Source organism: Globicephala melas, chromosome 1 (genome assembly GCF_963455315.2).
Source record: "Globicephala melas chromosome 1, mGloMel1.2, whole genome shotgun sequence".
Taxonomy (NCBI): Eukaryota; Metazoa; Chordata; class Mammalia; order Artiodactyla; family Delphinidae; genus Globicephala; species Globicephala melas.
The window spans coordinates 74534144-74603243 of NC_083314.1; the positions used below are offsets into that span (position 1 = coordinate 74534144).

Genomic DNA, 69100 nt, shown 5'->3' on the forward strand with positions numbered 1-69100 from the left:
TGCGCTCCTCCCTCCTTCACCTGGGTCACTTGTTCTCATCCTTTCACATTCAGTTCAACTTTCCTTTCTCTGGGAGCCTTTCCAGCTTCTGCCTCTCCCTCCCCATCCCACTCCTGCATGTGAAAGTTTAACTCGCCCCTCTCTCTGTTACTCTCAGTTTTTCAACTTTCCTTTCTCTGGGAGCCTTTCCAGCTTCTGCCTCTCCCTCCCCATCCCACTCCTGCATGTGAAAGTTTAACTCGCCCCTCTCTCTGTTACTCTCAGTTTTTCAAGGTCCAAATCATCTTTGTGATCTCAGGGCCTGGCACAAAGTAAGTGCACAATAATCGTTAGAGTAAACGGCTGCCACCCCGTGCAATGCTCTTCCAGGGTCTCTGGGCCCTAACTCTGCCTCCTGGGCCCAGCCCTATAGCTAGAAGGATGGAAGTTCCCCTGTGGCCTCCCTGGAAGGTACAAGGGGGCCTAAGGTCCTCATTCATCCTCTTGTTCAGTAGCACCTGTTTTGTGTTTACCTGGTATTGGGCTGCATCCGCAGGCCTGCAAGCCCTGTAATTGCCCGGCCTCAAGACCAAAGAAAGAGCCTGGAGTCACTGATAGAGGCATTAATGGTTTAATAGATGGGGGATCTTACACATCTGAAGCAAGGTCCTGGAGCAACACGGGGCAGGGGGTGGGGGTGGGGTAGGGAGGTTCCAGTTAGGGAGGGAATCGATGTCAGGTTGGCTCATCAGTTACCAGGGTAACCAGCAGAGGGGGCTCCCCCTTTTGATAAGCTACCATAATGAAGATAGCTCTGATCTAAAGATTAGAGCAATCACTAGCTGGGGCTGGGAGCAAGTATGTAGGCATTTGCTGATTAGGCTCTACGATTAAGAGGGAAGGTCAGTCATCGGACTAGGGTGTAGGTGAAGCAGGGACTGGTCAAGCGGGGGATGTACAGAGAGCAAGAGAACAGCCATCTTGGGTGGCCTGATACTGGCACCTGGGATACAGAGGAAATGACATCACGATGATGTTGATGGCAACTACTAACTTTTATTAAACAAACCCTACTGATTACTAGGCACACTTTTTTAAAATTTTAATATTTATTTACTTATTTGGTTGCACCGGGTCTTAGTTGCGGCAGGCGGGCTCCTCAGTTGTGATGTGCGAACTCTTAGTTGCAGCATGCGTATAGGATCTAGTTCCCTGACCAGGGATCGAACCCAGGCCCCCTGCATTGGAGCACGGAGTCTTAACCACTGCATCACCAGGGAAGTCCCTTAGGCACACTTTTAAGACCTTCACATTTAACTTATTTAGGGGAGAAATAAAAGTTTCCTCCCTCAAAGAGCTCACATGCTCATCGGGGAAAGAGTCAATTATTCCTTCATTGATTCATGAATAAGAGCTAGAGACATGAACAAAATAGGCAAAAATCTCTGCCTAAAAATGAAAGGTAAAAAAATGAAGCTTTCATTCTAGTAATAGTGCTGGTGAAGAGGTGATGAATGAAATCAGTAACATCATCACGCATTAGATGATGTGTTATCATAAAAACTAGAGAAAAACATGTAGACAACATTCATTGTCCATTGCAATGAATAATGACTTGTACGAATCTCTCTCCTCGCCTCATACCCTGAAGGAATATTCGTATTACCATATTGGAATTCTCCAGAGCAAGTGGTTACTGTTCACTCAACACAAACTCTGTTATAAAATCACTATACACTTTGAAATATTCCTCAGTGAGCCTTTTTCAGCTATCACCTTTAGTCCTAACTACACAAGAGTTTTCAATGTTTTTCTCTAATAGGATTGTTCCTGTAATTAGCTATAGAATAAAAGCAAATTATCGATGGGCAATGAAAACAGTGCTCTAACAAACAAAAAAAAATAGAGAAAAACAAAACAGGAAGAGTGATAGGGAGGGCTGAGGGTGCTGTTTTTGGAAAGGTGGTCAGGGAAGGCCTCACTGAAAAGGTATCCTCCAGGTGAAGCCCTAAATGAGGTGAAGGAGGGAGCCACACAGATTTCTGAGGGAAGGGCATTCCAGGCAGAGGAAGAGTAAGTGCAAAGGCCCTGGGGCCAGAGCATATGCCATGTTCACAGACTAGCTAGGAGACTGGAACTGAGTGAGCAGCCGGGGAGCATGGTGGGAGATGTCAAGGACAGAGGTGTAATGGGGGTCAAATCTGCAGGGCCTTGTAGGCTGTGGTAAGGCTGTTGGATTTTGTTCTGTGTGAGACAGGGAGCCACTAGAGGTTATGGGACAGAGGAGGGACATGATTCAACTCAGGTTTTAAAAGAATGACTGTTGTGTTGAGAATAGGCTGTAGAGAGCACGGGTGGAAGCAGGGAGACTGGGGAGGAGGCCACGGCACTGACCCAGGGAGCAACCCGATGGCTTGGAGGTGCCGAGGAATGCGTGAGCTCAGAGCACAGTAGCACGTGCCCACAGAGGGAGTGGGTGCCTCTTCCCTCCAGGATGGCAAGGGATTGCTGAGGTCTTGAAGGAACTGGAAATGGTGGAGAGGGCTCCCCGATCCAGCTTCAAAAGAGGGGCTGAGTGGGACACGGGGCTGGTCTCACTGTCTCCTGGACACACAACTCACCTCAGGAGGCTGGACGTCAGCACACACGTCGCAGGCCACTCCCTGTCTCAGCCTCAGCTGCACAGAGGTGCGCTCCGGAACACACAGACACAGGGACGGAGCGGGTAGCTCGGCCTCTGCCCCACGCAGCCCACGGGCGCTGAAAGGATCCCTGAGATCCTCTCAGGAAAGCCCAGAAGGAGAAAGGCTAGCACGTTCTTGCTGCTCTCTCTGCCTCTCCAGCCAAGCATGTCATAAACGCTTGGCAAGGATGCTAATGACAGCGGTGAGGACGACCCACTGACAGGACGTGTGCCCAGCTGACCCTCTCCCTCACCTTCCTGGGTGTTAATGGGCGGTGGGCGCACTGAAATACAAGCTATGACACACACACCCCCTGCCCGTTGCCCACCTTCCAACCTGAGCTTCCCTCCCTATTTCAGGCTCCCAGGTCCCTCCCTGGGTGGTCTCTGCCCTGAATCTGCCCAAAGGTCCCCAAGCCCTACTCTCCCCCTCCCAGCCCTGCCTCCAGCCTGCCCGCCAGTCTGCGTGGCACTCGAGCTCTGTCCCTCACCCCCTCCACTCTAGCTGTAATCACAGCTCAGCCCAGCCCCCCCTCCTGTGAATAATTGGGGCTGATTTAGGGGCTATCAGGGGAGGGGGTGGCTAATGGAGTTCATGGGGGGGCCGCCCTGGTGATGAAGGGAAGGTTGAGAGGCAATTAGCAGGGCTGACAGCCTCGGGAATCACCTAATGTGCCCTCCTGCCCGCAATAAGAGCTAGTGAAGGGTTTGGGCGTGGGGGGTGGCCTTCCCCCCCCCACATCCAGGGGAGGACTTGGACTTGAGGAGGGATCTTGGCCCTCCCTCAGCAGGAGGTTGGAGGACAGATAGCAGGATGAACTTCCAGAAAAACAAGGGCAAGGGAGGGGGGGCACTTTGGGGAGGAAGGGAGGTTGACAAGATGAGCCAGGAACCCCTGGTGCTCCATAGCCCCCCCCTTCCCAACACACACACACACACACACACACACACACACACATGAGTGCCCCAGCTGAATCCTATCCCTCACTGGGGACCGGCTCCTGATTAATACCAACATTAGCCCTGAACATGCTCCCCTCCTGGCCTCCCTGCCATTAATTACCTCCTCTCTCAGCCCAGCGGAGGGGAAGCCAGCTCCTCCGGGGCCAAAGGAACAGAGTCTGACCCCCTGCCCAAGCAGCCACTCCCGCCCCCCTCCTCCCTGCTTTCGAAGGAAAAGAGAAGAGAGGAATCCGGAGGGAAGAACAGAAGGAAGGGAGGGGAGATTGTGCCCTTCTGTGTCCAGCAGCACCACATCTCCCTCTCCGAGGCTCTCACCCCTTGGAGCCTCTCTGCCATCTAAGTTCCATCCCCACCCCTGAAGATGGTCAGCCTGGAGCTAAAAAACCTCTGGCTGGAAGAGGGGCCCCCTGGACGAGGTGGGCAGTCAGATCCCTCGGCCCCTTCCCCTGCCTACATCCCTGGTGATTTCGTCAGAGCACGACTTTGCACAGACGCGGGCAGAGAGCCCGGTTTACACAAACCAGCACACGGGGACTGTCACACGTGAACACAAAACCTGACGCCCAAAGTCACCCTGGGGGTGGGAAGGGGGCGACACACTCCATTGGGAGGGGCTGCCCACCACCACACACAGAATCACGCCAGAAACATTCAGTCAGCTGCTTGGAGAGGGGCAGGTAACGTATCACAGAACGTTCACGTGTCAATGGGGGAGGCTCTGCCTCAGCTGAATGTGTACCAGCCTCAGGAGGAGGGATCCCTGCCTTTTCTCTCTCCCTCTCCCTCTCTCTCTCTCTCTCTCTCTCTCTCCCTCTCTCTCTCTCTCTCTCTCTCTCTCTCACACACACACACACACACACATACACACACCCCTTAAAGCAAAGGGCAGTGAACTGAAACCAAGCCCACGTCTACTCCAGCTCCCACCCCACAGTCTGCTCCCTGCCCAGGGCACCAAGCCCTAACTCCCGTCTCAGCCCCTCTGCGTCTGTCTCAGTCCTTGTCCCCTACATTGTGTCTCTGCATGTCTTCCTTTGAGAAAACCCAGGCAGCCCAGCTCCCACTCAAGGATAAGGGGTGGGGAGGCTTCAGGAGAGTTTTTCTGAGCCCCTCCCAACACCCCTGTGAGCCCCATTATAAGACCAAGCGAGTCTGGAGACCCGACAATCGATATCCCTCAAAGATGAAGATGCTAATAACTTTATCCCCTCTTGTCCTCCAACTCTCTCCTACATTAGCTCTGACCACAGGCCCCAGGCATCTGGGACCTGCAGTGGGCAGGCCTGGAGCTGAGTAACCCCTTCAGATCCAGGTGGGAAGGAGGGTAGACAGCAAGAAAGACTTCCTGACACTCAGGAGTGGGAGGCCACAGGGTTAAAGGGTAGAAAGCCTCAGAAGCAGGTTTCCCACTCCTGGATGTATACACTGGAGACCTGACCCAGAGCCTGGGAGGATTTGTGACCTTAGAAACGCCCTACAGGGGCACCAAGGTCCGAGTAATCCCTGAGGGCTTCCCAGAGGAGGTGAGCCAGGAGGGGAATTCCCACTGGGGGAAGTCAGAGAGTTGAGGGACAGGAGTTGATGGGGTGGTGAGTGGGGGCCGCTCTGGCCCTGCCATCCCTGCAGACCTGGGGCCCATCCTCCACCAGGGCCAGTTGGGGGATACCCAAAGACCCACAGCCCGTGGGGTTTCAGAGGGCGAGAGAAGCCCTCTCCTCCCTCACACACTCCACAGCCAGGCTAGACCTCTCTGGAGCTGGTGCAGCTGGAGGGGGTGGTTGGGATCAGGGGACAAAAGCTTCTCTTCTGTGAGCACTATCCCCCCAAAATATTCTTCCTGCCAGCCTGGCCTATCCCACCCCAAAGACCAGGACCAGGCCTGGGACTGGGGTGCTCAAAGCCTGTCATAGGATAGAGAGGAGGAGGTGGAAAAGGAGGAGGAAGTGTGGGAGAGAGGAATGAAAGCAGCACACATTTTTATAGCACCTGCCACAGGCCAGGCCTCCTCGGAAACTCTTTACACATGAGACTTGTTTAAATCTCATGATGGCCCTAGGAGATTAGTGCTATTATTATTATTATTATTATTGCGGTACGCGGGCCTCTCACTGCTGTGGCCTCTCCCGTTGCGGAGCACAGGCTCCGGACGCGCAGGCTCAGCGGTCATGGCTCACGGGCCCAGCGGCTCCGCGGCACGTGGGATCTTCCCGGACCGGGGCACGAACCCGTGTCCCCTGCATCGGCAGGCGGACTCTCAACCACTGCGCCACCAGGGAAGCCCTAGTGCTATTATTATCTGCATTTTGTAGAGGAGGATACTAAGGCACAGAAAGGCTGTGTAAATGGCTAAGTATCACAGAGCTGGTAGGCACAGAACCAGGCACTCTGGCTGCAGAGTCTAGAAGCTTGATCTCCAGCGAACCAAGCCCTCGAAAAAGAGGAAGGGACCCAGCTGAGTAGGAGGGGGTGTTAAAGAGCCTCTGGGTCCAAGGGCTCAGAGTAAAACACGCTGCCCCAGGGCTCTGGGCCGAAGCTGGGTCTCTCTGCTTTTTTTCCATGCCCTATGCATGCACCTCTCGTTTCTCTGCACTGCTCGGGGCTGCCCCCTCTCTCCTTGTCTTTGCCCCTAAGTGGGCTTTTCTGGCAGCTCTGGCCCTGTCTTGTCTCCATCTCCTGGCTCCAGGTCTCTCTCCTCCCCACTGCCCCAGAGCCAGAGCTGCTCAAACGTTCCATCTTAGCACTGGAGTCCGTCAGAGCTGGAGTGAGGCGGGGACGGGGCGGGGACGGACAGAGAGAGAATCTGGGAGGGGACTGATGTTTGGAGCTGTGGAGTCCTCACTCCCCTCTGGGGGTGGGGCTGGACTGCCTGGTGGTTCAGCCTGGCTGTAGACTGAAAGTTGGGGTTTCTGGGTCCTGGCTTCTCCCGGGACTGTCAGCCCCTCTCTCATTGGACAGCCTTTCTAAGGCCACGTTAGGAATTGGGCAAAACAGGCTTTCTCCAGCTGGTACTTAGAGAGTCCAGGGCCTATGGAGTCTGGAATTTCTCTAGGATCTCTCTTTAGCTTGGTGGTTCAAGGGGACACAGGACAGGACATTCTCCACCCGGGCTGCCCCAGCACTCTGCCTGCACTGTTCCTGGAAACCTGAACAGATGCTCCGCCCTCCTGTCGGGAATCCAGCCCCCAAGGGAGCAGAGAGGAAAGAGGCAGAGGCTGGTTAGGAAGGCTGAGGGGGTCAGCCTTGGAAGGCTTGGACCCTCGGGTTCTGTAGAGAGCCCATCCCCCCTGCTGGGGGCCCCTGGGGAGCCACACTGGCTTCTGCATCACTGATTCCTTCTCTCCAGAGCCCTGTGGAGATGCTGGCAGGAGCTTCCTTAGACAGGGGAGTTCTGGGTTCTTTCCTCAATGTTGGGTGTTCCTGCAGTATCCACCACCTCATCTGAGCCTGCGTCTCCCAACCAAGACAGCTATCTCTGAGAGGGAGGGGTAGTGGGGAACTACACCAGGTCTGGGGGACTCAGATGTCTGATCCCCACAGCCTCAGGTGGCTGTCCCTGTGCCAGCTCCCCATGGGGTCCTCAGGGCCCCCTTCCATTGATCCCCCTGCAGGCGTTCATCTCAGCTGGTGTGTGTGTGGCAGGGGTGGGCATGGCAGTTAATGGACTTGGCACAGCCAGGAGGTAATTAACAGGGACGGGGCATGTGTCCCAGTGGCGTGGGGGGAGCACCATTAAAGACAATGGGATCCAACAGTTATGAGTCGGGGAGGGGGAGGTGCCCCGTGTGTACACGTTTGCATGTGCACTCCTGGCTGTGTAGGGTGGGCTGGTGTGCCTGTCAATGTGCTCATCTACATGCCCATCAATGAAGGGAACGGACGACAGGGGCTCTTAGGCCATGAAGTTGGCAAAGTGGGTGCAAGCTCCCTCCTCACCACCAGGACAAGGCCCCAGGCCCCAATCGCCTGAAGGAATCAAAGTCACTGGCTTAGGCCCCTGTTCCCAGATCGATGAAAGCTATCCAATTCCCTCTCCCACAGTCTCCCAGCATTTTCCTTTCCCTGTCCTAACCTTGTTCCCAGAACCCCTCACCTCACCTGTCCAGCTTTTCCAGCAATACCTCCAGCTGTGGTTTTAAGAGCCTCTGAGACTCTCATACTCTTGACCTTGGTAACGCTCCACATGCCCTGCAGGTCCCTTCTGCCACCTGATCTCCATCCCCTCTGCTTCAGTGATGCTCAATGTGGGCCAAACCCCAGGCCCCCTACGCCTCTACCCACAGAGTCTCCAAGGCTGGAAGTGTGTACCACTTCCCTCCTCGGCCCTGAAGACAGGCTCAAGGGGCCTGAGGAGGTGGGGAGGATGGGAGTGTGGGCAAGATAGAGGCACCCTCCGAGGAGGCCATGCTATTCGGCAGGACACTGGTTCAGCTGCTTGTCCCACCTGTGTCTGTTTACATCACTCATCTGTGCCTCCGTCTCTTCCTCTGTGTCCATCCGTCTGGGTGTCTCTTTCTCCTTCTCTGTTTGCACTCTCAGCCTGTCCCCACGTCTTTAGGTCCTGTCCCTCTCTGTGTCTGCATTGTCTCTCTCTTTGCACTGTCTCTGGGCTCACCTGTTGGATTTGACCCCCTGACCCTGTCTCTCCCAGCACGTTCCAACCTCCTCTCCTCCCAATCACTTCTGCTTAAGCCCTCCCTCCCGGGGGTGGCGCAGCAGCAGCCCCACCCAGCCCAGGGCATGAGAGGAGGGCCTTTGAACTTGGCCCTCAAGGACCAGACCCCCCCATCAATCAGCCCGCAGCCCTGGGTCAGACCTCCATTAGCACTAACCAGCCTGGACAAGAGGCAGACACCATCGGGCTAGGCCTACGGGTGATAAGACCCAGATTGAATCAGCGGGTGGGGAGAGCTGGGCACCCAGGGACATGAGACAGCCACGCCATTAGCCCTGAGGAGCCATGGGGAGCGTGGGTTATTGCAGGAGCTGGGCAGGTGATTGGAAGTGATGGGGCTGAGGGTGGGAGGAAATTGCTCCCCCCTGGCTCCAGGGTGAGGAAGATGGGGGCACGGCCCAGGTCCTGGGGTGGGGGACCTCACCCAGCCTCGGAGCTGACAGAAGCCTCGGGCCAGTGGTGTTCCAAGGGACAGAGGGGAAGGGAGAGCTTACCTCCTCCCTCGGGCAGAATGGAATGGGGAGATGGCTTGGTCCTTAGGAAATAGCCACCTTGCTCAATTCCTGGCCTCCAGGTATGGATCTCAAAGCACTTAGAGCCAAGAAGAGTGACAGAGGGGAAGGAACAAGGGGTCCTGCTTCCCTCAACCATGCCTTTATCCTACTCCTTCCCTGTCCCTGCCACATGTACACACACACACACACACACACACGTGCGCATGCACGCGCATGTGCGCTCTCATGCACACATGCGCCCACATACGCAAGCTGTCCCCCCCCTTTTCTTTCTCAACCTTTTGTTGTATTGTGTGCTTGCTCTGTTCTGGGCGCACCAATACAAGGAACACTCACCCCACCAATGCTTCCATCCTGTCCACCTCCACATCTAACTTCAATCCCTCCTACTGCAGCCCTCCTGAGTGAAATACAGAGATAGGCAATTAGGGTCTGAAGGTCCGGGAAGCTTGACCTGAGGCTGTCTCACCGCCAGGCGGACAAGATGACCATGGGACTGGAGGCAAACCACAACTACGAGGTGGAGGTGACAGCTGCATGCGGTAGGGGTAGGTGGCTGAGGTTAAGCAGAGAGGGGGAGGATCCCAGAGAATCATCCCCCTACCTGAGTCCCGATAACCCCCTCCCAGAACGACATCATCCCAAGAACTGGCAAGAGACACAGCCAAGGGATAATAAATATAATTGCTATTGCGGAACCCTGCCTAGAGAAGCAGGAACATCCTCCGCTCCCAGACCCCACCTGTCCCCTCCCGCATGCTGAGGGTGAGTTAGATGCTTTGAGATCACCCTGGGGCTGCTGGGAGCCGTGGGGGTCGCTGAGGGCAGGCTGCAGTATTCCGGCTACTCAGCCCCAGCCCCTGGACCAGCCTCCTAGCCCAGGACATCCAGGTAGACAGGAGGCGCCTGGGCAAGGGCTTGCAGCCGGGTGTGCACATCCTTGATGCTGTGGCGTTGTTGGGGCTCCCGCTGCCAGCAGCCTCGCATAATGGCGTAGACCTCCGGTGGGCAGGCACGTGGCCGCTCCAGCTCACGTCCCTGTGTGATGCACTCGATCGCCTGGGGCCACCAGAGGGAGAGAGAAGAGGGCATACTGGGCTGGGGGCAGGAGAGTGAGGCCAGACCCAGCACTGCCTCTGCCTCATGGAAGCTCCCAAGGCAGGTCATACGATATGTCTGGGCCTCATAGCTACTAATAGTCTGAAAGGATGCAGTGAATCCCAAGATTCCTTTCCACTCTGACACTGAGCAGTGGAAGGATTAAAGCTAGAGAGACGCTGGGAGGGTTGGGCTGGGGTAGAATTGTATCTCGAAGGGCTGGAATCAGACCCTAGGAAGACTTGCCAGGTGGGCTAAGGAAGGGGAGGGGCCAAGGCATTTGCCAAATCCATCAGTTTAGTGTTGAGGGCTGCATGGAAGAAGGGAAGGGTTCTCCATCTCTCAGCTCCAGAGGGCAAAAAGAAAACAGATCAGGGCTGCAGGTAAAGGCCTTGAAAAGTGGCTGGCTTGCATTTTAAGGTAGAGGGCAACCCCACTTTTTTTCTCTTCTGTAGGTGCCACTCTGTGGGGACCTAGCTGCTCTTAAAAGACAACTGCAGCAGGAAAGATCAAAGTTAAACTCCAGGAAGGACGGCAAGAGCAGCTAAGGGATCCAAAGAAGGAGAGACTGTGGCAGGGAGATGCTTGAAGGGCCTGGCGTCTCTTCCCACCTTCTTCCCTCCCTCGCCATTAGAGGGCTTGGGTTATGGGCGGCACTAATTCCATTCCTTCTCTCAGTGCTTGAGAAAATTAAAATCTATAACCCTCTCTCCCACGCCACCAGCCTCCAGGGAGCAGACTGCATTAGGAGGAGATATGGAAACTGACAGCTGTGAGCCAAGGAGGGGGTGGGGGGAGCTGCTCTGGGAGAGGGAACACCTGTGTCCAGCCAGGAGAGCAAGGGGAGGTGTAGGACCATCCTTCTTACAATCTAACCTCCAGCCTCCCTGTTGCAGCGTCAGGCCCTCTCGTGCTGTGTTCCTCTTTCCATGCTTCTCCCTTTCACCCTGATGATGCCTACTAGGTCTATAAAATGCAGCTAGGGATGGAGGTCTGGGCTCCATTTATAAGTGCTTTGAGGTTCCCCCAGGAGCCAGTTAGAATAGGAGAAGGAAGAATGTGAGAAAAGAACAGGGTTGGGGTGGAGAGAGCAGTGTCAGCAGGATGCTGGGTGGGTGCCCGGCCTGCCGGCAGTGGGATGAGGGGCAAAAGGGGACAGAATTTCCTGAAAAAGCGACCCGAAGGGGCGGGGAAAGGGTGGCCGGCAGGGAATGACCCGTGGAGCGGGGCTGACCTCTGTGTTGGAGAGCTGGTACCAGGGTTGCTTGCCGTAGGTGAAGATCTCCCAGAGCACCACGCCGAAGCTCCACACGTCGCTCTCGGTGGTGAACTTGCGGTAGAGGATGCTCTCAGGTGGCATCCAGCGGATAGGCAGCATGGTGCGGCCTCCCACCTGCCGGCGTGCGGGCGCTGCGTCACCTCCTGCGGGCGCCCACCGCGGACAGCCTCTCCTGACGCATGACGCAGACCCGCCCCCAGTCCCGTCATTAAAAATAAATAGAAGTGGCTCTCCCGCCCAGGGCTAAAAGGGAAAAACCGATGGTGCCCGTTTCCCTCCGTGATAGTGGAGACAGACCCTCCTCCACTGGGGGCCGAGGGGGTAGGAGGAGGGTTAAAAACCAGAGCCAGAGAGTCTCAGACACCACACCGCCTGAGGAAGAGGAGGGCGTGCCCAGCAAGGGCAGGCACTGGAGGGGGACTCGGCATTAGCGTGTCTACAGTTTGGATGCTGTGGGAGGGGTCGGGGTGAAAGACTTACGCGGTAATAGTCGGTGCTGTAGATATCCCTGCTCATGCCGAAATCGCCGATCTTGACCACTAGTCCCTGACCCACCAGACAGTTGCGCGTGGCCAGGTCCCGATGCACGAAGTGCAGACCCGCCAGGTACACCATCCCCGCGGCGACCTGGCTAGCCACGGCCAGCAGCTGCCCCAGGCCCAGAGGCCCTGGAGCCACGTCCTCCCCGCCAGCCAACAGCTTGGCATCAGGCCCGTGGGACCTTCGAGAAAGAGTGAGGGAGAAGGATAGGCTGGGAGGAGAGAACCCCCAGGAGCCTGAGAGAAGGGAGCCCAGGGAGCTGGGGGGTGGGGGGTGGGGGGTGGGGGAAGGGACTCAGGGAATGTAGGAAGGAAAAAACAGGGGAGGCAGCTGTCTGGAGGGACCGGGATGGGGGCCGGCTGGTGTGCCCCACCTCTAGAGCTTCCACTGGTGCCCACACTTTCCACATTAATGCCTTCCTCTCAGGCAGCCCCCTTGAACTCCAAGCCCACTGGAGCTGCCCACTGGCCCCTACATCTCTTGCCCGGGTACACCTCCGACACAGCCCTTGCGAAGACGCTCAACATCTTCCCCCAGGCCTGCCCCTGCCTCAATGAAGGGAACATCCCCCACCCAGGCTGTGAGGCTGAAATCTGGTAGTCCTCGATTCCTGTCTCTCTCACCTTTGCCCTCGGTATCCAGCCTTCCTTCCAAAGGTTTCCAGGATGCCCTCCTCCTCCCCACAGCCATCCCTCTAGACCAGTACCTGATCATTCATCTCCATTCCCCAAATATTCCTTCTTCTGAAGCTGTCTGAGCTGTAGGTTTTGTCAGTACTGCCCTTTCCTACTGGCCAAATTTCTCCTCAACAATTTATTTCTTCACTTATTCCGGGTAACATCTCCAACGTGCCAAGCACCAGAGCTACAGTGGAGGGTAGGATGCAGATAAACAGGTTACAGCAGTGCAGTGTGGCGAGCACCCGATGGGCACTCAGGGTAGGGATGGAAGAAGTCAGGGAGGGCTTCATGGAAGAAGAGACATCTAAACTGAGACTCAAGCCCTTGGGAAGGGAGGTGGGTAAGCCACTTGAAGGGGTCGGGGACAGGGGTGGGTGAAGGGGCTGGGAAGGAGAGCCAGCGTACCAGGCAGAGGTAGAGGCCCAGAGGCGAGTAGAAATAGAAATAGGCCCTTCCTAGGGGAAGTCTTCCAGACTCATCTAGGAGCTTTCTTGTATCCCTCCTTCGGTTTCCCCGTGCTCTCTCCACTATATAAAGCTGCTTTTCCTCCATCCTGGACCCCAGATGGATCCTGGCTTGCATCCGGTCCCTAGCACAGAGCCCACACCGCATCTGGTGAGTAAGGGGAAGGGCTCCCCTTTGGCCTCCTCTTGACTTGGGTTCCTCTGAACCAATTCACCTCCACATTTAACCTCAGGTCTGCCCTCACCTCCTTCCCTCTCCACATCCTCCATTGGCTCCTCCCCATGCTCAAGATATGCTCACACTCTGGGGTCTCTCCCAGCTGAATGTTGCAGCCTGGCTACATGAATGACCTGACACTCCCAAAGGGATGTTTGGAGACCAAATCACTACCATCAGCTGTACAAACACACTCATCCAGAACCACAGTCCCCCGTTGTCCCTCTTACTGGTAGGGAAACTGAGGTCAGAGAGGAAATCTACTTGGCAAAGTAGGCTCAGCTAATAAGTCACAGTTGATTCCAAACCCTGTCCCTTTCCCTGCCTCACACTGCCCCAACCTCACAGGGGGTCCACCTCATCGGAGTAGGACTCGACGAAGGGAATATGTGACCATCACAGTCAGGGGTTGAGAGCGGGGCTCTGCCTGGGGTCACATCTCCCTGGCCCATTTGTTACCTGTGTGCCCTTGAGCAAGTCACTTAACCTCTGTAAGCCTCATCTGAGAAATGGGTACATTTCTTGAAGCTATTAAAATTACCAGTACAAATTAGTTAACATATCAGAGTTGTTCTGTCCAAAGCCAAAGAAACGAATTTTTGGTAACTTTCTTCATATATGCTAGGAGACTATGAAAAATAAGTATACGTTTACATTATTATACAGACATATATGTATAAGCACAGACAGTCATAATTAGAATGAATTATAAAATATATAGCATAGTGCCTGGAGCGTGGAGAGCGCCTGATAAATGCCTGTTACTGCTGTTATCGTAGTTATCAAAACTGCCACCTCCTACAGGCCTGGCTTCTGTGTGCCACACGCAAGTGCACACACACTTTGCAAAGCCCACCCATCCTGAAGATTCAGCTCCTGACTTCTGCTAAGGCAACCTCCCTGACAGTGCCGCTCTGTCCTCCGCACGGACTCTCCTCACATTCACACATTTGCCTCACATTTGCCTTGCGGACAGGGCCTTCCTGCTTCTTCTTGGTGTCCCACCCCCCGCAGTTCAGCAGACAAGCAGGGATGTGCTTGTAGGGAAGGGACGACGGGCCAGGGGCCAGCGCCAGGGCCGGGCCCTCATACCGGAGGAAGCGGTTGAGGTCACCGTGCCGCATGTACTCAAAGACCATGAGCAGCGGGCGGCCCTCGGTGCAGACGCCAAAGAAGCGCACGATGTGCTGGTGCTGCAGCATGGTGAGCAGCTCGGCCTCCCGCTGGAAGTCCTGCCTGGCACTCTCAGACACCTCCTTCAGCGCCTGGAGGGCAGGGGCGGGGACAGGCCTGGGTGAGGGCCCAGCCTTGACCTCCCCACATCCAAGGTGACCCATCCACCCACAAGGTGTGAACCATGCCGGACCCCAGCCTCCCACCCACCAGCCTGAGCACCCCATCCTGGAATGATGGTGCTCTGGGAGGGGGGCCTGGGCCAGCAATATCGCTTGGCCAAGGTCTTACCTTGACGGCCACTAGCATCTTGTCCTGCTCAGGCAGCAGGCTGTGGCACTCAGCTAGGAAGACCTTCCCAAAGGCGCCCTCGCCCAGCTCCCACTTGAGCACGATATCCCGGCGCTTGATGTGATGAACACCTGCGGGGGGCTTGCAGGGTCAGACAAGAGCCCCAGTCTTGGGAAGGATGGGACAGGGGCAAGGACAGGACTGTCCAGCAGGGCTGTGCTCTGCACAGGGGGTTCCAGGCAAAGGGGAGGATGGACACTGAAAGTGAGCCTTCACACCTTCACCAAGCCCCATGACATGATGTGGACGTGGGTGGCAGCGGGGTGGGAGGGAAGGCTTGTTCAGGCCTGGGGTGGGCAAAGGCAATGACACACAGGGGCTTCTACATATGCACACACACATGTGCAAACACACACACACACAGGCTCGCCCGCACCCTTGACCCAGCCCCTCACAGGCATCACTGAAGTACTGTGGGTTCTCAATGATGTGGCCTTGGAGCCCAGAGCCTTTGCCCTCGCTGGGAGACAAGGAGCTGCCACCCAATGTCATGAAATGCAGGGACATGGCCAGTCCATCCTCTGGAGCCAGCACGGTGGGGCCTGGAAGGAGACACGGTAACATGGAGGGGTCACAGCCCAGGCACACGCTCTAGCTCCTGTCATGTTGCAGGGTGCCAGGTGACCCCACCTCATAACTTGCACGGGAGGAACAGAAGAGCTAGGAAGCCAGACAGCAGGCAGGAGGAAGGGAAGGCACTATGGCCATTCTCTGTCTGGCTCCTGTCCAACCCCAGGCCCCGTGGGCCACCAGAGAACTCCCCCACTTCTCCCCCCGCAGAGCCCAGACCTCCCAGATCCACTTAGTGTTTGACTACAATCCAGCCACCAATTAGCAGATGCTACCTCTGAAACCACCCCGGCTCCAGCACCGACACACTCATACTCACGAGCCCCATAGCCTGTCCTCGTATACCCCAAACACACACTCTGTAGAACTCCACGTGTGCACCGGCCCTCACACAGCGGACAGAGTGGGGAAGAGCCAGCAGGAAACAAAGCCAGATGGACGGACTGACAGACAGCCATTCTGCAGCCCCCCAACTCACGGTTGATCCCAAACTTGTTCCTCCGTCCACATTTGTTGAGCACAAGAAACGTCGTAGAAAGGAAGAGGCAGGCAAAAACAGCCAGGCCCACGGCCATGGAGACCTGAGGGTGTGGGGTGGTCAGATTTGGGGGTTGTCTGCACTCTCAGAGCTCCCCCATAACAAACTGTTTCTCCATCCTGCATAGATGCCCAGAGCCAGGCCCGCAGACCTGCCTCCTCCTCCCCTGGGTCACGGCTGTGAAGGGGGCTGATTAAGCTCAGGCCAGACTCTACTGATCTCTGTGCTCTGACCAGAACCGACATGCAGATGAGCCTCTAGCCCGGCCTCCTGATCTAAAGTCCTGGACGAGCTTCCACTTCCCACGCTCACCCCAAAAGGTGTTTCATCCTTCTCCACTGGGTCTCCGGATGTGCTGTTGGTGTCTGTGGGGACACAGGGCAGGAAGGATAGGCTTTGGCACACACGGTGTCTCCCCTACCGACTCCCCACCCTGGCCCCAGCTGACCCCGCAAGGATCAGGTTAACTGTACCCCCTGCCCCAGCCGCAGCTCCAGGGACCAGACAGAACCTGCCCTCCAGCCTGGGCTACTCACCCACCGGCGAGAAGGAGACTGCAGCAGGAGGGAGGAGAGAAAGCGATCAGATGGGGAAAAAAGCAGTGCGTCCCCTTCCCCCTCTGGGACTCATCCCTTCGTGGGTGGGGCTGGGGTGGGGAGGTGGAGCTGCTGGACCTCAAGGGAGAAGATGCACGTGGCCCTTTTCCAGCTGGGCCAGGGATGCCCTGGTGCGTGGCTCTCTCTTCAGCCAGCCCAAGTGAATGGAAGAGCTCAGGGGTTCAGGACTCCTGGGGTTTGGGGGAGGCAGGGGCAAAGGAGGACAGCGCAGAGCTGGACACCAGAACCCCAGGCTTCTTTCTGTCCAAGACCAGGCACTCCAACTTCTGAGGTCAGGATCACAGCAGGAAGTGGGCCAGGCATCCCTGGACACCTGGATCTGTACCCAGGTGGAACCCAGGGATAGGGGGCAGGGTTCAGGGTGGCCCTCACACCGGGGATGGGGTCCTCAGGGTTGAACTCGAAAGGGTTGTCCATGAAGGCGGCCATGACGGAGGCGGCGGCCTGGCCCAAGGGGTTGGTAGCCAGCAGCGTGTAGTTGCCGTTGTTGACGTGGGTGGGCTGGTTGAGGCGCAGGCAGCCGTGTCGCACGGTCTCATTGGCTGCCAGCTCCAGGAACTCGGTGAAGATGAAGCTGGTCTCGTTGAGCACAGAGCCATTGAAGAGCCAGCGCAGGGAGGGCGTGGGCTGCCCGTCCACCGAGAAGGGGATGCACCAGTGATGCTGCTCCACGGCCGGCTGCAGATGCACACTGGCGGGGACTGTGGGCCAGAGAGGGGGACAGACAGAGTCCGGGAGCAGCTGCGGGCCTGACCAATCCTAGGTGGGGCTGGGAGTGGACAGCTGGAAATCAGGGGGTAGGCCTAAGAGAAACTGGTCAGCAGGCCCTAAGAGGTTCATAAGGAGAGACGTTTTGGAGAAAGCTGACAGTAAATCTGAAATAAATCAGGCAGCAGGTACATAAAACTCAGGCTTAAAGAACTTAAGTGGTGGGTTTAAAGAAAATAAGTAACAGTCCTAGAGAAGTAGGGTACCGGCTTATGGACATTAGACATGGAGTCTTTTGGATGAGGGATCCAGAAAAATTAAGTGTAATCAAGCCTAAGAAGATCGGGGGCTTCCCTGGTGGCGCAGTGGTCGAGAATCTGCCTGCTAATGCAGGAGACACGGGTTTGAGCCCTGGTCTGGGAGGATCCCACATGCCGCAGAGCAACTAGGCCCGTGAGCCACAAGTACCGAGCCTGCGCATCTGGAGCCTGTGCTCCGCAACAAGAGAGGCCGCGATAGTGAGAGGCCCGCGCACCGCGATGAAGAGTGGCCCTTGCTTGCCACAACTAGAGAAAACCCTCGCGCAGAAACGAAGACCCAACACAGCCAAAAATAAATAAATATATTAAAAAAAAAAAGAAGATCGGGAAGGGGGCCTAAACATCCAACAAATATATATATATATATATATACAGTTTAAAAGCTTTTTGAAAAAAGATATGGGTTTGAAATAGACCCAACCTGAAAGAAACAAAAGCCCCTCAATAATAGAAAAAAATATATATATATATATATATACATACACACACACAATTGATACTGGAATTCCAGCCAGCACTCATGCAATGGAATACTACTCAGCAGTGAACTGAATGAACTAATAGTTACTCCCATTAACGTGGACAAATCTTACAAAAATAATGTTGAGGGACCTCCCTGGTGGTCCAGTGGTAAAGAATCTGCCTTACAATGCAGGCGACGCAGGTTCAATCCCTGCTCAGGGAGCTAAGATTCCACATGCTGCGGGGCAACTAAGCCCATGCGCCACAACTACTGAGCTCGCGTACCTCAACAAGAGAGCCCGCGTGCCTCAAACTACAGAGCCCAAGCGCTCTGGAGCCTGCGCGTCACAACTAGAGAGAGAAAACCCGCACACGTCAACGAAAGATCCCTCATGCCTCAACAAAGATCCCGTTAAGATCCCGCAACTAAGACCCGATGCAGCCAAAAATAAATAATAAATAAATCTTTTAAAAAATAATAATGTTGAGCAGAAGAAACTAGACACAAAATAATACGAGGTATGATTCCATTTATATAATGTACAAGAACAGACAAAACTCAACCATATTGATAGGGAAGCATACGTGTGTAAAATTCTTTTTAAAAGCAAGGAAATGATTATCACAAAAGTCAGGATGGGGTGGAGGAGAAGGATGGGGTTCTGAATGGGGAGAGGAAGAGAGTGTCTTCTGAACTGCCGGTAAGAATAATTACTGTTTAAGGTGTATATGTGTTATGTACATATCTATGTATGTTATGTTTCACAAGAAGAAAAATGTATATAACATAGAAGATTTTAAATAATTTGTGGCAGACCTAGGGAAATTAGGCAGTAAGCCTAAAGGGGAACTTAGATGGGGAATTTCTTCTTTTAAAACTAGGATGTAGGGGCTTCCCTGGTGGTCCAGTGGTTAAGAATCCCCCTTCCAAAGCAGAGGTCGCGGGTTCGATCCCTGGTGGGGGAACTAAGATCCCCGCATGCCGAGGGGCAACTAAGCCCGGGCCACAACTAGAAAGAAGCCAGCACGCTGCAATGAAGAGCCCGCCCACCGCAATGAAAGATCCCGCGTGCCGCAACTAAGGACCAACGCAGCCATAAATAAATAACTTTTAATTAATTAAAAATTAAAAAAATAAAACTAGGATGTAGGGCAAAAGTTCTAAGGAGGAACGGACATGAAGAAATACAGCAGAGCAGTGAGAACGGGCAGGCAGCTGGTGTTGAGGGCTTCAGGTAGCAAGGCTTGGGCAGGGGCCAAAAAGAAATCCATCTCCATCCCTCTGGCCTTGACGAGCCCCCAGGACTTCCCTCAAAGGATCAGGTTTTCATGGGAATCTGGAAACAGCTGGGAGGGAGCAGCTGTGGACACACACATCCCACCCCTTTCCTGCAGCCCCCCACGCTCACATCCTCTTTTCAGGGAAGAAGGAATGGGGGTGGGCTCAGGGGCAGTCATTGGGACTCACAGGAGACGTTGACCTGGACAGAGACTTCAGCCCGGCCCACGTCATTCTCCGCCCAGCACGTCACGTTCTTCCTATTGAGGTCACTGGTGACATTGGCCAGGGTCAGTCCCAAGGACGGCAGACTCCCAGATTGCTGGGTCAGAGAAGAAAGGGGAAAATCAAGAAAAGCTTCAGTTAGCTTGGGATTGGAGGCAGGGTGGCTGGAGCTGATGTCTTTGGGGAGCCCCTCTGGGCCAGATGGAAAAGGGAGGAAGGCCGGGAGGGAGGGGAAGGAGAAAGGTGTGGGGGAGAATATAGCAGAGAACGGCCCTCCTTTAGAGCTTGTTTGCAGGTTCTCCTGGATCATTTGTTTAATGATCTGAAAACTCTAGAACACAACCAATAACCTCAAAATAGGCACAACGTACCCCAAGCCATAAAACCACCCATCTAAACAGCTAAATAGATGTCACAAATCCCAAGTACTTCATATGCACAACTAACTGGAAAACCAGCTAGGACCTCACCACCTACTCATTCTTGTTTTACACATATTTCTAAGAAACTTAGTCTCAGCCCAAGGAAGATCAGAAACAAAGAGATGGTGCTGGTAACAGGGCAGCAGTTAGAAGCAACGGTAGAATCATGGTGACTACCTTTGGCAGATGGAAAAAGAGAGTGAAGTTAGAGAGAAGCTAAGTGACTTGGTTCTGAATCGTCATCAAAAGACTGAATCCGATTCAGATTCTCTTCCTAAGACACCATGGACGTTATATGGCCTTAAGACAATTCTTAATCTTGCTGAACCAAGATTTTCTTATTTTGTAAGCTGGAGAGGTAAACAAAATGACCTTTTGACATTTTAGAAAGCTATTTTCATAAAATGATGAAAACAGATGAAGTAGTGGACAAATCTGATTTATCTGGAAATTTTGTAAATGTGGAATCCCTTGAATAAATACCACGAAAGGTGAAGTTTCTCTGGGCTTCCACTGGAATATGTGAGTTCAAAGATTCCAGAGGAGCTCTGCAGCCTCTTATGCAAGGCCTGGGTTCCAGCCACCCCAAGGGGAAGCCCTGCCCTAAGCTTCTCTCGGCTGTCCCATCTCCTCCAAGTCACCCTGGGGTATGGGGTCCCGTGAACTCTTCCCTTGGAGCTGCTCTGCCACCCTTCACACTCCTGAGGGGGACCAGCCTCCCCTCCCCTCCATTTAACCCAGTTAGGCTATGGCTTTTCTATAGGAAGTCTCCAGGAAACAGAAGTGGTAGCAAACATGTAAAGCTCCCAAAGAGAAAAGCAAAAACCTGCAGCTTCCCAAAACAGCTTATCAAAGGTCTCTCCACAGATGGTCATGCCCAGCCTCTTGCTTCTGTCTTGTCCCCTTTTCCATGACTCACTCTTAGTGGCTTTGATCTCTGGGAGAGGAGGAACCACTCAGTGGCTTGTGGTTCCTCCTTCAATATTGTTCCAGGGGCCACCAGCAATTCTGGGGTTGACTCCACTCCCAAAGCGAGGGCCTCCAAATTGGACACCACACCGCTGCTTTCACTGACCCAGATTCTTCCAGGGACTGGACCCTCTGTGTCCACCCATGAGGGGCCAGCTTTCTGGGTGCGCACAGCCCAGCGTCGGCCCCTGCTGACCTTGTCCATGAGGCCTCCTGAGTCAACTACAGCTACTCACAGCTGCCCGTCGTCAGCCTGAGGACAAAGGGCAAGACCTGGGAAGATGCCCAAAGACCGATCTGGATAAGAGGCCAGAGAGTGCCCAGAGGCAGGCAGGACATCAGAAGGCCATCATGTCTACCTCCTCAGCTGACAGACAAGAAAACCAAAATGCAGGCAGACTGAGGGATTTTTCCAAAAGTCACTCCAAGCATTAATTAGTGAGAGAGCTGGAACCAGACCTGTGCCTCCTTTATTAATATGCTCATCACACACTCAAGAGGATGTTGCTTCCAGAATCTCTAGAAAATGACCAAAAGGCCCCCAAGAACTGGCCTGGGTGCAGGACCGCAAATATTGTGCCCTGTCCCTGGTTCTCAGTTTCCTTATCTAGAAAGGAGGTGGATGGGAGAGTTGGTCTGTTGGGGTCCCCTGCTCAGCTCCAATGTGTGAGGGCTCTGTGACCCTCTCTCTTGTGGCCAGCACCGTGATCCCAGAGCGGGGACCTAAGTTTTGGTGGATCGGTGGAGCCTGGGGTCCTTGCTGGGCCAGGGCCTGGCCTGAGGGCATGTGCATGCCTGCAGCTGCCCAGCAGCACAAGCCTTAGTCCCAGGGGTCTAAACCATCTCTGTCCATCCCTCATCCTTTATGTGCTTCTTATTTGTTGTCTCTCTTTCACTGTCTTTGTCTCCTGTGCTCTGTGCAGGCCTCGAATCAGGAGGGGGGCAGGGGGGCACGGGCGGTGGAAGGCTTCTCACCATCACCGTGGCTGACTCCTCCAGCTCCGTGAAGATCCAGCCAGCCTGCTCCAGGCCCTGCCCCTCCACCTGGCACTGCAGCAACACGTCGTCCCCCACGTCCACGGAGGCATTGGGCATCTGGACCTTCAGCGTGGGCACACCTGGTGGCCCAGGATGCCCGAGGGGCGTTAGAGCTGGGGGCGGGGCTCCTTCTCCCACCCTCCTCAGAGACCCTGCCCCTGCCCCCCAACCTTCAGTTTCCCCCAGCTCTTGCCAATGCCCGTTTCCCAGTCCCTCTTCAGGGCTCACCCCCTGAGCCCTGCCCAGTGCCCTCTCCCCAAGCATGGTGCTCTTTCCCAGCCCCTCACACCACCTCCAGCACGTACCGCAGCTGGTGTTGGACATGAGGGCAAGGGGCCCCTGCCCGGGACACTGCAGCTTCTGTTCCCGCACTCCGCCCAGCCCCTCCTCCTCCCAGCGCTGCAGCCAGAGCAGGGCACAGGTGCAGTGCAGGGGGTTCCCCGACAGGACTCTGGTGGGTGTGGGGGACACCAAGAGAGTCAGGGGAAGGGCAGATGTGAAGGAGTACTACAGCAAGAGGGAGTGCAGTTAGACAACAGGGTGGACTGTCTAGAGGTGAAGGAGTGGGGACACGGGAGAAGTTCCTCTCATGGACCCCCCTATAGAATAGAATGCCGAAAGTCAAAGATAGCCAGCTGTGGGCTACGTGGAATTCCCTCACCTGGGCTCCCCAGGGTGACAAGCCAGGTGAGGGCTCCAAGTAGGGTGACAAGGAGAGAAGGGCACAGCCTTCCGGGGTGACCCAGAGGCCTTAGGCGCCCTCCAAACAAACATGGACCACTGCCGTCCCACCCATCCCATGAACACTGTGGGCGGATACGCCGGTGTGCACAGGCCCCGAGAACCATGCCAGCCCCCAGCCCCCCAAGCACACACGCAATCAGTTGTCCAGGCCAGCTCTACACCCCCCACCCCAAATGTGCCCAGGGCAATCACCACCTCAATGGTGGGCCTGCTGCTCCTGCTTCGATGGGGGGGTTCACAACATGCATATGGACAGCCAAACACGCGGCCCCAGAGAGAACACCCCACCCCCAAAGTTCCACACAGACACAGCGACACATACCTTCACATAGAGGTTCAAGTGCCCGAGCGCACACGCACACACAAACACACACACACACTTGCCGCTCTTGACCCTGGAAGTCCCCACACTCACAGTTCCTGTAGGGAGAGGCCCTGGACGGTTTTCCAGGAGAGAGACTCCAGAGCATTGAAGGACAGATCCCTGCGGGAGTTGAGACAGAGCAGACAGACCCTGTGAGCGAGCGACCTCGCTCTGACCCAGTGTGAGGGAGGGGAGGAGCCAGGAGGAAGCTGACATCTGGCTCCCCCGACCCCAGCCCTGGCAACTACAACTAGCCCACGAGTCACTGGAGAGGGGGGACCGGTTGGGCTCTCTGAGTCCTGCTCTTCTCCCTGGGACAACAAGGGTTAACCGCACTGAACCCCCTCCCCAGACCCCAGGGAGGCGGGGTGGTCTGAGGGAACAGCCGCTACCCCTCCCCAAGCCTTGGCCCCAGCTGGCAAAGTGCTGAGGCCCCAGCTGGGGGCAGGGGCTCCATCTGTGCTGCCTGCCCACAGAGCCCAGGACGGGGCCAGAGGAGGAGGGGGATCACGGGGCCTCCACACTCCCTTGCCGCCTGCCGGACACAGTGGTGAGGATCTCAGAGTCCTTCCCCGGCTTCCCTCCCCACTCCTCCTTCCTTCCCCTCCTCAGGGACTAAGGAAAGCTGGCTGCAAGGGACCCCAGGCCCCCAGCCCCCTAGCTGTAGAGATAGAGAAAAGGAGTTGGGTGAGGGGCCAGCTCCAGGACTCTGCACCCTGCACCAGGCTGCCACTCCGGGGACCCTCTGCCTCTGAGGGGCCTGCCCTGACCCCTCCCCTTGCCTAGCTGTCTTTCAGTTTGTGGAGGCTGAGATGGCGGGTAGCCGCCACAGGGGGATCACAAAGACTACCCGCTTTAGCGCCAGACAGAGCTGAGTGTGCCTCTGTCCTGCCACTTACAGCTGTGTGACCTCAGCCCAGAAACTGAACACGTCTGATTCTCAGAATTCTCATCTATAAAATGGAGATGACACTACCTTTCTCACCAGGTTGATTGTGAAGATTCACCGACCTAAGTATCGTGAGGTGTCACTGAGTATGCTTTTTTTTTTTTTTTTTGGCGGAACGCGGGCCTCTCACTGTCGCGGCCTCTCCCGTTGCGGAGCACAGGCTCCGGACGAGCAGGCTCAGCGGCCATGGTTCACGGGCCCAGCCGCTCCGCGGCATGTGGGATCTTCCCGGACCGGGGCACGAACCCGTGTCCCCTGCATCGGCAGGCGGACCCTCAACCACTGCGCCACCAGGGAAGCCCAAGTACACATTTTTAACTGAAGCCCTAGTACACAGTCAGTGAGGGTAACATCACCTCATTTTGTCATCGTTGTTACTAAATCACGGACACACAGAGCGTTTAGAGTACCCAGCACAGCTCTGAATGGCAGGCTCCCACCACACTTCCCATCTCTCCACCTGCCAGTGGTGAGAGGAGGAGCTGAACTCCTACCCTCAGAGGGGCTGCCAGGGACTCCAAGGGTCTCTCCTTTGGAGGTGTCTCCTGCCCACCCCTGCCCCTCCCCCTCCTCTACGGAAAGGGTGGCTGTGACTCCCAGGGGAGTACACCGAGTGGCAGATCTGATCCCCCAGCTCCCAGGCTATCCCAGGGGCCAGGGAGCAGGTGGGAGATAGAGTCCCGGCCAGAACCCGGGGCCCTGTTCCCGATCCTTGCTCCCTTTGGACTGATGTGTATCTGAGCCCTGGGAAGAAAACTGAGGCAGGCACCTATGAGAAGTGTCCCTGTAGCATGAAGCATGGAAGTGAGACAGCAAGAAGGACCTTCCAGCGGGCAGGGGTGGGAGCTGAGGGCACCGCCATCCCTGAAGTGGATAAGAAGAAGGCCCCAGGAGAACGGGCGGAACGACTTCCCTGACCAGGCTGGGGCCTTCCTCAGAACAGTTCCCTGGGGAGGGCCAAGCCCATTAGCCGCCCAAGCCTAGGTGTCTTCTCCCCCCCTCTGCCCAGCCCTGGCCACTCACAGGCGACGGAGACGAGGAGTGAAATGGAAGGCATCTGGCGCCACGAAACGGAGACCACTCTTCACGATGGTGCTGGGGAGGGTGCAGCAGGATCAACACCGAGGGTCGTAGCCCCCCTGGGTCACACTCTCTGCCCATGCCAGCCCTCCGGTCCCCCGTGCTGAGCCCTGGACCCCTCCCCACCCTCCTCAAAGCCTTCTCAGCCACCCTGGACCCCTGAGACCACTGAGCTCACTGAGCGGCCAGCCCCTCCGTCCTGAGCCTCTCAGGTCCTCCCACGCCCCTCCCAGGCCCCTTGAGCCCTCCCTGACCCTCTGGTCCCCCAGGCCCTGTGTGGAGCCCCTCACAGGTTTCTCAGCTCCCCCAGGCCCCTCAGGTCACTGAGCTTCAGCTGCCACAGATGCGGCTGGTTCTCGATGTAGCTGTGGGGAGAGGGGATGGGAGTCACAGGGGCCCAGGCCCACACTCGAGTTCCCACACCCACCCACCTCCCTCCGTCCCAATCACATGCGCGTGTGCACACATGCACCCAGTCACACAAAAACCTGTTTACACGCGTACACATGCACAGGCATGCCCACACACGTGCATCCTCATATGCATGGAGACCCACCACCTCACACAGCCACACCGTCCCATGCATGCATCCTCACACCACCACACATGCACACTCTCACACACTCAAGCATGCACACACACAGATGTGTAAACATAAACACAGAGACACATCTCCTCACACACGTCCACACATGCATGCACGAACCCACAGGCGTGCCCGTGTGCATGCTCACGCTCTCCCATGGGGACAAACGTAGCTGCGTAACTCTCGCGCGCACACACACGCGCACACACACACATGAGAATGTGTGGGCACACTCACAAACACACACAAGTCCATTTGCAGCTTGGCGCTCTGCTTTTAAACACAGAGCCTCTCCTGCACACGCTCATCAGTAGGGGGTCACGCTGAAACGCTTCCACAAAGGGCCCGCGCTCATCCCTGCCACTGCCCCACCCAGCACCAAGGAAGCCCTGTGGCCATGTACATACGCGCTCCCAAACACACCGCTCAGGGCCACCGTCTGGGCTCACCCACACTGCTGTGCACGCGCACAGGGGCAGACACACACACACACCCCACCCTCTCCCCCTCAAAGCGGGTCCCTCCCCACACTCAAGAAGCAACCCCTCCATCGCCCCCGCCATCTTTCAGCAAAGCGAGCGACAGGCATAGAGGCTGTCAGTCAGAGACCCCTTGAGCCCCTCCCTGCCCCAGGAGGGACCCAGGGAAGAGGAGAGGGGCAATGAGAGGACGGAGTCAGAGTTGGGGACAGTGGAGAGGCAACGAGTGGCTGTGTTTCACAGTGAGAGGGCAATGGGAAGGCTGAGGGTGGGGAGCAGGGTGCAGAAAAACAAAGAGAGAGCGAAACAGGGACACCTAGGAGGAAGGGACTGACAGGAGGAGACAGGCAGCGAGACAGAGACAGAGACAGACAAGGAGAGAGACAGATAAGAAAATGGAGACAGAGGGACAGATAGATAAGCACAGAGAGCCAGAGAAAGCAAGATGGGAAGAAGAGAAAGACAGAAGTAAAAGCAGGCGTGCAGGGCTGGGGGATTTCTGACATCGCAGGCCCTGTCCAGCTTCTGGATCTAGCACGCCAGGGAGTTCCTGAGAAGTCAGCTGCCCTGCAGCGGCACGTCAGGCCTGCCCCCACCACACACACCGGGGCCCCTGACTCACTGCCTGTTCTCAGAACTCTCCCCCTCTACCCTGTACTTTCCTCAATTGTGGGAACCGGGACCAGCCTGAATGACCCCTCCCCGCCAGCCCTTCCCAGACTTGGCCCCTGCAGGACAGCCAGGCATCAGGTCCTCAGTCCCCTGAGGTCTAGGGAGTAAAACTCCAGTGACTCTGAGAGAGTAGGTCCCTGTCCTGCCAACCCCCCACCAGCCCCTGCCCAAAGGACCTAGAGCTATAGGGAGCCCGGGAGGGGGTGAGAACGTAGTGTGGCCGGGTGTGTGCAAACTGTCAGGCAGCGTGCTCAAAGCTGCCTCATTCGTTTGGATTCATAATCAATCTGTCTATTCGAGTCCATTATCTCCTCCTTAGCTCTGCGGGTGAGGGAGGAGGAGGGGACCTTGCAGGCGGAGGCAGGGGTTAGACTGCCCCCCCCACCCAGAGGGACAGCTCAGCTCACCACCCTGCATGCCTCCCACCCCCCCCCAGCCCCAACCTGTCCACACTTCCACCCCCTCCCCCAGCTGTACCTACTAGGGGCTTGGAAGGGAATCAGGAAAAGAGAGGGCTGATGGGGAACATTCAGGAGCCTGGGCCCTGCTTTGAAGGCCCAGAGTGATGAATGGACGGGACTGGGGGTGACAGTCTGGACCTCAGGCCCCCTCCCATCATGCAGAAACCTAGGTCCAGACCAAGACAAGGCCATCTTGCCTCCTCATCTCCCTAGGGCCATTAGGGAGAGAGATCAAGTACCTTCCTGTTAATTACCACAAGATACCCAAGTAACTCAGTGCCAATTATCGCAGGCTGCTCAAGTCACTTCCAGACATCGATGGCCCCTGCCTCAGATACCTTCCAGCCTGTCATACATGAGGCCAGGGCTCCTTGCCCATTCGCTAACCCCAGGCCACAGGAGGAGAATATTCTAGCAGTTCCTTTCTTCTTCTAGAAGTCTTGCTGGCCCCGCCAGCCACATAGAATACTCGAGTATTTTCCAGCCACCACCATGCGATGCTTGAGTACCTCTAGGCCAGTAAGTACAGAATACTCCCATAGGTTTCACCCACTGCTAAAAAGTACTTGAGTATTTTGTAACCAATTACTGCAGGATGTCAGAGTACTGCAAATGCTGGAGATTCCTCTTAGTTTCCGGTCCCGAAGGGAGGAGAGTCTCTCAGCAAGGCCCCTGACTCCCTGCCCAAAGTAGGGAGACAAGGGTGGTGAGGGAGATGGGGTGGGGAGAGGGAAGCCAGGTGGGGCTCTCATTTCCCACGTCCAAATCAAGAGGTGGTGTGGACAAGAGATGGTGGAAGTGGGAAGAAGAGAGCTCAACCCCCAAGCTATGGCTCCTCAGCGCCTCCCACCTATTCCAGTTCAATTCCCAATTCCAGAGAGAATTGGTGTTGCCTGGTCATGACTAGGAAAGGGGAGGGGGCTGATTTCTCCCTGGAAAAGGAAAATGGTGAGGATGCCAAACTGGTGGGGGGGGGGGATGTCTCTGCGGATAACCAGCCCCTGCATAGGGCAGAGGGTGGACTCCTGGCTGAGCTCCAGAAAGCGGTTTCTAGAAGGCTGGGCTCTCTCAGGTCTGGTCCACAGAGAGCCCCCTTTCCTCTCCTCGAAGCTGGCACCGCAGCTGCCCTGAGCCCAACTTCCAGGCAGTAACTGCGGAGGCTGCCAGGGCAGCGGAGGAAAGCCGAGGCACAGCCGCGGGCTGCACGGTATCAGCCTCCCGCCGCGCCCGCCCCTCCTGATCCAGCAAGCAAGCGGCAAGCCAGTGCCCACGGGGCACTGCTATGCCCGCCTGTCCCTGCGCCCCCTCGCCCGTCAGACACTCACAGCTCCGTCAGGTTCTCGGCGCCTGGCAGGTGGCGGAGGCTATCCAGGGCCCCAGGCCGGGTGCAGCGCAGCCCCGAAGGGCCGTGGGGGCAGCAGACATCGGGGCAGGGTGCAGCGCCCGCAGATGCCAGCATCAGCCAGGCCAGCAGGCTGCCCGGCCCCGTAGCCCGGCGGTGCCCGCTGAGTTGCCCGCGCCGTCCGCCTCGCAGCATCGCGGCGGCGCCCGCCTCGCCCCGGCCAAGCCGCCGTCTGTGCGCTTCCAGCAGCGGCTGCCTGGCTTCCCGCGACATGTGCGCTGGGCAGTGTTAAAGACCCAGCCGCCAGGAAAGGGCGGAGCCAGCGGCCCCCGCCCGGCCTCGCTCCGCCCCCTCTGACTCCAACCCCTCCCCCTCCTATTCTAAGTCCCCAACTCTGCCCCCACCCTGGCAGCCTACTCCCCCAAGATCCCCCCAGCTCCAGGAGACGCGGAAGGGCAGCCGCAGAACTCCTCGGAGGTGTCTGCTGGAAGTAGGGGAACTGGGAAGTTAATACATTATTTCTCCCAGCCTAAAGAAGCTGTATTTAGGTGGGAGGGGAGATGACTGAGCTTAGGGAAAGCTTGCCGTCCAGGTCATCCTAGCCAGCCCCCGGCCTCAGATCTCACTCCGCACGGGGCGCGTGCCTGAGAGACTGTGCATGTCACTTGAGATAAATTAGGTGAAACACTCTCTAAAGCCTAGAAAGAAATGGGAAGGGATCCCCAAATGACCAAACGCAGGACCTGGGGAAGGAAAACAGAAGAGACAGAAAGGGAAGGTGTCGCCCCAAAACAGCAGGAGAATGGAGACCCGGGAGCCGAGACGCCGATTTCCAGGAGAGGCCACGGGGTGGCGCTGGAAGCCCGCGCGCAAAGGTGTGAGCTCCTCCGAGGTTGGGTGGGTGGGGGCGCAGTCTGCAGCCCCCACTGCGCGGCGCCTGGTGACCCAGCGTCAGCCACTGACCCGGGCCAGCCGGCACTGGCCCCCAGGCTGGGCAGAGCCAAGCTGGGCTGGGCTGGCATCGATCGCCGTTCTGACAAGAGCATCGATTTCTGCGCGGAGAAATTAATAGCTCTCTTAGCTCCTCGGACGCGGGAGCCGCCCGCGGGCGGAGCTGGGGACCCGTCGGTCCAAGGAGGCCGCGAACCCGGAAAGCCCCGGGTCCCCAGCAGCAGTCAGAGGGCAGGCCCCAGCCCCTTCACCCCGCGGGCCTCAAGCCGGGGAAAGGGGAAGGAAGAGGGGTTCTGGAGGAGGGACTTTTGGAGAAGGGTAGGGCAGACAAGGGCCCAAGGAACCCGCAAAGGAAGCCCTCCGAGAGGAGAGTTTTCTCCACCAGGGCCCCAGCACAGACTGTCCCCCAATTTCCCGAGACAGAGACAGACCGACCGACCAAGTAGCCTGAATTCAGGAAGGTGACCAGACAGAAGCGGGACCCCACGGGGTCATTGCCCTCTCCACGAGGATTTTGGTTGGAACCAAGGGGCTTAACTAGGACAGAGTCTTGCGCCCGAAAGCAGAAGTGACAGGCTCCTAAGGAGGTTGCCAGGGGCTCAAAGAGGCGAAGGACTTGACTATTCCGGAGACAGGTCGCCTTCCCGCCGGGTTTCAAGCTCACCGGGTCGCTGCTGCCAGCAGTTACCCCGCAGGTGTCAAGGCAGCAGGTGGCCGAACTTAGAACCACCCCTCCCCGAAGGGCCCGGTCGCTCGCCGCCGCTCGGCAGGCAGTGCAGCCCCAGTTGGGAGAAGTCCGCAGGGGCGAGGGAGGGGGGACCCACCTCAGCCACAGCGGGGCTGGGGGGAGCTCTGTTCTTGGCCCACCATCCCCCTGTATTTTGGGCTTATTTCCCCAACAGACCTGTCCACCCCTGAGTTGTCAGGCTAAATATTTTGGCTTGGCCGGAGGGGCGGAGAGAACCGAGAGGTCCCGGCAAACCAATCCGTTCGATCTGGGGCGGGGAGGCGGGAGCTGGGCGCGGCCCCTGCGTGCCACCCAGGGAGATACCGCGGCAGCGCGGCCAGCTGGCGCTGGGGAGCCGAGCGCGCCCGGAGGGATCCGGGGAGACTGTCCCCGGCGAGTCCCGCGCTCCCCGGGACCACCCCCGACCCCGGGCTTCTGCTCCGCCCTCGGGGTTGACCGGCCTCTTGCGCTGCCTTTTGCTCTGCACCCTGTGTGACTTTCTTTCCCTGGAAGCCTCTCTGAGTCTCTTCCCGTTGCTGTCTGCATCTCCGTCCTCATCTCTCTGTCTCTGTTTTCACGCTGAGTCTCTGGCTCCAGCGGCCTGTCACCGTCTGTGTCTCTGTGGCTCTCATGACTTTTTTTCTGTCTCCTGCCATCTCTGTGTGGGATTCTTTGTCACTCTGCCCCTTCCCTTCCCCTTCCCTCTGAAGCTTGCATCTCTGTGTCCCTTCGGGCCTGTCAGGTCCTTCTCCTCCCCGGAGCCATCTGGAGAAGAGCCAGGACTGGGCACAAGGCAGGACTAAGACAATGGCAGTGGCCAGTCTGCGGCCATGGGTGGCCTGCCTGCTTGCGATCCTCCTCTCCTTGGGATTTAGCCTGGACACTCGCGAGGGTGAGTCCCCAGCACCGTCTCCTGGAGCCCCATCTCCCTTCCAGCAGACTGGGAGGCCAAACACTGAGCTTCCAGCCAGAACACATCTATTTACTTACTTCGACATGAAGACTGGGGTTAGGTCTCAGAAGGACTTCCCACCAGGAAGAGCATTTAGTTTCCCAGAGGCGGGCATTTTCCTCTCAGTTCCCTGGGAAATGAGAAGGACCCTGAAACAGGGATGAATAGATGTTCTCCATTCCTGCTTATGAAACAGTGATCCCGGTAAAGCCTGAATGAGAGTCAAAATGAGGGGATGAGTCTTAGAGGTCTTTTCTAGAGCCACTGGATGGGAAAAGGGCCAGGATGGGAAGGGGAGCTGAAAACTAGGCACCATTAAGTAACTGAACCCATTGTGCAGACAGGAAACTGAAGCTCAGAGAATTGAGAGATCAAGCTAGGCTGGGGTCCTGAGCTCCTGCCTCCAGGTTCTGTCCCATGTCCCCCACTATGAGGGCCCATCCGCTGGGGTAGGGAGCTTCTTTTAATTAGTCCCCAGGCTAAACATTTGCCATGTGTAGGGTTTTGGGGGTTGGGACCATGTAGATGAAGTGGCCCTCATGAGGGTGCTGGGGGCTGGCACGGAGAGGAAAAAGTGCTGAGGGTGGAAGATTCAAAGGCGGAAGGATGAAGAGATGTCCCTTCCCCCACACCCACCATTCCCTTCCAGACTGAGGAAACTCAGGAATCCAGTTCTCTGTGCCTGCCTGAGGGGTCCCGTGATGCCCTCAGACTGGGACTTCCAGGGGCAGAGCAGAGTCTCCCCTTCCTGCAGAGACAGAGGAGTGATGTGAGTGGGTTGGGGCAGGGGGTCCCCTGAAGAGTGCTAGTCACAGAGGCACTGCCTGCAAGGCATAGCCCCACCCCTGTACCCCTCCCCTCCTCCACCCCTCCCCTCCTCCACCCCTCCCCTCCTCCACTGCTGTGCCAGGACAGGGCATAGCAAATGCCAGCCAGGAGCACAGTTGTCAGGACAGAAGCACGGCCCTGGGGGCAGGGGGGCGGGGGAGGGCGGTGTTTGGTCAGGGGACCCAGATGTCCCGTTCCCAGTGCAGCTCTGCATACCACCATGTCCTGAAGGGAGGCAGGCAGGGGTTAACCTGTGAAGGCCGTAGATTTGTTTTTCCAAATGACTCCCATCAGGGGAGCCCTAGAGAGGCTGGGGCATGATGGGAAGTGGCATGTGGGCTCCTGAGAGAACCCCCCATCTGCCTGCAGAGCCTGATTGGCCTTTGCCTGGAGGGACTAGAAGTGTTTTCTCATTCTCCCTGTCTGTGTGTGTGCAGGCGTACCTGCATGTGCTCAGACACGCACACACACACGCGCACACACACACAGTTGCTGGGTAGAGCCAAGCACAGGGACCATTAATGACAACAGGGAGAAGGTGTGAAGTAAGCCCCAGGGAGCCAGCCTAGCCTGGCCACCCCCTTTTCACCATCAGGGGATGGGCCTAGGTACGTATGATGGGTGCCTTGTTGCTTGAGGGCTGGGTAGGAAGGGAGGGAGTGGAGGCTGGAGAGGTTAGCAGGACTTGAATGGCAAGCTGAAGGATTCAGACCTGAATCTTCCCGAGTGGGGGACATGGAAGGTATCCTTGGGAGAAGTGAGTGCAGGGACCAGGTATCCAGCCCATTAGGAGAATGGTCCTACGTGCCTTGGGGAAAGAAAGAAAAGAGGGGCTGGGGCCCTGCGATCCAGAGAAGCCAGACACACCCAGGTCCCCCAGGGAGGATTGGACTTGGGATCCAGATGTCCATCGATTCAACCCACAACCCCTGAGTGCCCAGTGGTTCCTGCCCTGAACTGGGCACCATGTGGGGATGCTGACTAACAAGGGTCCCACCCTCAGCAGCCTCCCTCCTTGGAGGGGGGTGACAGACAGACAGAAAGCAATGTTGGGGCAATACCCCAGGTGTTCTGGTGTGGGTGCTGGACTAAGTGCAGCTGAGCCTGAAGTGATTAACTCAGAGGGCCAGGGAAGGTGGGGGCTTGACCTGAGGCTTTCAGGGCAAGAACTGAGGCTGTTGGCAGGCCAAGGAACTCTTCTGAGGCTAGAGGTATTAGCGGGGCCCAGTTTATCAACACCCTGAAATGTCAGGCTGAGGAATTTAAACTTGAACTTTTGGCAATGGGAGCCACGGAATGTCCCTTCGAGAGTAAACAGTTGCAGGGACCAGGCATCTAGCTTTCTCAGGCCTGGGAGAGAAGTGGAGTGTCTGAAGCTCAGACTACTGCTGCCCAGTCACAGATTTCATTCATTCATTCCTTCATCAAATATTTATTGAGCACCAGTTTCATGCCAGGCACTATACCAGGCACCAAGGATACAGCAATGAATTATACAATGATCCCTGCCCTTCTGGAGCTTACAATAAACAAAATAAATAAGTAAATTGTATATTAGCCAGCGTTAAGCATTTGGAGAAAAATTAAGTAGGAAGGGAAGTGGGACTTTCCTGGTGGTGCAGTGGTTAAGAATCTGCCTGCCAATGCAGGGGACACGGGTTCGAGCCCTAGTCCGGGAGGATCCCACATGGCACAGAGCAACTAAGCCCATGTGCCACAACTACTGAGCCTGTGCTCTAGAGCCCGCGAGCCACAACTATTGAGCCCACGTGACACAACTCCTGAAGTCCGCGTGCCTAGAGCCCGTGCTCCACAACAAGAGAAGCCACCACAATGAGAAGCCCATGCACCGCCAGAAGAGAAGCCCCCGCTCCCCACAACTAGAGAAAGCCCACGCAGCAGCAAAGACCCAACACAGCCAAAAATAAATAAATAAATTTATGTATTTATTACAAAAAAAAGTAGGAAGGGGAGTAGGGAGTGTTGCCCTATTAAATAGGATGGTCAGAGAAGTCCTCATTGAGAAGGTGACATCTGAGCAAAGACTTAAAAGAGGTGAGGGAGCCATTGAGAGGGAAGAGTGTTCTAGCCAGAGGGAACAGAAAGCGTAAAGACCCCAAGGCAGAAGCTTGGCTAGCTTGTTTGAGGAACAGCAACGTGGCCAGTGTGTCTGAAGAAGAGAGAGAAAGCGGGTGAAGTTGGAGAGTTGCAGGGGCCCTGTAGGCTGTGGTAAGGACTTTGGCTTTTCATCAGCGAGATGAAAGCCATTGGGGAGTTTTGAGCAGTGGAGGCACTCTGGCTATAGAGTGGAGGATAGAAGAGAGAGGGGACAGGGTGGAGGTGAGGAGACTATTTAGGAAGCTATTGCTGTAAAGCCAGGAGAAGATGATGGTGAAGGCAGTTCAGGTGGCCCTGGATACATTTTAAAGGTAGAGCCCACAGAGTGTAGGGGTTAGACAAGGAAAGGAATCATGGAGGCTTTAGTTTTGGAGTCTGACTGCAAGAATGAAGTTGCAATCAACGGAGAAGGGGACGTGAGTTTGGGAGGGAAGTTCAGAAGCTCACTTTTGCCCATGTTGGCTCATCTGGTGGGGATCCTCCAAGCTGCCAATGAGGTCTTTGAGGCCTGGGGAGGAGGTCACGCATGGGGTGCTTGGCCCAAACGGTACTGAGGGCTACCTGCACTTGTACCCACAGTGTGCCCCAGCCTGGACATCCGCTCAGAGGTGGCAGAGCTGCGTCGACTGGAAAACTGCAGCGTGGTGGAGGGCCACCTGCAGATCCTGCTCATGTTCACGGCCACCGGCGAGGACTTCCGTGGCCTCAGCTTCCCACGCCTCACTCAGGTCACCGACTACCTGCTGCTCTTCCGTGTCTATGGCCTGGAGAGCCTGCGTGACCTCTTCCCCAACCTAGCGGTCATCCGCGGTGCCCGCCTCTTCCTGGGCTACGCGCTGGTCATCTTCGAGATGCCGCACCTGCGGGACGTGGGGCTGCCAGCGCTGGGGGCCGTGCTGAGTGGGGCCGTGCGCGTGGAGAAGAACCAGGAGCTCTGCCACCTCTCCACCATTGACTGGGGCCTGCTGCAGCCTTCACCTGGCGCCAACCATATTGTGGGCAACAAGCTGGGCGAGGAGTGTGCCGACGTGTGCCCTGGTGTGCTGGGCGCCACTGGCAAGCCCTGTGCCAGGACCACCTTCAGCGGGCACACCGACTACAGGTGCTGGACCTCCAGCCACTGCCAGAGAGGTGGGCACTGGCACAGAACATGACTGGGGGCACAGAGGGGGCAGGGTCAAATGGGGCTGGCTGGCCATAAGATGGTATGGGTAAGTACTTTGCCGACACTATTTATTTTAATCCTCACTCATCCTATGAGGGAGGTGCTGTTACTCTTCCAGTTTTGCAGATGAGGAAACTGAGGCTCAGAAAAGTTAAACAACTGATATAGCATAAGGCAGTCAAGGGGTGGGCACAAGACAGCATCAGGTAGTTATGGAGAGACAGTAAAAGATAGGTATAAGTTGGACGTGGTGAGGAGGGGAAGGGTGGCATGAATGGATACAAGTCAGCTGCACAAGAAGCAGTATGGGGCAGTGGACAAGAGCAAAGCCGACGGGCCTGTGTTTGAGTCTCAGCTCTACTACTTACCAGCTATGTTTATTTAGCTAATCTGTGCCTCAGTTTCCTCATCTGTAAAACGATCAGAGCATTGTGATGAAGAATGAGCGATTCTGTAAAACATTAGAGCAGTGCCTGGGCCATGTTAGCAGTTCTATGCTTCTGATAAACATGGCCTCAGCACAGGCTGGCAGTATTGAAATGGGAAGGTTGGGAGCTGGGTGGAAGGAGAAAGGAGGAGGTGACAGATGAATGACAGGGCAGGTGAGGACAAATAATGTGACGTGGGATCTTCTTTAGGAGGTAAGGTGCATGGAGGGGAAACAGAAGGAAAGAGTGCAGAAAAGGAGGAGTGGAATAAGGAGGGGATGGTTGGAGGAGGAAGTGAAAGTTATAGGGGAGGAAAAGAAGACCTTCAGAGACTGGAAGCAGATCTGGGGTCCCCAAGCTGGGGCTCTTTCCACGCAGCTCCTGGAGGTCAGCTCCCCTCACCCCAATGCCTCAGCGTGAGGGCAGAAGAGTAACCAGATCCCTGCTGTATCCACTGGGCCCCACCTCCCCAATATCTCCCTGTTGGCTGTAAACACAGCTGCTGCACGTCCTCTCTCTGTATAGTGTCAACACGCCCTGGCTGACCCTTGCCACACGCATCGCTCTCGCAGACATCCAGCTGCCACTGTGCAGAGTAGCCAGACCATTGGCACCCGGCCCCAAACCCATCCACATCTGCTTGGGACCACCTCCCACCCAGGGCAGAGCGCTGAAGAGGGAGGAAGTATGGGCAGGGCCATGGGTCAAATGACCAGGGACGGCCCCTCCTTCTACACACTCCCAGACCCACCTTGCCCTGGACCTCACTCCTCAGGAGAAGCTGACTTGTTCACCTTGGCCCCATGCCTGGCAATGATCTGGGCACTAGGCCTAGACAGGACAGCAGGCTGGGGAGCAGCAGCCCTGATAGACAAGGTCGCTGCTTAGTCCTGAGCTCTGACACCCCTGGCTAGGCACTGTGGGAGGTGAGGAGTCACAGAGAGGGGCCACGGTCCCTATCTTCAAGAGCCCCCGTCTGCGTCTGCGGAAAACAGAGTCAGCAACCAGTGTCATCTGAGCTGGAGGGATTTGGGTGCAGACTAAGAGTGTTAGCCCAGGAGCAGGGGGTGGAGCTAGGACCAAGGAGGCGTGGTAAGGTCTAATGCAGCACTCTGCCCACAGTGTGCCCCTGTCCCCGTGGGCTGGCCTGCACAGTTAGGGGTGAGTGCTGCCACACTGAATGCCTGGGAGGCTGCAGCCGGCCAGAAGACCCCCATGCCTGCGTCGCCTGCCGCCACCTCTACTTCCAGGGTGCCTGCCATAGGGCGTGCCCTCCAGGCACCTACCAGCATGAGTCCTGGCGCTGCGTCACGGCCGAGCACTGTGCCAGCCTGCGCTCTGTGCCTGGCCGCGCCTCCACCTTTGGCATCCACCAGGGTAGTTGCCTGGCCCAGTGCCCTCCAGGCTTCACCCGTAATGACAGCAGGTAAGTGTCAGGTGGGCGGGGGGGGGCACCCTTGGAGCAGTGAGGAGGCCCACACTGGTCCAGGGCTCATGCCACATCCTCTGCTTGCCCCTACTAGCATATTCTGCCACAAATGCGAGGGGCTATGCCCCAAAGAGTGCAAAGTGGGCACCAAGACCATCGACTCTGTCCAGGCAGCACAGGATCTGGTGGGCTGCACCCACGTGGAAGGGAGCCTCATCCTCAATCTTCGTCAAGGCTGTTAGTGCCTTCCTCAGGACCATACCTCTCCTCCTGGCCACACCCTTCCTCCAGGCCACACCCCTTACAATGATCCAGCCAAAGCACCGCTTTCCACCATCCTGGGTCCCAGCCCTGAGGGCCCCCTTCCCTTGGCCCCCATTCAGCTCCCCCCTCCCAATGGAACCATCACTTTCCTTGCCCCTGCTCCAGCCCTGTCTTCCCCATTCCCAGATAACCTGGAGCTGGAGCTGCAGCGCAGCCTGGGACTGGTAGAGACCATCACTGGCTTCCTCAAAATCAAGCACTCCTTTGCCCTCGTGTCCCTAGGCTTTTTCAAGAACCTCAAACTAATCCGGGGGGACACCATGGTGGATGGGTAAGGGGTCAGAAATAGTTCCCTCTGTCTCATCTCCTCCCCAACACTCCCAAAACTGTGGTGAAGAGTATGGGAACCAACTCTGCTACTTACTAGCTGTGTGACTCTGGGTAGGTTACTTAACTTCTCTGGTCCTCAACTTTCTCATCCGTGAAATGGGGTTAATATAACTCTACTTATTTCTTAGGGCTGTTGTGAATATTACTTAAGTTGTTATGTATAAAGCACTAAAACAGAGCCTGAAACAAAGTATATATTACTACATAAAATTATAGTTACATATAACTCTATATGTATTGGCTATAATTGTTATCATCTGATCCTCTTAGCTGCAGAGCAAGACTGCCTGTGTTTGAAACCCATTCCTACCTTTACCAGTCGAGACCTACCCTTAATGTAGCCAGGATTTTTCAAAATAATGTTTTAAATTACCATCCAGCCAAGTGGTTTCTCATGTACCCCCAGGGGTGCCCCCACTCCAGCTGGAGAGGCATAGCCCCAGGCTGAGTCCCACTCCTCCCTGTGTCCCCAAAGCCAGGACAGAGCCTGGCACGTAGCAGGTGCTCAATTAATGTGAGATGAGGGAAGGAGGGAGGCAGAAAAACAGTTGACCCCATTTCACTGATGAGGAAAACACAGAGTGTGGGTGACTTGCCGGACCTCACATTTCTGGTCAGTGGCACCGAGTGGGTGTGTACAAATGCCCCGTGTGTACTGGTGTGGGTGGGCTGCTGTGTGCCGCTCCTTCCCTGTGCCCCCAGTGCAGCCCCTTCAGGAAGAACCCATAAGACACCCCTTTCCTCACCCCTTGCCCCCACTGGCCGTGCAGAGCAAGGTTCCCTGGCCTCCCCCAGGAACTACACTCTGTACGTGCTGGACAACCAGAACCTGCAGCAGCTGGGCTCCTGGGTGGCTGCGGGGCTCACCATTCCCGTGGGCAAGATATACTTCGCCTTCAACCCACGCCTCTGCTTGGAACACATCTACCGCTTGGAGGAGGTGACTGGCACGAAGGGACGGCAAAACAAGGCAGAGATCAATCCCCGCACCAACGGAGACCGAGCTGCCTGTGAGGCCCAATACCCCAACCCCTGGCACCCTGGCAGTGAGAGATGTGACCCCAAGGAACACCCAGACGCACGCACACGCTGACTTTCACACACACTGAAATACACCAGACATGCTCCCGGGTGGAAGGGGACAATGTGATAATTTCTCTTCAGAGGCCACGTTGGGGGTGGGATGCTGCGGCGTCAGGGTGGGGGTTGGGAGTAGGCGGCTCAAGCAGGTGCTCTCAACACGGTCAAGAGCAAGTGTTCGCCCTTCACCCTGAACAGGCCAGACACGCACCCTGCGCTTCGTGTCCAACGTGACGGAGGCCGACCGTATCTTGCTGCGCTGGGAGCGCTTCGAGCCGCTGGAGGCTCGCGACCTACTCAGCTTCATCGTGTACTACAAGGAGTCGTGAGTGGCGGAGGCGGGGCCAGAGTGGGTGGGGCTAGAGCGGGGGCGGGGCCAGAGCGGGCCGGGGTCAGAGCCCCACCACGTCAATTTGTTCACCACCGCAGGCAGGTGAGGGCAGAGACCCGGGGGGCTGTGGAGAGCCAGCAAGCCAGGACCCCAGAGTCGTTCTCCTTCGTAGGGCCCACGTCTGGCTCTCTCCTCTCACCTTCTTCATCCCTTCGTGCCTCAGTTTCACCTTAACCAGTGATGAGGAGAGGACAATCAGGATTTCTGAAAGCCCAGGAGAGGCGCCCTGCTGGGAAGGCCTGGATAATTAAACTTCACTTCACTAGGCTAATGCTTTGTACCGACCACATGCTCCTGCCCCAGCAGCGGTTACCCACTAATTTGGTCAGTTTTATGCATATCCTTGCCAGCATTTCATTAAAGCCCGAGGAAGGGAGGGAGCAGGGACAACCAAGGACCAGCTGCTCTTTTCTTTGGAGAGAATGTACTGACCATAGCAGGATGGATAGTGGTTAGACCACAGGAAGAACTTCTCCAAAAGCATGGCTAGGGATCAAAAATAGAACTCTTTAGAGGAGAGAGATGGATTTGGGAAGGCAAGCTGGGAGAGCAGGAGTGAGGAGTACTAACCCTCTGTGGTAGATAGAAGATGGGAGCCACCTGGTTTGGAATCATTTCCTGTGAATTAAAATGGAGAGATCTTCGTTGCCCACTAGCACAGGGCCTGGCCTGGGAGGAAGGGAGAAAAACTAACGGTGGGGGGCCTGCTCACAGGGCCAAGGCTCTCCTAGGCCTCAGTGGAAGATGAAGGACTCTAGCACGAGGAGCTGGAGAGTTTGTTAAATACAGATTCCTGGGCCCCGCTCCCACAGATTCTGATTCCATTAGTCCTGGGCAGGGCCCATAAATCTGCATTTCTAACAAGCTTCAGCATTCAGGTAATGCCGAATCTTCTGGGCCACGGACCGCACGTTAAGGAATGCTAACATGGACTGCAATGTAGAGCCCCGGCCTCCCACCCCTACCCACCGGTTGTACAGCTCACATTCTGCAGGACTATACACCACTGCCTTTGGGCTCAAAGGGCAAAGAATCTTCGAGGTCTTTCAGGAAACTCCCCTAGCATCTGCCTTGCAGTGTGGCTATGGCTGTGCTCCCTTAGAGATATACTGGGGATCCTGGCTCAATTCCAGCTCTGAGCAGACCCACTCAGTGAGTGTGTCATGTCCACAAGGCACCTGCCCCAAAGGGCAGACCCACACCTGCTTCTGAATGCCCTCATACTGGAAGAAGCATGACTATGACAGTCTTGGAGTGATTCAGAGAGGAGGGGGATGCTAGAAACTGGGGTTGGGGCTGAGCTGCCCCTCATCTCTAGGGATGGGGTGTTCAGCCCATTCCAGAATGCCACAGAGCATGTAGGTCCAGATGCATGTGGGGCCCAGAGCTGGAACCTACTGGACGTGGAACTGCCCCTAAGCCGCACCCAGGAGCCAGGTGTGACCCTAGCCCCGCTGAAGCCCTGGACACAGTACGCAGTGTTTGTGCGGGCCATCACGCTGACCACTGAAGAGGACAGCCCCCACCAAGGAGCCCAAAGCCCCATCATCTACCTCCGAACCTTACCTGCAGGTAGGCTGAAGCCTTTGAAGGGGGGTGGGAGCTAAATGCCTGGGTCCTAGTGAGAATGGGGGAACCCAAGCACCAGAAATAGAGAAGCTGGGTCACTGAACACCGGGCCTATAGAGGCTGGGAGGCTGGACCTCAGAGAGAAGGGCCCATAACCAGACAGTATTTGAAAGGGGGATCTGCAGCCCCTCAGTTGTACCCTACTCACACCCCCAGCACCCACAGTGCCCCAGGACGTCATCTCCACGTCCAATTCCTCCTCCCACCTGCTGGTGCGCTGGAAGCCACCGACCCAGCGCAACGGAAACATCACCTACTACCTGGTGCTGTGGCAACGCCTGGCAGAGGACAGCGACCTCTACCTCAATGACTACTGCCACCGCGGTGCGCAAGGAGGAGGCGCGGACCGGAGGGGTTGGGGTGTCGGGCCGCGGGCGCTGCCAGTCTAAATCTTTCCTTCGCCGCCGCCGCACCAGGCTTGCGGCTGCCCACCAGCAACAACGAGCCCCGCTTCGACCGCGAAGACGGGGAGCTCGAGGCCGACAGGGAGCCTGGCTGCTGCCCTTGCCAGCACCCACCTCCTGGGCAGGTCCTGCCACCGCTGGAGGCACAGGAGGCCTCCTTCCAGAAGAAGTTTGAAAACTTTCTACACAACGCCATCACCATCCCCAAGTGCGTCTCGGCACGAGAGAGCCGGGAGGCCAGGGTGCTGATGAGCGGGGTCTACGGGGCGGGGCGGGGGGAGGGGCGGGGCCTGGGTTGTGGGTGGGGTTGGGAGGCGGTCCGCCGTTGCAGAGGGCACTGGGGCGCCTTCCAGGCGGGCCTGACAGGGCCCACCCCCCCGATCCCCCGGTCTCCCCAGATCCCCTTGGAAGGTGACGTCCATCAATAAGAGCCCTCAAAGGTGAGCGGGGGCGGAGCAGGGGCCGAGAGGCGTGGCTCCCGGGACCGGGGCCTGGCTCTGACTCGCGCCCTCCCTAGGGACTCAGGGAGGCACCGCCGGGCAGCCGGCGCTCTCCGGCTTGGGGGGAACAGCTCGGATTTCGAGATCCAGGAGGACAAAGTGCCCCGGGAGCGGGCGGTGCTGAAGGGCCTGCGCCACTTCACAGAGTACCGGATCGACATCCATGCCTGCAACCACGCGGCGCACACTGTGGGCTGCAGCGCTGCCACCTTCGTCTTTGCACGTACCATGCCCCACAGTAGGTGACCCCCCCCCCCAGCTCTACCCCGCCCACACACCGATCCCGAGGACCCTAACCAATTAGTGCTCCAACCAGCCAGTTTGACCTCCCGCCAACCTCAGGGCCGCAGTTTGCTCAACCTTTCCAGTCCCCATAATCCCAGCGTTTCCTCAAACCTCCCAGTTTAGCGCCCTTGGGTTTGAACATGAAGGTGAGAGGAAATACTTGTGGCCGGGCTGCCTGATGCCCTCTCCCGCAGGAGAGGCTGATGGCATCCCAGGGAAGGTGGCCTGGGAGGCAGCCAGTAAGAGCAGTGTTCTCCTACGCTGGCTTGAGCCACCAGACCCCAACGGACTCATTCTCAAGTACGAAATCAAGTACCGCCGCTTGGGAGAGGTAGGTACCCCAGGAGACACCCTAACCTAGCCCCAGTTTGTGCCTCCATCCTCTTCCCAGCCAGCTCTTCTGTGTTGCCCTCAGGAGGCCACAGTGCTGTGTGTGTCCCGCCTGCGATATGCCAAGTTTGGGGGCGTCCACCTGGCCCTGCTGCCTCCTGGAAACTACTCGGCCAGAGTTCGGGCAACCTCACTGGCTGGCAATGGCTCCTGGACAGACGGTGTCGCTTTTTACATCCCTGGCCCAGGTGTGCAGAGCCGCTGTCCCAGACCTGTACTCCCAAACGGCCCCCACCTGGGTCCCCGGCCACATCTCCCACTGTGGAAACCACAGGCCCCTCCACCCCCTCCCTCCCCCATCCTCACCACCCACTGTGGAAAGAGAAGTGTCCTCTACCCTCTGACTTCTCCACCTTTTTTTATTATTATTGTTTTTTGCTTTTTTTCTGACTTCTCCATCTTTGACCCAAACCTCTGCCACCTTCTGGCCACCAGAGGAGGAAGACTCCGGGGGGCTGCACGTCCTTCTCACTGTCACCCCCGTGGGCCTCATGCTGCTCAGCATTCTTGCTGCCCTCGGTTTCTTCTACAGCAAGAAGAGGTGATGACGAGTCCCATATTGGTTCCCAACCCCCTTCTTCCCTGAGCCCTCATCGTAAGGTCAGTGCAATCAGAGGGTAGCAGATGAGACAGCAGAAAGGAATTCCTTAGAAGCAGTAACTCTTCCCCTGGGGGCGGCATGGAGGAAAGAGACACACCTTTCAGTTAGGGGGACCAACTTGTCCACGTTTGCCTGGGACTTTCCTGATCTTGGTAGTGAAAGTCCCAAATCCTGGGAAACCCCTCAGTCTGGGCATACTGGGTCTGTTGGTCACCATACTCTTAGCCTGAGAACTAATGAAACTGGTCCTATCATAGCAGGGGGAGAAGCAGGAGACCTCAGGATGTGTCCTGGGATCCTGGGATTCTTGAGGTCAGATCCCCCTAGAGCTGGATATGAGAGGGAACTGAGGGCAGGACTTTGATTAGCTGGGTTCTGAGGACTAGCTGAGCACACAGCAGCTTCTCTACTTCTGTCCTCCCTTTTCCCAGCCTGTCAGATCCCAGATCCCAGGACTAGGACCAAGACTAGCTTGGAAAGTGCTTGGTGTTCCCCAGGGGTCACCCTGAACAGAGCTAGGGGTTATGATCAGTAACTTCCTTCCTCCTTGTAATGTCCCTCTTCCTTGTCCTCTGACATTGCTTCTTCCTTCCCGAGGACCCTTCCAGCCTGACCCTCTCACCTCCCATTGCAGAAACAGCACGCTGTATACCTCTGTGAATCCGGAGTACTTCAGTGCCTCTCATAGTAGGTCTGGGGGTGGCTGGACGGGTGGTGTGGGAAAGGGAGACAGGAGGGGAGAAGAGGCAGACTTCCAGACCATCTTGGAGAAGGCAGCCTTGGGACCCGAGCCCTTCAGAAGAGAAGAGAAGTGGGTGGAGCTGTGGCAGAGAGCAGTACCCTCGCCTGGTGACTCCCACTTCCTCTCAGTGTACATCCCTGATGAGTGGGAGGTGCCTCGGGAGCAGATCTCCATAATCCGGGAACTGGGCCAGGGCTCTTTTGGGATGGTATACGAGGGGCTGGCACAAGGACTTGAGGTTGGAGAGGAGCTCACGCCCGTGGCCCTGAAGACGGTGAATGAGCTGGCCAGCCCACGAGAACGCATTGAGTTCCTCAAGGAAGCCTCTGTCATGAAGGCATTCAAGTGTCACCATGTGGTAAGGGAGGGTCAAGGGCATTGTCAGGGTCAAAATTAGGGTGAAGTTCATGTGGTAAGAGGGCAAAGATCAGAGATGATTTCAGGGCACCATCAAGTTCAGGGTTGGGCCTGTGGTTAGGATCCTAATTGGGGTAAAGCTCATGGCTGGGGTTAGAGTCAAAACAGGGTCATCCTAGGGCCATGGTAGGATCACGGCTAGGGCTGAAATCAGTCCTGGTGGAAGTCAACACTGAGTGTTCACATCATTATTAGGATCATGGTCAGAGTTGGTTCAATCATGAAGATTGGGATGATAGATCGATTAAGGTCATGGGTTAGCGTCAGGGTCATTGTTAGGTCATGGTTGGGGTTAGGAGGGTTGGTGTCTGGGTCAGCTGTGAGAGCAGAACAAGGTTTTGGCCAGGGAGATCAAGGGAGCTGGGTAGACCTGCAACCAGGCTCTTTATCCATCCCAGGTACGTCTCCTGGGTGTGGTGTCTCAGGGCCAGCCAACTCTGGTCATCATGGAGTTAATGACCCGGGGGGACCTCAAGAGCCATCTTCGATCTTTGCGGCCTGAGGCAGAGGTAGGGACCAGGAAGATCCTGGGCGAGGGGCTGGGGAGTTAGAGAGGACTTGGGCACAGTTGTAGGAGTAATCATGGGGCAGGAGTCCAGCCTCAAGTTCCTACTTCACTAGCCCCCTCTCTTGGCTCTAGAACAACCCTGGGCTCCCTCGGCCAGCACTGGGAGATATGATCCAGATGGCTGGTGAGATCGCGGACGGCATGGCCTACCTCGCTGCCAACAAGTTTGTGCACCGAGACCTGGCGGCCCGAAACTGCATGGTGTCCCAGGACTTCACCGTCAAGATCGGGGGTACAGAGGGGGCCAGGCGGGTGGGGGCAGCCTGGGTAGAGTGACTCCCCCTAAGCGAGGCTTGAGGAGACCCAGGCCTGTCCCACAGCTCTGTCCCTGATAGCCCCCCACCCTGGATCTCAGTCTCCTCGTCTGAGGGCAGCAGGATTTGGATGGGATGATCTCTGAGGTCCTTTGAACCCTCACATTCCAGGATTCTTGGAGGCGGAGAGGGTTGGGAGAGGTATTCCTGGGGCAGGAGCTGGTGAATGGCTCTGCTGCCCCACACCCCGTCTACCCTCACTTTCCAGACTTCGGGATGACTCGAGATGTGTATGAGACAGACTATTACCGCAAGGGCGGGAAGGGGCTGCTGCCTGTGCGCTGGATGGCCCCTGAGTCCCTCAAAGATGGAATCTTCACCACCCACTCGGATGTCTGGTGGGGCCTGGCTGGAGCAGAGGGCTCAGGGGGTGTGGAGGCAGGGCCTTGGGAGAGGCCTGGGTGTACTCCTTAGGGTGCGCTGAGCTGCGTTAAGGGTGCTGGGCTCAGGCCCTCCTCCGCATCCTCCAGGTCATTTGGCGTGGTGCTCTGGGAGATTGTGACCCTGGCTGAACAACCCTACCAGGGCCTATCCAATGAGCAGGTGCTCAAGTTCGTCATGGATGGCGGGGTCCTAGAGGAGCTGGAGAGCTGTCCCGTTCAGCTGTGAGTCACCCCAGTCTGCCCTGCCTATACCTGTCCCACCCCCGTGAGTCTGGCCCACCTCCTCTGATGCTTTTACTTGCACTGATCCCCAGCTCTGAGCCCTCCAACTCAACATCCCCACTACAACCCCCATTTACTCCCCTGTGACCCTCTCAGACATAATCCCCCATGACCCCCCCTACAATCACACTGATTGACCCTCTCAGTGCAGGAGGGAGGACGTGTGCACCCCTCTGACACTGCCCCCCACCTCCCCCAGGCAGGAGCTGATGCACCGCTGCTGGCAGCAGAACCCACGCCTGCGCCCAACTTTTACCCACATCCTGGACAGCATACAGGAAGAGCTGCGGCCCTCATTCCGCCTCCTTTCCTTCTATTACAGCCCAGAGTGCCGGGGGGCCCGGGCCTCGCTGCTGCCCACAGATGCAGAGCCCGACTCCCCGCCAGCCCCTAAAGGGGCTTCCTCAGACTTCAGCCCCCAAAATGGGGGTCCAGGGCACTGAGGGGCACCCCATTCCCTGGCTGGTTGGCCTCCCATGGGCAGAGAGGAAGGGACCTGACCTTTGCAGCCATGAGATGCTGAGACAGGGCAGGGGGTGGCCGAGGGGGGCACAGAGAGCAGGAGCAGGACAGATTGGGGGTGACGGGGAGAGCAGAGCAGAGTCATGGCAGGACAGATTTTCTCAGGAATCTGATCCTCCATGCGGAAGTAATCAAGGCCACAACAGAAGTGGAGGTTAGACCAAGGACAAGACATCCTGCCCTCTGAGTGAGAGAGCCTACTCAGACTAGGAAGAGAGGCCTGCCCGCCCCAGAGGCAGCGTCTGGGGAACCCCACCCTCGGCTTTGGAGCTCCTGTGGGCATCTGGGGTCATCAGCGCGTTTGAAACCAGATGAGCAACCAGAATCGGGGCTGGAACCCTCTCTGTCTGTGTTTGGGAGGCTGGGTTTGGGCATCCACGTGACTGCTCCTCTCACCTCCTCCCCTCTGCCCCGTCCCACAGGGGTTGTGAGGAGAACCCAGGGACCCAGGCAAGTGGGTTCCCAGCCTGGCCTGGAGGCCTGCCCTCACCCCCCTTCCTCTCCTTTGCCATACCCAAAGACCCCAAGCTTGGTGCTCCCCCTTCCTCTTCTCCAGGGCGTTCCCTTGGGGCAGATTCACCCCTTCTCCCAGTCCTTTCCCCCTCAATCCCCCTCCTACCCTTGGATTATTAAGGCTTTAATAGCCTTGCTTCCTCCCTGACCTCACTTCTGCCCCCCACCCCTGCCTCTCATGGGAAGACTGGAGAAGGCACAATAAAGGCCGAGGTCTGTTTATACCCTCGTCCTGGGCAGCCCATTATCTCTCCATCTATATGGTGTTAACACTGGATGAACTTCCTCCCTCCCTCCTTGGGGACTTGAGGTGGTGACCCTGAGGCAGTGATATAGGATAAATACACTGCTGTCAAACACCACCTCCATGAGGACTGAGCAGCCAGGGTTGCCATGGCAGTGAAGCAGGACCATCCTGCTATTATCTGCGGCTCAGGTGGCCAGAAGTGGTTGAGCCTGGCAGGGGAACCTTCGTATCCGGCCTCCCAGCCTCACCAACCCGTCCCCTACACCTCATCCCTCCGTATTTCCACTGGGCAGACATGTCCTGGGGTATCACAGGACAGACTTGAAGTGGGCAGAACTTGGGGTGGGGGAGGGGTACTGATGACATCACCAGTCCGTGCTGGATGCCCCCCAGGCAAGGCAGGGGACACACGTCAGAGCAGAGTCTGTGTGTCTGGCTCCCTACCGTTATTCCATCCCAGGAGCAGAGATGCCCCGGAGGCAGGTTAAAGGAGCACATGGGAGTCTGTTTCCAGGCTCTCATGCCAGTGCCATCAGGGTATTCGAAGGGGAGGAGCTGCAGATGAACGACTTAAAACCTTGGTGAAGGGGGTGGTAGCAGAAGGGGCTGGGCCTGGCTCAAGGCTTTTTCGCATCCTGTATCAGCGTTTCCTGCATCCAGGTCCTCAGGGCCAGAGCTCCCATGCTGCCACACACGGGGGTTCTGCGGAGGTTCATACTTCTAAGCGTGCTTGCTCACTCCAGCACCTGTCCTGAAAACCACAGCTCCTTAAGGCACGAGCGGAGTGTGCATGAGTCTGTGCGAGGCCGTCTCTATGCTAACCACAACTCAGACACTATCCTGTTAGGGTCCAGGTGGGCAGCAAGGACCACGTGTCCCACCGCACGCGCCCCTGCCCTTCCCTGTTCCTGCCTGTCATTGCTGGCTAAGGCAACAGTGACCCCTAATGGTTGCTGGCGGAACCACAGCTTAGGGAAAAAAGAGTGGGGAAGGTTGTTCTCTCCTCCCTCCCTGAGTTGCTGGTGTCAGGCCACCAGCGAGTACAAGGGAGGAGAGACTCCACACATAAGCCCTGGATCTGAGACCCACACACTCGCACAGCAGACAGGCACACCTGCACTTGCACAGGCCCAGAGGGCAGCACTGGGGTCAAGTCCTCTCCCCACCACCCATGTCCCCTAACCTCCACAGGATGGGACATTGCGTGCTCAGGAAGCGCTGGGCACGTGGATGTGGACGGTCTTAAAGAAGGGATTGGGAGTTGAAGAAAAGAGGGCTTCAGAAAAACACTGCCTGTGCTTCACCTCCAAAGATGAGCAGGTGGTGACTGGCCCAAAAGAACGTTTTGGAGAAAGATGTAGGGATGCTGGAAGACAAACTCTACTGCCATCTATGTCCTAGAAAAAAAGTGGATGTACATTGTAAATCAAATATACTCCAATAAAATTAAAGGAAAAAAAGTTGATGTAATAAGGTAGCAAGAAAGATGGTGGTTAGACTTCAGAAGGGACTTCCCAACTATACAGAGAAGCTTTGTGGAGGGAAGAAGTGTCCTCTCTCAGAGACAGCTAAATACAGACAATAGGTTGGCCCGGGGAAGGAGAGTGATGGACACCTACCACAGAGGCAGAAGGATGAGGACAGTGACTAAAATAGTCCAGAAACAACTTTCTTGATTTCCTCCTCCCCCCCACCCCGATTCAGACAGAAGTCCAGAAAAAAATAACCTGCAGCTGGCTAGGAAGGGTAGGAAATGGTGTGGAGACAGATTAGCATAAAAGAATAACATGTTTACCATCTACCCCCTTGGAATTGTTCTTGTGCCCTCTCGTCAAGTCCCCCACCTGGGCAAAGGGATGCTGGAGGCTCTAGGTCTCATGTCCCACCCCCTCCCAGCTCAGGAGCCACTGATGCATCTTTGTGGGGAAGAGATTGGAGTCCTCCATAGTGAGAGGCCCAAAGGCCTGGGGCAGGAGGCTTCGAGGTCAAGTGGTCCGGGGTCAGGTGAGCTGTGCCACTGGACCAGGCCTTGGTTGAGGCAGGACAAATAGGGGTGTTCACAGTTCCTCTTCCTCTAGGCTCTGGGTACAGAACAGAAGGCTGCAGCCAGGGTGGTTCCTGGCTATCATCACGTAGGAGGAAGAGCCAGGTACGAAGACAGGAGAGGTCAGCGTGCTGCTCCTGGGTCAGCCCCACAGCCTCATACTCCCTCCGAGTCCCAGGGAGCTTGGATGGCAGGGCACCAGGTCTTAGATGCCCAGCCAGGGGGCAAACCTGGAGTAGAAACTTGGACCTTCCCCTTGGCCTAGTGTCAACAATGCTGTGGAAGCCCCTCCCCTGGTCCAGGAGTTGTTTGTCATCTTCTCCAACCTTAGCTGAGGTGAAGGACAAGGGAGATGTTAGTCACAGCCATTACCCCACAGCAAGGGTCTTCCTCCTTCCAGCAAGAGGCTTCAATGCCCAACTCCTCAGGCCACCAGTGCCCGCCCCCAGGGGCACAAAGGAGAGTTTGGGGGTCCTCTCATCCCTGTGAGGCCGATGGGCAGTGTGCTGGCCCCTCCTACCCTCTCCTGACCTTTGCCCAGGAGTCAGAGGGCCTGAACACCTGGGGCTTCTTCCGGCTGCTTTCCATGAACAGGAGCTCCTCTGGGTCGCTCATCTAAAGGCACGACTAGTGAGTGGACACTAGGGTGACACTATCTGTCCCTGGAGTGAGGGAAGTGACACTGAATGTGCCAACTCAGGAATCCAGGCTGTTGGGGTTGGGCTGGAGCCAGAAGGGAGGGCATTTGGTGAGCCCCTGGGCACGTAATCAGGAGCTTGAGATCAAGTGCTCAGATACCCCTGATGCCTGGCTGAAGGAAGGGTCTCAAAGGGGCCACACAGCTAAGAGTTTTGATGTCCTCGCTGTGGAAAGGAGGCCTAAGGGCCATGGGGCAGGCGTTCAGGGTGGGTGTGGTGAGGGGTGGAGTGCCCCCTGGGCCCGAATATCTGGATTACCCAAACTCAGGGGCACTTGCCCTTCTCCAAAGCCAGGAGAGGTAGCCCCCTGCCCAGGATGGTAGCTGGCTGAGTAGATACTCCAGCCCAGCTTCCTCATCTGGTCCCTGGGAAGGCAGAACATCTGAAGAGTTTGGCATCTTGGACTGAGCAGGCCAGGAGCTCCTCTTCCCATCTTCCCTTCCACCACAGAGGGGAGATAGGAGAGATGGGGCCGCCGGTCAGGGTGGGGGTGGGCAGAGGGAGGCACTCCCAGGGTAAAGATGTCAACTGAAATCCTAGGACAAAGAAGGAGGGGCACAAGATATTCCCTCCTGTCTCTCTCTCCGGCCCCAGTGGCTGCAGCTCTCAAGCACCAGGGACATTGTCCGATGTCAGGCAGAGGGAAGACAGGAAAGGATGGGGATGCTGGGGAGGTAGTGAGGAGGGAGAAACAGGCAGAGGAAGGGGGTGTGGGAGAGGAGACCCAGAGAGGCAGGGAGACAGGAGTTCAGAACCCCTCTTCACACATGCACTGGAGGCTCTGAGGACATCCCAGCCTGCCCCTTGGCTCTCTGTGGGTCTGGCCCCCACCCATCCCCACTCATGAGCAACAACAGGGAAACTCTGTGCTTGATTGTATCTGGAGATGAAGAGGGGTCACATCCTGAGGGAGCAGAGGGTCACGCAGGTTCCCACCCTCTCAGGTTGTGTCAAGCTGGTCCTCAAGCAGAATTGGACAGGAGAGGGGAAGTGGGCAGAGGTGCAGGGGGAGAGAGGGGAAGGATGGCTAGGGTGGCAGTTGGGACAACATTCTGAGACTATGCAGAAGGATTTTTAAGCAAATGAGACAGAGGCCCCTTCCTCTCTAGGAGGCAGAGAAAGGAGAGCATGTGGACAAAAGGACAGAGGTTGACAGCTGGGTCAGGCAGGAAGAAGTAGAGATGAAGGAGAGGGGTCTAGCCAGCATGCATCTCTCCAAACGGCAATTGGAGTAGAAACTGCTGCTGAAGCAGGAAGAATGGAGGTGGAGCTATATAAAGACTTCCGGGGGGCTTTCCTGGTGGCGCAGTGGTTGAGAGTCCGCCTGCCGATGCAGGGGACGCGGGTTCGTGCCCCGGTCTGGGAAGGTCCCACATGCCGCGGAGCGGCTGGGCCCGTGAGCTATGGCCGCCGAGCCTGCGCGTCCGGAGCCTGTGCTCCGTGACGGGAGAGGCCACAGCAGTGAGAGGCTCGCGTATCGCAAAAAAAAAAATTGTTTAAGACTTCCGGGGAACAGGGTCGGGGGTCGGGGGTCAGGGGGCATGGGGCAAAGGAGGCAGGGGCGGCCTCTTTTGGCAGCAGAATTACCTAAGGGAGAGACCTCCATGAGAGAAGTCCAAGGGCTGAAATAAGATAATGGACACCAAGTGCTTGGTAAGCTATAGAGCACTACACAAATTATAGTTGTTGTTATCTAATTGTGATATCATTTAAAAAGATGCTGCAGAAGTACATTTAGTGCCATGGAAAGATGGCCATGATGACCTGCAGAGTGAAAAGAGCAGGTTGCAATTAATATAAATGCCATTTTTTGCATTCACATGTACAAACCCAGAGAAGTATCTGAAAGTGTAAATATACATCTGGGAGATGGGGTTGTGGAGGATTTATATCTTCTTTTTGCTTATCTGTATTTTCTCTTTATGTTTTTAAAAAACATACATTATTTATGTTGTGAAATACAAGCAGTTTGCTTTGAAAGGAATGAGACTTCCTCCCAGTTGGTCGAGGTTCTGGGCTCAGAAAGGGTGAGGTCAGAGTCGGCCGGGGCCCTGGCTCCGCCCTCTCTCTGCCTGGTGGGTTACCTTGGGGTCTGACAAATACATATCCTCCATGAACATTTTTTTCCTCTGTGCTCTAGGCTGGGCCAAAGTTGATTTGCGTGAATTTAGAATTAGCAGCATGTTTTTGTAACCCCACGATGCTTCTGGCTGGGAAGATATAAAACAGGAGGGAGGTAGAGAAGAGCAGACAGAGATCCCCAGCAACTCTGAGACCACCCACAGGGAGACCCACAGCCCTCTGCTTGCAGTGTCCTTGGGACCACCTTCCCCAACCAGCCCTGCAGGATCAGCGTCCACCTATAGTGGCTTCCAGGGCCTGTGGCAACCTAGGTTCCCACCCCTGCTCATTCCTCAGCCTTACCCACGTACCACGCCAACACCCAAACGTGGCTTCCTTTTTTATCCCTTCCCCCACCCTCTGCCTCCCCATCTGAGTGTGGACCACCACACCCTTGGAGGCCTCCCCCAACATTCTTCCCCACTGGGCTCCCACCTTGTCTCTTTCCCAGCCTGAAAACACCCTCCTCCCTCCTATGAGCCCCTCCCCCAGAGCTACTTAGAATAGTACCTAATATCGATAATTCCTTATGCTGACAAAGAGCTTTCTGTTTCCAAAGTGTATGGCAAATCCACTTAGAGAGGATGGCATCAGTGATCTGAGAGGCCAGATGACTTGCCTACGGTCCCATAGCCAGTTCCTAGAGGTCCAGCCCCTTCTACCACGAACCCAGCCTCAAGGGCTGAGAGTAAACTGATTTGTCCTCTCTGTCCTTCAGTCCCTCCTTTATCTCTAAATTGCATCTTCCCTGGCATGTAAGCCTTCCACTTCTAGCTGCAACTTGCCTTTCCAGCATCATGATCTGCCCCACCCTAAAACAAACCTCATGTTCTAATCAGTCTAGGCTCTTCCCTATCCACCAGCTTGCACCATGCTGCCCATCACATGACCTGTGCTCTATGGGAATTGCCTCCACATCTGCCCCACCCCCTGCCCCATCTTTGGTCTCTGAGGCTGTTTCTGAACTCTGCACCATCACAGGGCACTGAGTGCCTGCTGCCTTATATAGCCATGATGTTAGTGTCAGGACTCCCCTTAGGAAAATAGAAACCACGCTAGGTATTTCCACAGAGAGTATTGAATATAAGGGGTTGGCTTTACTGGTGTGGGAGGGCTGAAAAGCAAAGAGGGAACACTAAGTACCACAGAGAAAACCACAAGAGGAAGCTCCCACCCCTAGGCTGGGAGAACAAGCAGGTAAGGTTGAGGTTGTCAGAGTATAGAACCTCAGGGAGGGGATACCCCAGAGGTAGGATCCAGATCTTGGAGGAGGTAGTGCTGCCCAGCTGGTGCTGGAGCAACGTTGAAAGGAAGCAACCGGAAGAAGCAAGTCCTCCCCTCTCTCCCTGTAGGCAACCTTCCTGTTGGCAGAACTTAATAAGAGCCCACTGGCAAAATACGCTCTGCAAAATATGGTTTGCAGAGTCAGCCCCAGCCTCACAGAGCAGAGTATAGAAGGGAGGGGTTAGAGCTGAGAGACAATAGGTAAGTGACCAGCACCCATGAGGGTCATTATTTATTATGATTATTAGACCTAAAATGTACTGAGCACCTTCTATATATCTACACTTGACATACACTCGAACATAAAGAATAAAGTGGGGACTTCCCTGGTGGTCCAGTGAGTAAGACTCCTCGCTCCCAGTGCAGGGGGCTGGGTTCAATCCCTGGTCGGGGAGCTAGATCCCGCATGCATGCCGCAACTAAGAGTCTGCATGTCGCAATGAAGACGTCCGAATGCCACAACTAAGACCTGGCACAGCCTAAATAATTTTTTTTTTTTTTTAAAGAATAATCTGGGGCTTCCCTGATGGGGCAGTGGTTGAGAGTCCGCCTGCTGATGCAGGGGACACGGGTTCGTGCCCTGGTCCGGGAAGATCCCACATGCAGCGGAGCGGCTGGGCCCGTGAGCCATGGCCGCTGAGCCTGTGCGTCCGGAGCCTGTGCTCCGCAATGGGAGAGGCCACAACAGTGAGAGGCCCACGTACCGCAAAAAAAAAAAAAAAAAAGAATAATCTGGTGAGCTTCATTATATCACTGACATTGTACAGATGAGGGAACCGTGCCTTCAGGAAGTGAAATAACTTGCCCAAAGTCCTGCAACTAATATATGGCAAAACTGGGATTGAAAGTCCACGATTTTTCCACTCTATCCTGTTGTCTACAAGGTGCCCCACACCGGGCTAAGAGGGCTCCGGAGAGGGGTGGGCATAAGTCCTTATGGGCAGGGATGGCAGACTGTACAATGGTCTGGCTGCAGCGCCAAACCTCCTTGAGCATGTTGCATGTGCTAAACCGCTGCTTACAGTAGTTCCTGCCATGGGTGAAGGAGCCACAAAGATGGACAAAAGCCAGGCCCTACCCTTGCAGAGCTCACTGTCTCCTGGGCAAGAAGGCATGCAGACAGATCACTGCAGTGCACCATGGAGCCGTGCAAGAACCAGGGCTCTGAGAGCACTGTAACTGAAACTCAGATCTCATCACTTCCCTGCTGAAAGCCCCTCAATAGCTCCCCGGTGCCAACCAGCAAAGGCAAAGCTCCCAAGCAGGCTGACCTCTCAAGCTCTCTGCCCCTCACACCCGTGCCACCCCCAGATGGCACTGCAGCTCTAAGCCTCCGCACCTTCACTCACTTTGCTCCTTCAACCCAGAACGTCCTCCACTCTCTCCACCTCCCCTTCCCGTGCGTCCTGAGGATCATCTGCTCACCCTTCAAACCAGCTCTCTCCACTACCACCTCCTCTCGGAAGGCTTCACTGCCCCTTCACAACATTATCCTGGGCAGCATGGACCACTCCTTCCTACACGCCCCCTGAACCACAGGCTTCTAGTTTAGCTCCTGTCACTCTGAATTATCTGGGTTTGTTTACCTATGTATCTTCCCTGCCCTCGAGTCTTATTTATCTTTGTAGCCCTCGAAACTATCACACACTCCAGTACATAATAGGTTTTTAATAGATGCTCCATGAATTCGTGATAACAAACCAGCCAAGGGCAGGGAGTGCAGAGAGGAAAAAAATACTGCCTTTGGAGCCAGACCTGAACTGAATCTTAGTTAAACATACTTACTAGTTTGCTTGAGCAAGTTGTTGGTAATTTAGTGCTCCCGGCCTCTGTCAAACGGAAAGTCCACTGCACTCCTCACAGCACAATGCCTGAGCCCAGACATCTGCAGGGCTACCTGCGTTCTCCTTCAGGTGGTCGTGGGTGAGGTCCAGGCCACATATGAGGGCCTCAGCCCCAAGGGCTGCACCAGGAAGTCTGCAGGCCTGACTGCCATGACTCCTTCCCAGCCACAAAGTCTACACGCTGGACATGCTAGAGGAGAGAGAGTGGGAACCCTAAATCTCCCCAGCCGCCCTAGACCTCAAGTTCCAACCCCCAGAGTCTACGAGATCCCAAACTCCCTTGAACATCTTCCTGTGCTGACCCACAATGCCCTTGGTGCCTTTGGTGCCCCCAGCTTCACAGGCACCGCAGCACATCTGGAGCTTCCTCTGGTAGTCTGGAGTCCCTAGAGATCACCAGGATCCTCTACACTTCTCCACCGCTCTCCCTTCCCCAGTACCTCCAAGCAGTCCTGGAACCTGACTCTCAGTCACCAAGAACCCTCTCCGCAGTCTCTCCAGACTCCCAGGGTCCCGCGGTCCTTGCAATCCCTCTCCGCCCCCTCCAGGCACTGCCAGCTCTAACCCTGCACCATCTGGACGAGCGGCCAGCCAGCTGGCGCAGGGGCTCAGGCTGCTGCAGGATTCCTTCCGCTGCACTCCTGTCACTGCCGCCCAGCCAGCCCTTTCCTTTGCCATGTTGCAATTCACTCTAACAGCAAATTCAGCCTGAGGAAACTTCTGGCAGCACACACATTCCCAAAGTACCCACAGCAGGGGAGAGAAGCAGAAGAGAAGTGGGGACGGCAAACTGATCTGACCCGGCGTGCTCTTCACATGGCCCCAAGTATTTGCCCAGACTTCCCCTGGGCCTGGGACTACCCCTCTGCCCACAACTTCTTATCAAGGCCCAGCCCAGATGCCCCTACATTGCACTCTCCTCTGAGACTCCTTCTTCCATCACCCCAGCCAGAAGAGAGCTCTCTCCTCTCAAGTCCTGGAGGATGCACATGGCTCTGGGCATGACCGCTTCTCCACTGTGGTCCTAGCTACCTTAGAACTTGAACTCCTTGAGGGAAGAGGACAGGATTGACATTTGGTGTTTGGACTGAATTGTGCCCCCTCAAAATTCGTATGTTGAAGCCCTATCCCCAATGTGACTATATTTGAAGATAGGGCCATGAAAGAAGTCATTAAGGTCAAAAGAGGTCGTTAGGGTGAGGCCCTAATCCGATAGGACTAGTGTCCTTATAAGAAGAGGAAGACACACCAGAGATATCCCCCTCTTCCCGACGTGAGCACAGAGGAGAGGCCATGTGAGGACACGGTGAGAAGGCAGCCGCCTGCAAGCCAGGAGGAGAGGCCCCACCAGAAACCAACCCTGCTGGCACCTTGATCTTGGACTTCCAGCCTCCAGAACTATGAGATAATAAATTTCTGTAGTTTATGCCACCCAATCTGTGGGTTTTGTTATGGCAGCTTGAGCATACTAATACATTCAGGAACTCAGGGAAAGCGTTCTGGGAAGGGAACACCAGCAGACAAGCCATCTCACATGTGCTCTTGAGCCCTTCCCGTTATCAGCCCCGGCAGCTCACAGGACAGAGGGGAGGGACCAGACCCAGCGGCTACAAGCCCAGCCAGAGGGAAGACCTGAGGTCTAACCCTCTGCCCCGGCCCTGAGGAGACAGTGGTTAAATGTTCCCATCACATTGCTAGGAACTTATAATAAAGAAGGGAAAAAAATTCCTGAGCTCCTCCTGCAGATCAGACAGACCCTCTGCTGGACTCAGCACCCATTTGCTGATGGAATCCCACAACTGCCATTCCAGAGAGGTGTTCTCCCACGTTCCAGACCAGGCAACCAAAGCTTGGAGAGATCAAGCAACTTGCCCAGGTTGACCTTGGCACAAGGGTGGAGGGGGATGAAAATACAAATAAGGGTGAGAGATAGTCACAGCCTCAAGGTGCTAGAGCTCTTCCAAGCGCACCTACCTGACAACATGCTGAGGCACACGCAAGATTTCGGCAGCAGGCCTGGAACCCGGTCTGCATTTATGGACGGGATCCGCTGTACCTGGGTCTAAGAGAGTTCATTCTTTGCCAGGGCTGCTGGCCTGGGCCCAGGCCTCCAGACAAAGAGAGTGAGTAATTCCATTTTAAAGGTGAAAAGTACTTCCGTTGCAATTATCACACGGTGTATCAAAGCAGTGGGCACGGTTTCCAGAAGGAGGGGGGTGGGTTGGGGGGAGGTGGGGTGTGGTGGTTGCTGTGCACACAGAGCAGCCGGAGCAGAGTCGTGGCATTTGGTGGAGCTGCACCAAGCCTGCCACCTCCCCGCCCACACCCCCAACTTGGTGATTAATTAAATGGCACGTTTGGACAAGATGGCAATCAGGTGTTTGACTACTGCTAATCAGACTTGAGGCTCTCCTGTTCAATTCTTCTCTCTCTTGAAAAGGAGACAACGGGGCTTCCCTGGTGGCGCAGTGGTTGAGAGTCCTCCTGCCGATGCAGGGGACACGGGTTCGTGCCCCGGCCCGGGAGGATCCCACGTGCCGCGGAGCGGCTGGGCCCGTGAGCCATGGCCGCTGAGCCTGCGCGTCCGGAGCCTGTGCTCCGCAACGGGAGAGGCCACAACAGTGAGAGGCCCGTGTACCGCAAAAAAAAAAAAGAAAAAAGAAAGAAAAGAAAAGGAGACAATTGATGGGAGGGGAGGGTGGTGGGTAGATACTTACTACCAAGCAGTGCTCATCCTCATGGTGTCCTCCTACTCAGCGGGGTGGAGAGAGAGAGTCTATCCCCAGGGTCCTCCCTGTCCAAAAGGCAGAATCCCAAGATGGGGGTGACCAGGATTCTGGAATTCTCTGCAGAATCTGGGATGGGTAGACAGACTTCTGGGCTGGAGAGACCATTGCAGCACCTCCACACCCCTCCTTTCTGCCTCCTTTGTTTCCATCTTCCCCAACACCTTTCAGGCCCGCTCTGCCCTGCCCCAGGCCTGGGCCAGCCCTCCCTACTTCCCAAGGAAAGACTATTACGGGAGGTTGTAACTGAGCCAGTGCTGGTGTGGCTGCTGTGGCTGGCGTGGCTGGCGTGGGAAAGGCCTGCGAGGGAGCCACACTGGCCCCAGCTGCGGGCGGCTCTCAGGAAAGGTCAGCAGCCCACAGGCAGGCAGCTGCTTTGGGTGCCTGGCCCTGTGACTGTCACAGTGCTCTGGGTCTTTGCACTCTTGTTCCCCCTGTTTGGGACACTTTCCCCAGACCCTGAAGGGCTGGCTCCTTCTCACCTGGTCAGTGGCTTACAGCGTCTGTCACCTCCTCAGGAGCGGCTTCCCAAAGCAGCATCTACTCTACGTCTAACATCCTGCAGTATCATCTTATTACTCGTATCACGATCTGAAATTATCTTTCTGATTTGTTACCGCTTCTTTTCCTCTCCCCTCACCAGAATGCAGGCTCCCAGAGGTCAAGGGCCATGCACATCTTTGCTGCTGCATTCCCAATGCCTAGGCTGCCTGACACATCCTGGGAGGGCTCAACTCTGTTGAACTGGCCAACTGGATGGATCTCCATTTCTATTTTTCTTTTTTGCGGTACATGGGCCTCTCACTGTTGTGGCCTCTCCCGTTGCAGAGCGCAGGCTCCGGATGCGTAGGCTCAGCGGCCATGGCTCACGGGCCCAGCCGCTCCGCGGCATGTGGGATCCTCCCGGACCAGGGCACGAACCCGCGTCCCCTGCATTGGCAGGTGGACTCTCAACCACTGTGCCACCAAGGAAGCCCCTCCATTTCTTATTATTGCTCTATTGATATAATAAATAAAATAATGATACAGAAACACAGCAGACTTTTCCAGTTGACGAAGCATTGCATGAGTCACAGCATATTTTCTACATACAACAGCTTAGTCTGGGTTATCCCCATTTTACATGTGAGGCAACTGAGGCTCAGGGGGACTGCAGGATTTGCCCCAGGTCACAGGGCCGGTAGGCGGTAGAGCAGGAGCTCAAACAGACCCAACTTCTATTCTCTTTCCACAGCCCTAGAGTCTTCTCTTCCTCTGACATTCTCATCCATGCAGGTGCCCACAGCAGGCACAAGTGTGCATAGGGAAGAAGTCTGCACCGTGACAGAGGCTGTCCTGCAACTGTGTACAAGGAGACATATGGAACTGCAGGACAGTGGCCTGTGGAGGGGACTGTTGCACAGCGTGAGGAGATGGGGAGGCGCCAACATGGAGCCACCTCTGCCTGTAGGGGCTTTTTTTTAAATTGAAGTAAGTAGAGTTGATTTACAGTGTTGTGTTAGTTTCTGGTGTACAGCAAAGTGATTCATTAATATATATATATATACACATATATATTCATTATATATATACACATGTACACACATATATTCATTATACATATATATACACATATATATTCATTATATATATACACATATACACACATATATTCATTATACATATATATACACATGTATGGTCATTATACATATATATACACATATATATTCATAAGAATATATATACACATATATATTCTTTTTCATATTATTTTCCATTATAGTTTATTACAGTATATTGAATACAGTTCTCTGTGCTATACTGTAGGACCTTGTTATTTACCTTTATTTATTTATTTTTTTTTTTACCTATTTTATATATAGTAGTGTGTATATGTTAATCCTAAACCCCTAATTTATCCCTCCCCCACCCTTTCCCCTTTGGTAACCATAAGTTTGTTTTCTATGTCTATGAGTCTGTTTCTGTATTGTCAGTATGTTCATTTGTATAATATTTTATTTTATTTTTTATAAATTTATTTATTTATTTTTGGCTGCATTGGGTCTTCGTTGTAGTGCGCGGACTTTCTCTAGTTGCGGCGAGCAGGGGCTACCCTTCATTGCGGTGCGCAGGCTTCTCATTGCTGTGGCTTCTCTTATTGCAGCATGTGGGCTCTAGGCGCCTGGGCTTTGGTAATTGTGGCATGTGGGCTCAGTAGTTGTGGCACACAGGCTTAGTTGCTACGTGGCATGTGGGATCTTCCCGGACCAGGGCTTGAACCTGTGTCCCCTGCATTGGCAGGTGGATTCTTAACCACTACGCCACCAGGGAAGCCCCTGTATCATATTTTAGATTCCACATATAAGTATATCATATGGTATTTGTCTGTGTCTTTCTGACTTACTTCAATTAGTATCTCTAGGTCCATCCATGTTGCTGCAAATGGCATTCTTTCATTCTTTTTATGGCTGAGTAATATTCCATTGTATATATGTACCACATCTTTATCTATTCATCTGTCAATGGACATTTAGGTTGCTTCCATGTCTTGGCTATTGTAAATAATGCTACCATGAACATTGGGGTGCATGTATCTTTTCACATTCTTCAGGTATATACCCAGGAGTGGAATCGCTGGATCATATGGTAACTCAATTTTTAGTTTTTTAAGGAAACTCCATACTGTTTTCCATAGTGGCTGCACCAATATACATTCCCACCAACAGTATAGGACGCTTCGCTTTCCTCCACACCTCTTCCAGCATTTGTTATTTGTAGACTTTTTTTAAATTTTTACTTATTTTATTTATTTATTTTTGGCTGTGTTGGGTGTTCGTTGCTGCACGTGGGCTTTCTCGAGTTGTGGAGAGCGGGGGCTACTCTTCGTGCAGTGTGCAGGCTTCTCGTTGCAGTAGCTTCTCTTGTGTGGAGCACGGGCTGTAGGCGCGTGGGCTTCCGTAGTTGTGGCACATGGGCTCAGTAGTTGTGGTGCACGGGCTTAGTTGCTCCGTGGCATGTGGGATCTTCCCAGACCAGGGCTCGAACCCGTGTCCCCTGCATTGGCAGGCAAATTCTCAACCACTGCGCCACCAGGGAAGTCCATTTGTACTTTTTAATGATGGCCATTCTGAGCAGTGTGAGGTGGTACCTCACTGAAGTTTTGATTTGCATTTCTCTAATAATTAGCAATGTTGAGCATATTTTCATGTGCAGAAGGGCTGTTTTTAATTCTCTAAAAGCTTTCTTTTCTCCGTTTAAAAATGTTCTCAACATGTTAATATATGTTGACTATCTCTGACATGCCAGCATTTTTCCAGGCACTGGGAATTCAACATAAATAAGAGAAGATTTTCACCTTGGAGTGGAAAAGAATGAAAAGAAACTCAGAAACCTATCTCTTCTGCCATTGATTCATTGCTTCCTTTTTTTTTTTTTTTTTTTTTCCCCTTTCCTCCTACTCAGTTACATGGCAATCTTTCTTGTGGCTCTAGTTGTATAAGAGATCTTCTGCCAGCTTTCAGCTGGTATTCTCTTCCACATGAAGATGTAGTTTGGATGTGTTTGTAGGGGGAGGTGAGTTCCATGTCCTTCTACTTGACCGTCTTGATCTTCTCTATCTGATTCATTGTTGACTCGAGGAAATCGGATGCTCTTTGAGCTCTTTTACTATTAAAAAGTAAGAAATTGATCTAATTTATCAGTGTCAATACTAATATTACATTTGCAAAAGGCCTTATAATTTTCCAAAAAATTGTAAATATAGTTATTATGTATATTACTTTATAGGGGAAGTTTTTTTCATATCTTCATAAGAACAAGGAACAACTTTACTAGGCCTGGCTCATTAAAAATTCATGTACTAATTCTATAATAAAGCTATGATCTAGGGCTTCCCTGGTGGCGCAGTGGTTGAGAGTCCGCCTGCCGATGAAGGGGATACGGGTTTGTGCCCCGGTCCGGGAAGATCCCACATGCCGCGGAGCGGCTGGGCCCGTGAACCATGGCCGCTGAGCCTGCGTGTCCGGAGCCTGTGCTCCGCAATGGGAGAGGCCACAACAGTGAGAGGCCCGCGTACCGCACAAAAAAAAAAAAAAAAAAAAAAAAAGCTATGATTTAGAAACACAGCCAGACACATGCAGACCCACGGGGAAAAGGGTCTGTTGAGAGGAGGGCTAAGGGTGAACATTTCAGTTCACAGTCCCTCACTTACAGCGTGCTTCTTTTGTTACCTACTGGTTTTCAATAAGAAGTAAGAGGCACTAAAAGGTTAACATGCCGTGGGCATTTCTCTTCACCCAGATGTGAACTCCAAAAGAACAGGTTGTTGAGTTTTTATTTACTTTTGCATGCCTAGCCCCTAGCATGTTTGGTATTCTGTAGGCAGAGAATACTTGTTGACTAAATAGATAGAGCAAGAGTAACTATAAAGTAATGCCTTTGGTCCTGTAAATGCCTAGAGCTGTTCAGAGAAAAGGCATTATGTGAAATCTGAAATATCACTGCTCCTTTCCATAGCGTTGTGGGAGTGTGTCATGATCGCTTGTGATGTCAGCAAAGCACATTCTGCTGGATGAAAATCTACATTCAAAGATACTATGGCTTTGCAAATGAGTCCATGTTGTGAGTTGAAATTGCAGCAAAGCATAGGTTACCAAAAGGGTACAGTTATGACCTGTGGTTAGAAAAGTTTCCTGGACTCTGATTTTTTACAGTTTGAACATTTTGGTCTTCACAGGCAAATTCCTCAGAGGGCTTTTTGTTCTAGTGATAGTTAAAGTCTTGGAAAGTCTGCACCTTTTCTGCTCTTCTCAGGTATCTTTAACATGAAATCATTCAGTGGGAAAGCAGTGAAGCAGGGCCCACCCATCCGTATGGGGTTATGTCCCTAACTTCTTGCCATCTGTATTGGCTAGTAGTTAATCAGATCTGATCCCAAGATCTGAAGCCAGACCACCTGGTTCTAATGCCCACTTCCTGACCGTGTGACCTTGGGCAAGTCCCTTGACCTTCTTAAGTCTAGATTCCCTGTCTGTGAAGTGGGGATGATAATCAGAGCATCTCCTTCATGGGTCTGTATAAGGGTATAAGAGTCCATGCCTGTAACGCACTTAGCACGGTGCTTGCTAATGGCAAACACTCAAGACTTGGTGGCTCTAATCTCCCTCCCCACCCCCATACCTAGAGGTCCCAAGTTGGAAGCCCCAGGTTAAGACTAATGTTCTCATTGTGTGACTGAAGCTAAGTCTCTTGACCTTGATCTCAGCTTTCTCACCTGTAAAATGATGCCAGGTAGCCCTCAAATAAGGCAAAGCCTGCCCTTGACAGTTATTTATCAAGTAATAACTGATTATACAAGGTAATGGTGGGCCGTTGGTAAAGTCTGAACACAGGGTAGGATGGTACACACACACACACACACACACACACACACACACACACACACACACACACACACACACACACACACACACACACACACACACACACACCAGTTTTGTTCCCTGAATGCAAATGGTAGGAACGAAAAAGTAAAGAAAGATATTTGTGTATATTATCCTTGTTAGGCTAGACACAGATCTCCTCAGATTCCCTCCATTGCCGCCTCCTTTCCAAAAGCCCTGGTCTGGAACTTGCTATAAAGGACAAGAGGTTGCTCCTTATACTTTCCAGCACTAAGACAGAGACACAGCATTTATTTGGACTCTAGATTTGGAGGCTAGGTGTGCTGCACTTGAGAATATCACTTCAAGCTAGTTGTGAGGTGACTCAGAAGGCTGGCAGTTTTAAGTGAGTCCCAGAGCAAGACAGTCCCCTGCAGCAGGTTTGGGCTGCAAACAAGCTGCCCCGCCTCTCGGGCCTTGTGAGCCAGCACGTTCAGTGGTGCTGGAAATCCCTGTTGTGATGGATAAGGATGCTGTGTGGAGTCTGGCAAGCTCTGATGGGGAACTGCAGCACATACCCTGGGATTCTGGAACAAGGTTATGCCCTCTCTGACAAAGAATTACATCTGAAAAACAGCTCCTGGTTCGATAGTGGGCCCTAATAGAGACTGAGTGCCTGACCACTGGGTGCCAGGTGACCATTCAACATGAGCTGCCCATCATAACACTGAATGTTATCTGATCCACGAGTCCTAAAGGTGGACAGGCAAAGCAAGTAATTTCATTCTGTGGTGGGCGTGATACGTCTGTACCAGTCTTGAACTGATGCAGAATTCAAAAGTAAATTGCATGAGCAGGCGGCCCAGACTGCCAATCTCCTGCCTCTATTGCTACTGCTTCTTCTTCAACCACATTTGTAACCTCATAGGGATTCCCTATAACCAACTGATAGATGTGCCAGGATGACATGTTGGCACTAGCAGCAGTATGGTCTCACTCAGAGTGTCCCTGAAAGACAGTGCTAAAGGGAAATCCTCCCAGAGCTGCAGCATACGTCCGTCATCCTCTTTGCACATAGGGAAAGATGGTCCAGAGTAAGGATGGGCATGGACTACTAGGGAGTGGCAAACAGCTTGGCCAGTTGGTCAGAGGATGTCTGGGACATCTCTTAGTACTTCCTTGCCTGGCGATGACTGTTAATGGGTAGCTACAACCACCAACAGGGGCAGGGCAACTAGGGGTCTATACCTTGGGGGAATGAAGTTCTGGATCGCCCCACCAGAAAAACAACCCAGACCAGATGAAATGCTAACTAAAGGTGGGGGCATCTAGAATGAGTGGCGGAGGAGGGGGATGATGACTATCAATCAGAGCCTCTGGATCAGTTACAACTACAAGGATTGTAGCTTTTCTCACTTGTCCTCTCACCTCAGTCTTTGAGAAAGACACCCTTGACCTCCACCTTGAAGGGGGTTGTGTGACTGAGTGTAGCTCCCTTCTCGGAGAGTAAGGATGTTTCTGTTTGTACAGAACAAATGTAAGCCCTGTCTTGTAGTATAAGATCTGTGTATGATGGGAGGCACAAGGGGTAGACTGTGTTGGACACAAAACTTGTACACCTCCTTACATTCTTTTCATTGACTCCTTGGCTGGCTGCCTCCCAAACCACTTCCGCTTTTTTCAGAGCCCTTTTTCGGGACCTGAGCTGGCTAGAGTCCAAGCTGAATCCTAGGAATGCACAGTCTTCACACCTCACCTGTTGAACCTATCTCTCTGAGTCACCTCTCCATTTCTGATTAACATCAGACACCACACCAAGGACCATGAGATCTGGCTTCCTGAGCGGATACCAAGGTACAGGGGATGCAATCTCTAAGTCGGTTCCTGTGGGACCATCTTGATCAATGGGAAGTGGGAAGTACGAGGGAGCTGGGAAGATAAGTTCTTCCTCCTTTCTCCCCTCTGTGGGTTACTCCAAGTTGTGGTTTCAGCTTGCACCCTGTCTGGAGAAAGTCCTCAAGTGAAAATACCTGTCAAGAAACTGGATGTTTCTCTTTTCAGCTCATTTTGAAGTGATAACCAATGCAGTAATATTATTCTACTTGTTTTTTTGCTTCACTTCTCTTCTCCTTATCCTCACCACCCTGAGCTTGTACCTCCCAAATAAAGTGTCAAACTTTGAGTCTTGCATTGAGCTCTACTAAGACACTTGCTAAGCTTGTTTGTCCTCAAGACTAAATCCTGAGCTGGGATGCTTCCTCGCTACAGGAGACATGATTGGGTTCATCAGCGTAGCCGTTGCTCCTCCCCATCTGGGCATGTGGAAGAATACACATCCCTGGGAGTTCGCTGGTGGCCTAGTGATTAGGATTCTTGGCTTTCACTGCTGTGGCTTGGGTTCAATCCCTGGTGAGGGAACTGAGATCCTGCAAGCCACCTGCTTTGGCTAATAATGTGTTAGCGGAAGGAGCATGTTTCACTCCCAGAGATGGGGAGAGCATTTAGGAAAGAGTGGCTAACTCTCCATACTCCTCTTCCCGTGCCACAGTGACTGTGGGAGGGTGTGTAGCTATGGAAGCACCGTAATGTTTAGGCAACCTGGGAGGCTGAGCCACCACCTGGGCAACAGCTGCCCTGAAGAGATGCCCAGCTCTTCAGTGTAACTTGCATAGGTAAGAAACGAACTTTTGTTGTGTTAAGCTGCTGAGATTTTGGTGTTCTTTGTCACCTCAGCATAACCTAGCCTATACTAACTGATGTTCCACTTCCAAACCATATGAAGGAGAGGTGTTCAAGAGAATCACACACCATCATGGGAGGAGGGCTTCAAGAAGAGGACAGGGGCATCTTGCTCCCTAGTTGACGTCTGCTGAGCCCACTCTGCTTTCGGTGCAGAGCGTAGTGAGGGAGATCATTCATCATGCCTTAGTCTCGATCCCATCCCTGGGGGCTGGGATCAAGGCTAAGGCAACAGTTTTTAAGGAAGGGAAGAGGGCTCAGGCAGCTCAGGGGGAGGCAAGCCTTTGGGGTATGGGTGTGGCTGGGCCAGCCGTGACTCCTGGGGGAAGTCTTTCCCTCTCAGAGCTGCTGGGGAAGTAGCTCTCCAGGCTGTCGGGACTCCAAAGTCCTTCCTGGGTGCAAGGCAGTGTGTACTCTGGCCCTGGCCCCTCCAGCTGCATAATTCACTGCTGGCAGCCCCCAAGCCAGCTTCCGCTCCAGTCATTTCCTTTTTCCATGCAGTTGCACACGCTCATTCCTCTTCTGGAAACACCTTTCCCCACCTTCCTCAACCCTGCTCATCCTCCACAGCTCAGCTCAATCCCCTCTTCTGACATCCCAACCCCCTGTACACGCAGGCATGCACCGCACACATGGCTAGATTAGGAGCCTCTGAGGTGGGCTCCCGTAGCACCAGCCCACACCACTAACTCACCACAACCTTCTGTAAGTACCTGTTGGCAAGTCGTTTCCCCCTCTTGACATCTTGAGACAAGATCCTTTTTCTCTCTGGGCTCTCAGCACCAAGAACAGTGCCTGGCACATAGCCATGGACTGTTGGCCTAAATCACAGTGAAATTTGTAAAAGAAGATCTAGTTTCTAGTCCCAGCTCTGCCGTGAACATCTGAGACACTGACAGACCTGGACCAAGGCACTCAACTTCTCTAAGCTTCAGTTTACCCGTCTGGAAAATGGGGATAATGTTCCCTGACTCCTTCTCATTTGTGAGGATCACACAAGAGAGAAATGGGATTGGTCCTCTAGGGTGGCAGCAGATGTAAGCACACTGCAGGTTTAGGACATCAGCTCTGAAGTTATTAATAACAGCTGCTAATAACGACCTGCTTACTTGAAGGAAATTTCCCCTCCCTTTCTGTGGGATGGCCTGGTTTTGTCCTAACCCAGCTCCATTCTCTGCTTGACGATGAAGCCAGGTTCCCTCTTCCCTATCCCCCTTGTCTCACAGGTTTCATATGACCTCAGAAAATCCTTCAAAAGTCTGACCCACATTCTTTCTATTGCAGCTCTGCCCCCCCCTTCGTGTGTCCTAAGAGCACAGTCCTGTCTGTGAATCTCCGATGACCCCGAAGCCCCATCACCTTATAAGGCTTATCCTTCTGAGGTTGATGTCCCCACTGCCACTGCTCAGACAGAGGGAGAGAGAGACAAAGAGAGAGGGGGAGAAAGGGAAGCCCCAGTCTGGAGCGAGGGCGTGGAGAGAGAATCACCGGAGAGATGGAGATAAGACAGCAACAAGGACTCCCCAACACCCAGACACACAATGACACAAATACTCACCACACCACCACCACCTTCAGCTGCCTGGCTTCCGGGGGAGGGACAATTGTCTTACGGCTTTCCATGACGTGAGTCCTCCGCAAGGGCTAGGGCTGTGGGTGAGGCGACATTTCCTGCCCCCGGGGGCTGGGGTGAAAGGAGAGATGAGTCGCTGAGTGTGCACACCTTTTGAGAGCCCAGACACACACCCTGCTCCAGGGGCTCCTTTCCTAGGCTGCCCCCATGGAGTTCCCCCTGGCCCAGATATGCCCTCAAGGTAAGTGTGAAGTTGGGGAATGTGGGTGGGAGGGAACATCAAGACCCCCATGATGCCTGCTCTCCTCCCTCTGGGCCTGAGCTCCCACTTCAGGGGTGACGGGCCACACCTCAAGCCAGAGCTGGCGGGCAGGCGGCCCACAACCCCTGCTCCCCTTCGGGGGCTCCAGGTCCACGCATCCCTGAGGATAAGGGTGAAAGGGTCTTCTGAGGGCTTCTTCGAGTGGAGAGAGGAGGCAGCAGGAGGATGAAGGGGGCTGGGAGGTCGAGGATCCTGGGCCAGCAGAGGGACCTGCCCTGAAGAGATCTGCCTCCTTTCCCGGATTTCAGGACTTCCGGACCAGCCGAAGGCCAGCTGGCTTACCAGCGCTCCTTCCTGGGGCCCAGTTTCCCTGAGAAGCCCCTCTGCGCCTCCTTGGCCCCTTACTCCTCCTCCCTGAGAAATCGTGTCTGCCATCCCTCCTGCATTTCTCCTGCTGTCACAACTGTCCCTGTCCTCCAGGTCCCCAGGGAGAGGCCTATGGGGCGCCTCTGAGCCTGGGGGAGGGGTGGGCGGCAGAGGGAGAGGCAGGCCCTCACTGAGAAACTTCTCTGTGCTAACAGGGAGTCAAGAAGCCCCCACCATAACCTTCAGCACCTTCCAGCCCATAGACTTGAACCGCAGGAGCTGCCAGAGCCTGGGCTTGCTGCCGGGACCCAGACTCCAGGCCCTGAAGGCCCAGGAAGCCCAGCCCAGCCCCAGGGCCTCCGCTGTGCACCCTGCGGTGAGTGGGAACCTGGGGGGTGTTGCTCCCTCCTCTGCTCCCACCGTCCCACGGGTGAGGGCTTGCAGGGGGACAGAGGCCAAGGCAGGAATGAGCTGGAGGCTGTCGACAAAGCCAGCGGCCCAGAGGGAGGGTCTGCATCTCTGTCCGTGGCCTTCATTTGCCCAGTGCATCCTCATCTCAGACCTTCTCACTCACCCAGTCATTAGGAAATCCTCCCTGTGAACCAGCTCAGTCCCTCTTACTGTAGGGTGAGCCCTCCCTCATTCTGGCCTCTGGCGTTCCCTTCATCCCTCAGGCCAGGGAATGCCTTTCTGTCCATCTGGAAGGCCTCACTCCCATTTAAGCACAGTTTAACAGTTCACTGCTACTGGATCAAATGCCCACGGACCCAGACGGAAGTGGAAGGAAATTCCCTGGAAACAAAAACAGTTTGACCTAAAGAAGAGATTTAAGTTACACTTTGGGAGGTACTTTCTGAGCAATTATACCCTAAAATAGGCAACAGGGATGGGGGACGGGGAGCTTCCTCCACATGTCCAGGAGGGGCTAGGTATGAGGATGAGAAGGGAGTAGCTGGCTTGAAGTCAGAAGAAGGACCACTAATCATGGCTACTTCCCCCTCCTTGAACTCTTCCCCTATCCAGGCACCTCCCCAGGCCCCAGGGGCTGCCTGCAGCCCAAA

At 55.0% G+C, this 69100-nt stretch overlaps 3 protein-coding genes across 5 annotated transcripts in view; 2 read left to right on the forward strand and 1 right to left on the reverse strand.

Moving 5' to 3' along the window:
• Positions 1-9477: 9477 nt before the first annotated feature.
• On the reverse strand, positions 9478-28649 carry NTRK1 (neurotrophic receptor tyrosine kinase 1). Of its 2 annotated transcripts, XM_030842062.2 has the most exons (17): positions 28423-28649; positions 25190-25264; positions 24843-24914; positions 22922-22990; positions 22068-22213; positions 21700-21842; positions 19298-19430; positions 16714-17040; positions 16259-16276; positions 16035-16087; positions 15663-15765; positions 15010-15156; positions 14555-14685; positions 14183-14355; positions 11670-11910; positions 11145-11303; positions 9478-9871 (listed from the first exon to the last, which is right to left on the reverse strand). In XM_030842062.2, the coding sequence occupies exons 1-17, from the start codon at positions 28632-28634 to the stop codon at positions 9686-9688; spliced, it is 2388 nt and encodes a 795-aa protein (XP_030697922.2). In that variant the 5' UTR covers positions 28635-28649; the 3' UTR covers positions 9478-9685. The 2 variants fall into 2 exon arrangements, with proteins under 2 accessions (XP_030697922.2, XP_060142497.1); XM_060286514.1 differs by lacking the exon at positions 16259-16276 and having other exon boundaries at positions 28423-28634.
• A 2275-nt stretch (positions 28650-30924) lies between these two features.
• Positions 30925-46120, forward strand: INSRR (insulin receptor related receptor). The gene is made up of 22 exons (XM_030842061.2): positions 30925-31009; positions 34595-35146; positions 36731-37034; positions 37132-37274; positions 37488-37632; positions 38487-38701; positions 38970-39096; positions 40496-40734; positions 40948-41115; positions 41208-41403; positions 41594-41635; positions 41713-41933; positions 42175-42311; positions 42396-42558; positions 42806-42911; positions 43606-43658; positions 43842-44071; positions 44529-44639; positions 44771-44930; positions 45221-45350; positions 45483-45617; positions 45877-46120. Exons 1-22 carry the CDS (start codon positions 30925-30927, stop codon positions 46118-46120), a joined length of 3906 nt encoding a protein of 1301 aa, XP_030697921.2.
• A 21498-nt stretch (positions 46121-67618) lies between these two features.
• SH2D2A (SH2 domain containing 2A) overlaps positions 67619-69100 on the forward strand; it is an 8718-nt gene continuing 7236 nt past the window's right edge. For both annotated transcript variants that reach the window (XM_060286520.1, XM_060286531.1), the window contains exons 1-3: positions 67619-67652; positions 68255-68336; positions 69056-69100. The exon at positions 69056-69100 is cut by the window's right edge and continues 144 nt beyond it. In XM_060286520.1, the coding sequence (XP_060142503.1) occupies positions 67619-67652; positions 68255-68336; positions 69056-69100 (161 nt within the window). The remainder of the gene's footprint in view (positions 67653-68254; positions 68337-69055) is intronic.

Excerpts from the sequence above, each read along its gene's own strand:
- NTRK1 (XM_030842062.2), bottom strand. The coding sequence starts at position 28,634 with ATGCTGCGAGGCGGACGGCGCGGGCAACTCAGCGGGCACCGCCGGGCT. Across the intron at positions 22,991-24,842 it reads ACTCCTCGTCTCCGTCGCCT|GGATCTGTCCTTCAATGCTC; the intron begins GTGAGTGGCCAG and ends CAACTCCCGCAG. Across the intron at positions 11,304-11,669 it reads ACAGCACCGACTATTACCGC|GTGGGAGGCCGCACCATGCT; the intron begins GTAAGTCTTTCA and ends GCACGCCGGCAG.
- INSRR (XM_030842061.2), top strand. The coding sequence starts at position 30,925 with ATGGCAGTGGCCAGTCTGCGGCCATGGGTGGCCTGCCTGCTTGCGATC. Across the intron at positions 40,735-40,947 it reads CCTCCGAACCTTACCTGCAG|CACCCACAGTGCCCCAGGAC; the intron begins GTAGGCTGAAGC and ends TCACACCCCCAG. Across the intron at positions 43,659-43,841 it reads GTACTTCAGTGCCTCTCATA|TGTACATCCCTGATGAGTGG; the intron begins GTAGGTCTGGGG and ends ACTTCCTCTCAG.